Below are 72089 nucleotides of genomic sequence, written 5' to 3' on the forward strand. Positions count from 1 at the left end.
CATTAAAACCAACTTCAGGATATCACCAACAAGGGCTTTTCTACTTGCTCATCTCATCTCATTGTAGTAACAATGTTCTATGAAAGTGGTATAATTTTATATCTAAGGCCCATTTCTATTTATTTATTTATTTATTTATTTATTTATTTTACAATATTTATATACCGCTCCCCATTCAAAATTTTGGAGCAGTGTACAAGATAAGATAAAATAAAACCAGAATAAAAACATATTAAAAAATTGATTCTCCCTGGCAACTGTCAAGCCACTGCCACTGCCTCCCCACTCGTGGCACCATGCAAGGTTCTTGGCAGCCCAGCTCGATGGAGCTGTGGTGCTGCCTGCCCTCACCCAGAGCTTCCATTGTGTGCAACAACGATGGCTGTGGAAACTGCATATTTCCAAAGTTGTATAAATCATGGCCATAAGGGCCCTATTTATGCAATATTAAAGGTGTGACTGCATGGAACATTCACGCCTTCAGTGTTGCATAAATGGGGCCTTTACAGCTGCCACTTACAAAACTTTGAAAATACACAATTTCCAGAGTTGCCACTGTTATACGCAATGGAGACTCTGGATGAGGGAGGGAGGCTAAAGGGCCATTGCCAACAACAGTGCTGTGGCTCAGTGAGCTGCATGTGAGTGGGTGGGAGTCCATCAGACTCCCAGATCCAGTTGGTCACCCATGGCAGCTTTACTTTATAGTACATATAGAAGATAGCCAAATTCTTTTTAAAAATGAAATAAAAAAGCTTAATGGCATGAACTTGAATTATAGTGAAAATATTGTTATTTGTGAATCTGCATGTCCAGGGATTTACTGACATATTTCTCAACACTCTTTGTCCCCAAAGTCTTTCCCAACTCTGCTGTCCTATCTGTATCTTCAAATCTGTCTCCCAAACCACTTTCCCCACACTATCCATCGATCCCTTCTCAAGTAATATTGTATATATTTGACTCATTAAAGCTTTTGTTACTGTATTTTCTCCCTTATCCATTTCTTTTTTATCAATCAATTTCTCAAACTTCGTCAACTCTCTACACTCTCCATTTTCTCTTATCCAATTTTTAGTCCATTGTTCCAATTGCCTATAATTTAACCAAGTTAATTTTCTATCTTTTAATAACGCTTCCATCTCTTTCCTTGTACTCATCCCTCTTAACCATTCTCTTAATTTCATTTTCTTTTTCTCTATTAAAACTTTACTTAATCTACTCTTCAAATCTTCCGGAATTTTTTTTACCATTATTACCGGCGTTAACGGGGAGCCGCTCGAAAGCAACTCCTTCTTGTATTTACTCCAAATTTCACAATGAATCTTCAAAAGCGGATTACCTAAATCTTCAACCCATTTTTTACCTCCTTCCTTAAAAAAAACATTATCCAATTTTAATTCTATATTACTTGCGGTATTATCCTCCAACCACTCTAAATCTCCTACTCCTAAAATTGCTTCCACAATGTGTCTTAACCTTTTCGATACATAGTATAGGTTACTGTTTGGGAGTCCCAATTCTCCCTTTTTTTGGCTTAAATACCATTTGCTCTTATTTATCCTAGCTTTCTTTTCTGCATTACAATAATTATTTATAATATTCTGCCAACTTTTTAACTCCAAATCTGAAATTTTTATTGGTAACATCCTAAAAATAAAATTAATCTTTGGTAAAATCTTCATCTTTATTAATGCTATTCTTCCAAACCATGATAGGTTCAGTCTTTTATATTGATTCAATTTTACTACAATCTCTTTTTTCAATCCACTTAAATTCTCTTTTTCTAAATTTTCTAAATTTTTTGTAATTCTAATTCCTAAATATCTTATCTGCTCTTTAATTCTCATTTCTATTTCTCTTCCTTCCCATTCCTTTTCCTCTTTTTTAGTATAATTAAATAACATCAGATCCGATTTTGCCCAGTTTATTCTTAACCCAGTCATTTCTTCAAATTCTTTCAACTGTTGTTTAATTCTTCCCATCTTTTCTACTGGATTTTTAATAGTTAACAATGTATCGTCCGCAAACATATTTCATTTTATTTGTCTAATACTACCAATCTCTTCTAACTCCCCATCATCTCTTATTACATTTGCCAATAATTCCATTACCAATACAAACAAGACAGGCGAGAGCGGACATCCTTGTCTTGTCCCTCTGGCCAGTTGTATCTTATCTGTAACACCATCATTTACTACCACTACGGCTGTATTTTGGGAGTATAGCTGTTCTATTATTGCTTTAAATTTATTCCCAAATCCCATTTTATTTAGAACCATTTTTAATGCATGCCAACTCACACAATCAAAAGCCTTAAAAATATCCAACGCTAAAATTCCCGCTTTAATCTTTAGTTTTTTTATCTCATGTACTGCCTTTAAAACTCTTCCCACTAAATTGTGCATTTGTCTACCTGCTATAAAGCCACATTGGTCTTCCCCTATATATTTAGCTATAAATTTATTCAATCGTCTTGCCAAAATAGTTGAAAAAATCTTTGCATCTTGATTTATTAACGAGATCGGCCTATATGAATCCGGGAGAGTCAAATCTTTATCTGGCTTTGGAATTAAAATTATTAATGAATGCTCCCATGATTCCGGAGTCCTCTCTCCTTCCAATATAGCATTATACAATTTCAATAATTTTGGCACTAATAACGATTTAAAAACTTTATAATATTCTGATCCTAAACCATCTGCACCAGGTGACTTACCCACTTTTAACTTCTCTATAACCTCCTCTATTTCCCTTTGAGTTATAGTTTTTTCCATTAATTCTTTATGCTCTTTTTCCAATCTCTTCTTTATATATTTTTCCACATACTCCTCCATCCTCTTCTTCTGAGTATCTTTTTCCTTATATAATTTTCCATAAAATTCCTGAAATTTTTTAATTTTATCCTTCATTGTATGATAAAAATTCCCTTGGTCATCTTTCACTGTTCCTATCCCATTCTTCGCTTTTTCCTTTTGTGTGAGTCCTGCAAGCATTCTAGAATTTTTGTTACTATTTTGGAAATATTCTCTTCTCACATAAATTAAATTTTTCTGAACTTGTTCTAAATTTATATTTTCTAGCTCTTTTTTCTTTGCTTGTAACTCTATTAAATTATGTTTATTTTTAGTTTGCCAATATTTTTCTCCAAATTCTTTATCTCTTGTTCTAACCTTTTCTGCTGTACAACCTCTTGCCTCTTTAAATTACACATTTCCCTAATACAAATCCCCCTTGTTACAGCCTTCATGGTGTCCCAAACAACTGCCATCATCGTTCCTCCCTTTTCATTTATTTCCCAGGTTTCTGACAATTCCTCTTGTATTTTCTCAACCACTTTAGTATATTTATCTTTGTATTTAATTTCCACCTTAACGCTTCTCTATAGTCCTTTCTAACTGTAAAATCTAAACTCACCAATGCATGATCTGTTACTCTAATTACTCCTAATTCCATTTTACATATCTTAGTTACAAACTCTTTAGAAATAAAAATATGGTCTATCCTCAAATACGTATGATGGACTGGCGAATAGAAAGTAAAACCAGGATCATCACCCCTAAGAACTCTCCATCCATCAACAAAATCCTTTTCTTTGATTAATTTATTTAAAATAGTAATATTATTTCTCTTTTCTGCATTCGTGGGGTTTGACCTGTCTACTCTATTATCCATAACCATGTTAAAATCTCCAGCCAATATAACATATCCCTCTTTAAATTCTTCTATTTCAGTAAAAAGTTCTTCATAAAATTCTCTTTGTCTTTCGTTTGGTGCGTAGACATTAATCAAAGTATATGTTTGCCCTTCAATTTGACCTTTTATCAAAATATATCTACCTTTCCCATCTTTTTTAATATTCCCTAAAGTGAATCCACTTCTTTTTGAAATCAAAATGGCCACTCCGTTTTCCCCTCCCCCCACCCCCTCCCATTTCTTCTCCCCCCACTAAATCCCCAGGAGTCTAACACTCCGGCCATTAATTATTAACCCTTGGGGGGGGGGGACTAAGTCAGCAACCCAGAACCAGCAAGGCATCTAATCACATCAATACTGCATATCAACTATGTTATCCAATTTACTTTCCACCACCTGCCGCTCCTCCTTCTCCTCCATCATCTTCCTTTGGATCATCACCCTCACCATCTCGGGGACCCAGCTCTAAACTTTCAAGTAGCTCCATACCTTGCTGCAGAGAAAAAACTTTATAATGCTTCCCCTTATACATAAACCTCAAAAAAACTGGGTAACCCCAAGAATAATTAATCGATCTTTTCCTCAATTCCAATGTTATTGATTTGACACTGCGCCTCCAGTCTATAGTTTGTTGACATAAGTCATTATAGACTTGCACTTGAGCTCCTTTAAACTTCAGCTCTCCCAATGATCTCAGCTCTCCCATCAGCTGCTCTTTTTGAAATAGTTTGAAAATTTGAGCAAGACATCCCTTGGAGTTGAACCCCGCCTGTAGCCTCCGATCCTGTGGACCCGCTCCACATCCTCTTCTCCAATCTCAAGGGCAGGGACCAATTCTTTAAACCAGCTTGGCAGTATCTGTCTGAGGTTCTCCCCTTGCTTCTCCACAAAATTACGAAGACGAATCGATGCTCTTCTGCTTTGATCCTCCAAAGAAATCAGTCTCTTCTCATGGTCATTAAATTTTAACTCCTGCTCTTCCTGCAGCTGTTGCACTTGCTTTCCCACTTGGTCCACTTCTGTTTTAACAGACTTCAGTTGTTTATCTATCTTGGCAACCTCTGCAGTTAGTTGGTCTACACATTTATTTGTCTTTCCAGCTTCCTCCTCAATTTTCCCAAAAATCACTTCTTTCATCCCTTTCATTAGAGCTGTAATTTCAGCCATAGTCACTAGTTGTACATCTGGATCAGTGCCAACTTTGGCAGCCATTTCTGCCTCTGCCTCAGCTGTATTTCGCTCACTATCTTTTTCCAAATCACTTATTTTTTGAAGACGGGAAGCCGTATTATTTGACGGATGTTTCCTCTCCCACTTAAACTTCTCAAATTGAATTTTTTTTGGTGGCATCAGGTAAACTATAACCTCTTATTTTTCTTTCTGGACTTTCTGTTAGTTTCACTTTCAACACAAACAGTTGCTGATTCACAACTGAGCTCACTGGCGGGGGATTTATTGCCGTAGTTAAACAGTAATTAGCAGAATGGGGCTATCAATCAATCTCTCTTCCAACGCTGGCCTTCTTCAGGAATATTTCACTCTGAAAATGCGCTCCGTTAGAGAGAGTGTTCAAAGAAAACAACTGCTCCCAGCCCCCACATTCCTTCGGTATGATTATTCAATCCTCCGTACTGACACAGTTTATTCTTCTCCCCCTGCCTTTAGCTCAGAGTTTCACAGACAATTCTTCATCACTGATAGTCCGATTGCTTTATTTGATATGCTTATTTAGACTCACCATCACTGGAGTAAAGAAATGCCCTACTGCTCCATCTTGTTGCTGGCTCTGCCCCCCCTCCTCAATGCAATCCTATGGGCGAAAACCGCCGTTTGACCCGTGCTGTCCGTTTGTTTAACCGATTTTTAAAAAATTCTAGCATGCGACCCGCACAACGCAGAGAGGTGAGAGTAGTCTCAAAATGACCCCCATCCATGACTCTTTGAGCACAAGAATTTTCAGAATGATAGCTTCAAAAACAACCCAGTTATCTGCGATTATTTGCTGCAATGCAATCCTATGGCGAAATGTTTTCAAGGTGGCGATCGGAGCGCTCCACCTGAACTAGGAGCTCCGAAAAATGGTCGCTTCTCTTCGCCTTGCTTCTAGGGGTCCGCGGTCCGCTTCTACTCCGCCTCTGGGTAAGGCGGAGCAGGCCAATCCGCTACTGCTTCTCCGCTCCTAATCGGAGCGGACCACATGCCTAGTAAAGAAATAGAGAACGGGGGTGATCTCTCTCAGTGTCATGCAACAGCCAATATTTAAAGGTATGAATCAGGCTAGACTTCAATTCATTCTGATAATACCAGAATGCAGTAACTTTCAAACGTTTTAGCTTTCAGGAAATGATCTCTGGATTTTCATAGATGCCATTTTGGGGTACTGGCTTGCTCTATCAAGTTTTGATCTGATAGTATGGCAAAACACCTGTCATATACAAATGAAAGGAATTTCTTTAACACACACACACCCAGCAAACCACTACTAACCCGTTACATTCTAGTTGTGGAAGTGCCCCGCCCCACTCTGCTGGGGCCACTGAACTTGGTGCATAACTAATGCAGTACTCTGATTCCTTCAGACATTTGGTGAGCTAAGATTGTTCCCATTGATGCTACTTTTGGTAGTCTCTACTTTTCTTTTTCTGCTTTTGGATTGCTGGAGGTAGTGATAAAGAAACAGAACAGATTTTAACACTGAAGACCTTGGTGTCACAAGGCCTGAATGAAGAGATTCCACCCATCCACCCTGCCTCTCATGTAATCAATATCTTGCATCTGAAGAAACTCCTCTTCTGTGTAGGGACTAGGAGGCACCAGAAATTCTCTGATATTTAATATTGATTTATGATTAATACAAGTGTAGTAGATTAGTAACATCTACCGTAAGATATATAATATATTCCATTCAGGTATGAGTTTACCTTCCTATCTTCAAATGTAGAAGACAATCAAGACTATCAACAGCAGCTTCAGCAGCCATGGAAGATATTGTGTGAACTTTAAACTACTTGGAATGTGCATCTGTTATTATTAACAACACTTTCCCCATAAACGGATCAGCATAATCTATGTGATGTCTTGACCAGGACCATCTTTGCTATTCCCATGGGTGTAAGGGTGCATTTGGAGGATCATGGCAGATAGATTGGCATCCCGCACTGTTTGCACTACTCTCTGTTGGCCTGTTCTGGGCCACCACACATACCTACACATAAGCCCCTTCATCTACACAATATCAGGATGTGCTTCATGCAACAACTGTAGCACAAGAGATTGACTTTCTAGTAGTACAACTATTCAAGACCCAAATACTAAACATTCATACTGGATACTACACTAGTAGTAGGGCTGTAAATCTACACTCCCCCCTCTATCAATATGTAGCCATTTTTAACACTTTAATTTGGCTGGGATTCTTAATTTGGGTGTTTTTGGTACTGGACATCTGCTAAGGGGATTGACATTGCTCATGGCTAAGCATAACCTATATTCAAGTTGTAGTGATAAGCAGATAATATCAGGGCCCATCTTTGAATTTTCAGAGAAGCCATTCTGGGTACTGGCTTACTCTATCAATTTCATGATCCAATATTATGGCAAAACACCTGTCATATAGAAATGAGTGGGATCTGTTTTCCCCCTGAACTACTGTTAACCCTTCATATTCTAGTTGTGAATAGTGCCACCACCATCACCACCACTCTGCTGGGTCGACTGAACTTGTTCATAGCTGATTGGACATTCTCGTTCCATCAGATATTTAGTGGGCTAACACTAAATGCCTGATGGAATAAGAGTTCGCCTTCCATACAACATGGAATCAAGACATATCAGAATTCTGTAGATATCACTATCATAATGAGGGAGGAAGCAGCAGCCAGGCACCTCTCCATCGTGCCTGGGTCCAGCTCCAGCTGAGAGCCCACTCCCTCCTACTACCAACTGTCACTGCAGAGGCCACCAGTGAGGGAGGAAGCAGCAGCCAGGCACCTCTCCATCATGCCTGGATCCAGCTCCAGCTGAGAGCTCCCTCCCTCCTGCTGCCAACTGTCAACTGTAACTGCTGAACTTTGCAACTAAGATTGTAGTGCCTGAATTTGCTTTCCTTTCCCCCCTCCTCCTCCCTCCCAATCCCCTTTCCTTCTGTGTCATGTCTTTTAGATTGTAAGCCTGTGGGCAGGGACTGTCAAGAAATACTTTTGTAAGCTGCCGTGAGAGCCTTTTTGGCTGAATGGCAGCATAAAAATGCTTGCTTAAATAAATAATTAAATAAATAATGAATAAGGGATATGAATGATTTCAACTTGTTCATTTTCTAGGTGTCTATGGAATCTCTCCCCTTTTTGTGAAAGTATATGTAATAGGGCCAATACCATTGCCCAGCTATGTAAGAATTTGCCATAATAGTTCAGCAACCACAAAGAAGACTTCACTTCTGACAATGAATTTGGTGAAGGTGCCTCAGTAATAGCACCTGCATTCTCTTCCATGGGATGCATGCTGACTGCATCAGTTTTGTGCCCCAGAGACACAACTTCCAGGGCTGAGAAATTGTACTTTTCCTTCTTGATATGCATGCCTGCTAATGGCAGCTTTGGTTTAAGTTTGCAGATGTATGAGTTTTTCACAAACACTCTTTGGGATAGCCACTGTGATCATTGTTGGCCATTGCTTAGGGGTGAACAATTCTAATTTCAGATTCCTAGCCTTCATCAAGGAAAGTAAATCACAATCATGGGCCAGTTCTACAACAAGCAGCATATAACACTTTGAAAGCAGTTTGAAAACTGTGTGTGGAATGTGTCAGTTGTCAATACCATTATAAACCGTTATAAAACAGATCCTGCCATAGTATCCATACATTATACAGCCCCAACAGTGGTCCTAAGAAAATATTTGTTTTCAAACTGTAGTTACTATAATACAAAGTAGGGATTGGGATACCGTATTTCTTCGATTCTAAGACACACTTTTTTCCCTAAATAAACAGCTCTAAAAATGGAGTGCGTCTTAGAATCGATGGCGTCTTAGAATCGAAGCAATACGGTAAGAGGAAAAGAGGAAGCTCCTGCAGTAGCCTCGAGCCATGCGAGCAAGGAGGAGCTGGGAGGGTAAGCGCCTGGTTTTTTGTTAATCAAATTTATTCGTAAGTCCCATCGATTTCCATGGGACTTACTCGCATGTCGTCGTCCCCTGGTGCACAGACAAGTAAAGAGCGGGACTGGAGAGTTAAGCATTTTAGCTCCTTAATCACGTCTTCTCCTCTCTCTCCCTGCCCGAAAATATTGTTTACTCTTTGTTTCAACGCCCCCCCTTCTTCCCGCGCAAACGGCGGTTTCTTCTCTCACAGAGGGAAAAAAGAAAAGGACACAACCATTAGAAGAAAGTGTGGAGGGGGGGGAGGAGGTTGGCTGGGCTGTGAGGGAAGTATTTCTTTGATTCTAAGATGCCCTTTTTTCCCAAATAAACATCTCTAAAAATGGGATGCGTCTTAGAATCGATGGCGTCTTAGAATCAAAGAAATACGGTATATCCCCTGTGTCCTATTCCCTTATGGGAAAGAAGATGAATAACCCATATGCTGCCTTCAAATTTTTAGGATCCCTTCCTGCTACTGGAAAATAGTAAACAATAATCTTCTCTCATGGGAGTCAATTAGCTTATGCTCACATTAGTTAAAACACTGGCTGATGCTTCAGCACCTTTCTAATCAGAGACAGGAGTTAGAGTAGAGATTTATGGGTAGGAAGGCCTTGGTAATTTTTATCAAGTAGTACTGTGGAGCCACTGTCCATCACTGAGGCAGGTAAGAACTCTGTAGGGCTTGACATTTTTGTAACAGCCATGTTTAAGAATAGGAGCTTCCAAAACAAATGGTCAGTCAAGGAAGCAAATACAGCCAGTGTGGTGTAGTGGCTAAAGTGTTGGACTGGGAGTCGGGAGATACGGGTTCTAGTCCTCACTCAGCCATGGAAACCCACTGGGTGACTTTAGGCCAGTCATAGGGCTCATCTACACCAAGCAGGATATTCCACCATGAAAGTGGTATGAAAGTGGTATATAAAAGTCAGGAGCCATACGACTGCTTTATAGTGGTATTGAAGTGCACTGACAACTGTTGGGGCCCATTGACACATACCATATACCACTTTCATACCACTTTCATAGTGTTTTATCCTGCTTGGTGTAGATGTGTCATGGGCCCCAACAGTTGTCAGTGCTCTTCAGTACCACTATAAAGCAGTAGTGTAGATCCTGCAGTGCACTTCAATACTGCTACAAAGCAGTAGTATGGCTCCTGCTTTTTATATACTGCTTTCATGGTGGAATATCCTGCTTGGTGTAGATGAGTGCACAGACTCTCAGCCCAACCTACCTCACAGGGTTGTTGTTATGAGGATAAAATGGAGAGGACGAGGAGGATTATGTATGTCACCTTGGGTTTCTTGGAGGGGAAAAGGCAGGATATAAATGTAATAAATAAATAAATAAATAAATAAATATCATTCCTCAACATGAACTGTGAAAAAAATGCCATAGTCCTGTAGCAGTGAGAAAGAAAAATGTAATTTATTTCTATTAATAATTTGCTTACCTAAATTGAAGTTATCATTTTACATATTTCCAGTACTTGATACATGAAATAATGAAATACATGTAATATCTGTAGAGACTCTCTCCTAGAACATAAAAAAGGGAAGTGGAATTTATGGCAAAAACGGCCATGTCATATGTGTTCTTATATCAGGAATGGCAATGGATGTATCACGTTGCATGACCAAGGTGATGAAGAGGGGAATGGCGAATCATTGAAGAAAGGGAGGAAGTGTTCAAAATGAAGAGAGATCAGTTAGATGCAGGAGTAATTGTGGTTTCTTTCAGATAATGGAAGTGGTGCCATTACAGAGTTTGTTAAGGAGGGTTGACACTAGGGATTTATGTGAAATTCATTTCAGTTAGTTTTAGACCAGAATTTATGTGGTTTGTACCTCCTGGTCTTGAACATGGACTGAGACACCATCTGCAATCAAAGTCTGTACCTTTCTAATCTTGCAGTCTGATTTGAAGATCAAAATAAAATGTCTTTCAAAATATGTATATTTGAAAAATACACGTAAAATGTGTACTTTTGAAAAATGCAAACAGATATTCTCAATGAGAGAAAATGCATACTTTTTGGTGCACAATGTAATGTTCACCATTCTTAATAAACAATTTTTTGCAAGGATATTTGAGTTCAGAGAACTTTCACCACCACCATCCCCAGTTGTTTCATCTCTAGCCAAGTGATAACTGACATTGGTTCCAGGCTTAAAACTGAGTGATGTCAAGAGAGAAAGCTCAAAATTAAGGTGGTTTCATCCAATAACAGACTGCTACTTTTAGCATGCACTGGGCAGCATTTGATGCCCCAGATGGTCCTCATCCAGTGCATCATACTCAAAATATTATACCATCAGACACATTAGAAACTCTATGCACAGTTTCTTTTTTCTTTTTCTTTTTTAAACTTTTACTTATATTTTGTATTGAAGTATAGAAAGACAAATAAACTCCTTGTTATTTCAGATTATTTTCACTCTGGCCATAGCTAGATGGGGCTTTTTCCCAGGGCAAATCCCAGGATCGTCCCTGTGCATCCACATGATGCACAGGGGATCCCAGGATTGGGGGGGGGGGACAATCCCAACCTCACCCTCTTCTTTGGCCCCAGTTTTTCTGCAGACCCAGGCTGAGACCAAGACCACAGAACATGTGGCTGGGTGCTGCAAGTTGACCTGGCTCTGCACGCTTCCTTGCGAGGAGCCTGGAGCTGCACATGGGGCACAATGCTCCTCGGGAACACTGCGACCATCGTGGGTAGGGTGGGGTGGGGGAGCAGGGAAAGTAATTTAAAATTAAAAAACCACTTACCTTTTGCGCATGAGTGTTCGTGCACTGCTGACCCTTTAAAAATAAAAAATGGCATGCGCGACACCTCTCTTTCTGAGGTCATTGCACGTCGCATGTAAACAAAAGAGGGATCTTGCATTAAACACAATACGAGATCTTCCCTCCTCCACCGCAGGATAACAGGTAGGTCTAGCTAAGGCTTCTGGCCCCATTCAGACAACATGCTAAACCATGCTGCTTAACTACAACATGGTTAACGGAATGGATTAACCTTAATGCATTCCATTAACCATTTTGTGGTTAAGGAGCATGGTTCAGTGTGTTGTCTGAACAGGGCCAGAGTATAAATGCAGCCAAACTAGGGAAGCACTTAGGCCTTCAGTTTTAAAAAATGAAAAATCTGTTGTGTTAGTGTAATTTTAGATCTTTGCACTACTGCTGTCTTTTATTTCAGTTCTTTCTTTGGGTTTCTTTTGTTTTAAAATTATGGTGTGTGTGTGTGTGTGTGTGTAAAATTGCAATTTATGTTTTTAAGTTTGTTTTGTGAACTACCCAGAGAGCTTTTGCTAATGAACAACCATGAGTAAAGAATGATGAGCGCAAGTCAAGTGCCTTATGTAGAAAAGCCCCACATAGAACAACTGGACCTTCAGCAAATTACTTCAGTGTGGAGTGCTTTTATTTAGATTTTCAGGCAGCCAACCATACCTTTCCCCAAAATACATTTATACAAGCCCAGCCCCAGTCCTGTTTTCCTGTTTTCCTCCCATAAGAGTCAGTCAGCTTTCCATTTTATTTATTTTTTATTTATTATTGCATTTATATTCCACCTTTTTTCCTCCAAGGTACCCAAGGTGGCATACATAATCCTCCTCCTCTTCTCTATTTTATCCTCACAACAACAACCCTGGCCCAGAGTCACCGAGTGGGTTTCCATGGCCGAGTGGGGACTAGAACCTGGATCTCCTGACTCCCAGTCCAACACTTTAGCCACCACACCACACTGGCTTTCCATGGCCACTGAGCATGCTCAGTCTTCAGTGGGCTGTGTCTAGTTCCACCTTTTAGGTTTTCACACTATAAAGATGTCTTGTACTACTGCAAACTTTGGGATTTTCCAAGATGGAACACACCTTCTTCTTGTGCATGGGTGGTGCCATTTTGGCTACATATGGATCCATATTCAGTGAATTACATCACTCTTAGTTTACGGGATGGGGGAAATCTACTCATCCACAGTATGTTTTTTTTAAGTACTACAACTCCCAGCATGCCCCAGCCAGACTTCCTTTGGACTGCATCCTAATTCGATTTGTAGAACACAGATTCTTGGCACTTGAAGCCTAAATATTTATACTGTTATCCTTCAACTGTTTACATTGGTGGGGTAGGTGCTGCAATACAGGGCTAGTTTTGACAATGTAACTTTTACAATAATCTGTTAAAAGATTGCTGCTTTATTGACTTAGATTTCACAGACTTGACATTCTTCCAATATGAAATTTAATAGAATATTTTTGTGGTTGATCAATTTTGTTTTCCAGATGTTTTAGTGCTCCTGATTGATAACGTGATAAACACATGAAAAAGAATGTTTCGAAAAGGAATTTCTCACTTATGTTTGTTTAAAGAATCATGGAGAATGTCAAGGATTATCTTCGGACCCAATAGAGGCAGACACATTTTTTTGTTTCTATTGAGTATCTAGAATAATTGGTGTTGATTTGTGTATGGTTTTGAAGATTGCTGTTTTATTTTATTATTTTTTAATAATAGACTCAAAGAATGAGCCCTCACAATCAGACTATGGTCAATGAATTCATTCTTTTGGCATTTTCCAACCTAGGCCAGCTGCAAATCCTCCTATTCAGTGTATTTCTTATCTTCTATCTGACAACTGTGATGGGAAACATCCTCATCATTTTGCTAACAACTCTGGACACCACTTTGCACAGCCCAATGTACTTCTTCCTCCAAATCCTGTCCTTTTCAGAAATTGGATTTGTATCAACAATTGTTCCTAAGCTGCTTGTGAACCTTCTCTCCATTAAAAAGACCATCTCCTTATTAGGATGCAGGGCACAAATATACTTTGTCTTCTTTTTTGGTGCCATGGAGTGCTTCATTTTAATAGTCATGGCATATGACCGCTTTGTTGCTATATGCAACCCTCTGCGTTATACAATCATAATGAACAGGAAGTTCTGTATAGTGCTGGTGACAGCTGTATGGGCCTCAGGATTCCCTGTTGCCACTATACAGAGTACCTGGCTGCTCAGTTTCCCTTTCTGTAGATCTAACACAATTTCTCATTTCTTTTGTGATGCGCCACCAATTCTAGAGTTGGCCTGTGCAGATACTTACAGGTTTGAGCTATTTTCCATCATAGGAACTATTATCATTCTTTTCTGCCCCTTCACTCTGATCCTGGTCTCCTACATTCATATTATTAGCACCATCATGAGAATGCCTTCAGCTGAGGGGAGACGGAAAGCTTTCTCCACTTGCTCTTCACACATTATTGTTGTGACTCTGTTTTATGGGTCAGCTAGTCTGACTCACTTTCAGCCTAAGTCAAGCTATGCCCAAGGGAACAAGCATTTGCTGTCTCTCTCCTATGTGATCTTCACACCCATGTTAAACCCTTTCATTTATAGCCTACGGAACAAGGATGTAAAGGGAGCCTTAATTAAGCTGCTCAGAAAGAAAATATGATTATGATGATAGGGATGGGTGACCTTCCCCACAGCCTGATTGTGCTCTGCTTGTCAGACTCCTGCTGGTTGCCTGGTGAGAGTGCATGACTTTTTTGTTTTTATGCGCAAGCTAGATCTTATACAAAATCATGTGTGGGGATATTTATGGAAACTGCAAACTGTGTTATACTAGAGTGACCAGATACAAAAGAGGGCAGGGCTCCTACAGCTTTGTGATGAAGAGGGAATTTATTATTATTATTATTATTATTATTATTATTATTATTATTATTATTATTATTATTATTATTATTATTTGTATCCCTCCTTTTGCCCAATGCTGGGCCTTGGATTTATTAATTTATTTATTTATTTATTTAAGGATTTTTATGCCGCCATTCAGCCAAGAAAGGCTCTCACGGCGGCTTACAAAAGTATTTGACAGTCCCTGCCCACAGGCTTACAAACTAAAAGACATGACACAAAAGGAAAGGGGATTGGGAGGGAGGAGGAGGAGGGGGAAAAGGAAAGCAAACTCAGGCACTACAATCTTAGTTGGAAAGTTCAGCAGTTACAGGTGACAGCAGGAGGGAGGGGCCTCTCAGCTGGAGCTGGACCCAGGCACGGTGGAGAGATGCCTGGCTGCTGCTTCCTCCCTCACTGGTGGCCTCTCCAGAGACAGTTGGTAGCAGGAGGGAGGGGGCTCTCATCTGGAGCTGGACCCAGACATGGTGGAGAGATGCCTGGCTGCTGCTTCCCCCCTCACTGGTGGCCTCTGCAGAGCAGAGGATAAAGGTGGATTTCACCAGGTGCTGCATGCATACAAATGACACCTGCTGAAATGCCCTTTTCTGTACAACTGTTAAAGATACAGAAACCCTGTCCTCCTTTCCATATGGTCACCCTAGTTTTAATAATATCTGTATGTTTGCTATGGAACAAAGGTTTGGAAATCATGCTTTAAGAAATCACAGCAGCCAAAGTTGACCACAGATTTTTTTTTTTCCTGGAGTGAGATATATATATATATCTGGACTTGCTACATGTGCCTGGTCTTCAGAACATGGATAGGTTAATAAATTTATTTTAAAAACAAATAATGGATTAGTTTCTAAATTAAGAATTAAATACATGTTTGAATCACAAACGTACATCCAGTGTAAGCTTGTACTGCTATACACCATGATTTAGGCTATGATTTTAAACACACTTACCTTGGAGTAAGTCCCATTGAACTTAATGGGGCTTATTTCAGAGTGGCATGTATAGTATTGTGCTCTTAACCTGAATTCCCATACAACTTTATGTGGGAGTAAGTCCCAGGGAAATTATTATTATTATTATTATTATTATTATTATTATTATTATTATTATTATATTTATATCCTGCCTTTCTGCCAAAAATCAATCAGACGCAGTTCAGAATAGACATATATAATATTACACAAAGGCTCCAATCCTATGTGCATTTTTCCTGGGAGCCACTCTCCTTGAATCTAATAAGATATCTGAGTATAAGATCCCATTGTAAATAGAACAATCTCATTGCAATATAATTCATGTGATGTTAAAGAATGAATTGCTGAATTGTTTTAAATATCAGCACTCTGAAACAGTAATTAGAATGAGTTGATGCCAACAGTGTAAAAGCAACATAGGATACATGTAATTGTGGAGTAATGTTTGAAGTGCATATAATGAACATATACAGTATAAATTATTTAATTAAAATGAAGAAAAGATGAAATGAGTGAGTTTGAGAGGTGGAACATTTAAAAAAGATGATCTAGAGGTCAACCTTTATATTTACTTTATTAAAGTGGAATCCAGGATCTGCCTCCTGCAAGAGGAAGGGACATTTTGCAACCAGAAAGCTCTATTCATGGAAAGTAACTCTGCCTGATTTTGGGGGACCCCCTACTCCCCCCCCCAAAACACCACACCCCATTCATTAATGTATCCTGACTCTCTGTATTGCAATTTCAAGTGGCGGAAGGGGCTGACATAGAAAGGAAGGGGTGGCTAAGGGCATATCTAGACAAGAGGGGTGGAGGGGTATGATCTCGTGATTTTATGATCATGTGATCGTCCCCATCATCTACACGCATGTGCGACATCCCAGGAGGAAGGGGACATCATGCCTGCCATTTTGTTTCTGTTTTTTGCATCGGAAAAGAGCGCAGGTTCACTCCTGCACAAAATGTAAGTTGTTGTTGTTTTAAAAAACCGTTCTGCTTCCCCCACCCCACCGCCAATGGGCACAGTGTCTGGGTCCCAGCTCCTCACAATTACTCATGAGGAGTCAGGATGAAAACGGGATGAGTGCCCACATGTCCCACAGTCTCGGGATGAGCCCAAGACCATGGAAAAAACTGGAATTAAACTGTAGGGCCATATCCCGGGGCACGGGAGGGATCATCTCTCCCTGGCTCTGGGATCCCCTGTGCATCATGTGGTATACAGGGATGCTCCCGGGGTGATCCCTGGGATAGCGCCCCATCTAGACATGCCCTAAGTCCACGGTAAATCTGGATCTAGTTCCAACTCTTATTAATTTGGTTGACTTGAGTGGGATTAAAATGTACCAGAGAGACATTAAAATACTTGGCTCTTTCCCCTCAGTGTATACTCTCAAAAACAACCCCCCCCCAAAAAAAACGCTGGAAGAAATGAAGTACATCTCAGATGGGTTTTTGAGCATACTGGATTTAGAGTTGCTTCTTTTCCTTGGTGATGTACATTGTGACAGTGACTGGGAACAACTGTGTTATTCTGGAGGCCCAATCTATTCAGGACTCAATCAAAGTAGATTCTTTGGATTACCAAGACAAAATTAAACCACTCATGAAAGGAATAACAGTTTATTGATAGAAAATGGATGTGGAATAAAAATACAAAGCTCACACCTCTCTTCAACCAATGGAGCTAGTGACTCCCAAAGAACTGGCATTTTGCTGGGTTTGCAAATCAACAGGAAATAGAAATCATTCCTCAAACCCAAATTCTCCAGGTTGGCATGCACATTCCCCCTGGAGTGAAGGCAAATTGTTCCATCATTAATACTCTTTCTGGTATTCTAGTTCATGCCCCAAAACATTGCCACCAGGTAATGAGTTACCTGTCCCATGACTAAAAGATTCCAACATTACAACATGGGGTGTGGGGATCCAGAGGAAATTAGGCAGCTGCATTGTTGACATAAAGATTATACCCTTATCACTGTCAGACAGCTAGCAATTGTTATTGATGCCTGCCTGCTTGATACTCATCTTTCTCTATGAGAAGTGTGCAGTAGTTGGCCTGCTTGAAGAAACAGGAAAACTGCCCTTTACACAGGCCTTTATAAATTTAATAAAGAGCATATGGGATAGTTGTGTAAGTTCAACACCAAACCTGGCTCCTTACCATTTCTTCTGGTGCCAAACTCACTATAACACCCAAAATGCCCATTGTCATGATAGAGTTCGCTCTATCAGCCATGTACTTCTTCCTGAGGAACTTATCCACTGAAATCTGCTTAACTGGATTCATAATTCCCAAAATGCTGATCGATCTATTGCTAAAGGAGAAAAGTATTTCTTATGTAGGCTGGGTCATTCAAAAGTTTTGCTGCTGCTTCTTTGGATGTGGTGAGTGTTTTCTTTTAGCTATCATGTCCTATGACTGTTATGTTGCCATCCATAACCACCTGCACTATGCCACCACCATGAACAGAAGCTTCCATAACAGGTTAGTAGGTGAAGTTTGGTTGAATTGGTCTTCCTGTCTCATTGGATTCATTTACACCAAGCAGGATATTCCACTATGAAAGCGGTATGAAAGCAGGCTATGGTATGTGTATTGGGCCCCAACAGTTGTCAGTGTACTTCAACACCGCTATAAAGCAGCAGTGTGGCTCCTGCATTTATGTACCACTTTCATACCACTTTCATAGTTGAATATCCTGCTTTGTATAGATGAGCCCATTGTTGGAGCCAGCCTGGATCTTCAGCCTTCCCTTCTGTGGTCCAAAAGAGGTCAAGCACTCCTTCTGTAGTTCACCTCCGGTACTAAAGTTAGTCTGTGTTTAGAGTTACCTCATTGTAGTGCAAGCCACTGCCTCTACATTCCTGTTCCTTATGTTAAGCTTTGTGCTCATCCTGATCTCCTGTGTTCATATCATTAAAACCATCTTCAGGATATCACCAACAAGGGCTTTTCTACTTGCTCATCTCATCTCATTGTGGTAACAATGTTCTATGAAAGTGGTATAATTTTATATCTAAGGCCCATTTCTATTTATTTATTTATTTATTTATTTATTTATTTATTTATTTATTTTACAATATTTATATACCGCTCCCCATTCAAAATTTTGGAGCAGTGTACAAGATAAGATAAAATAAAACCAGAATAAAAACATATTAAAAAATTGATTCTCCCTGGCAACTGTCAAGCCACTGCCACTGCCTCCCCACTCGTGGCACCATGCAAGGTTCTTTGCAGCCCAGCTCGATGGAGCTGTGGTGCTGCCTGCCCTCACCCAGAGCTTCCATTGTGTGCAACAACGATGGCTGTGGAAACTGCATATTTCCAAAGTTGTATAAATCATGGCCATAAGGGCCCTATTTATGCAATATTAAAGGTGTGACTGCATGGAACATTCACGCCTTCAGTGTTGCAAAAATGGGGCCTTTACAGCTGCCACTTACAAAACTTTGAAAATACACAATTTCCAGAGCTGCCACAGTTATACGCAATGGAGACTCTGGATGAGGGAGGGCAGCTAAAGGGCCATTGCCAAGTTGTGGGACACTCAAAGAGCAGGCCAGCAACAGTGTTGTGGCTCAGTGAGCTGCATGTGAGTGGATGGGAGTCCATCAGACTCTCAGATCCAGTTGGTCACCCATGGCAGCTTTACTTTATAGTACATATAGAAGATAGCCAAATTCTTTTTTAAAATGAAATAAAAAAGCTTAATGGCATGAACTTGAATTATAGTGAAAATATTGTTATTTGTGAATCTGCATGTCCAGGGATTTACAGTGAAGTATGTTTCATGAGAATCGGTCAATGGGAAGGCAGTCAACAAGGGATGGCCAACTAAGGCCATGGCTAGACCAGGCGATATCCTGGTGATCGCTCCACGATCATCCCTCTGCATCCACATGATGCACAGGGGATCCAGGGGGCAGGGATGACCCAAGACCATGGAACGTGTAGCCGGGCGTTGCAGGGTGTTCTGGCTCCTTATGAGTAACTGCAAGGAGCTGGGAACCGGGCACAGGGCATGGATCTCCTCAGGAGCTCTGTGCCCAATGGTGGTGGGGTGGGGAGAGGGAAAGAGGTTTTTTAAAATAATAATAATAATAATAATAATAATAATAATAATAATAACTGTTGTGTTTGAGCGTTCGTGCGCTGCTTTTCCTTTAAAAAAAACCAAAATGTCGGCCGCGATGTCGCACACCATGTGTAAACAAGGGCAATGATGTCACGATCATAAAATCATGAGATCGTCGACCTCCAACCCCTTTGTCTAGCCGTGGCCTAGCTCCCAACTTTGAATTCTGTATATAAGATATGATATGCCAAGCTGCAGCTGGGACTAAAAAGAATACATGTGTCAATTTTCAGCACCTTTTTACCTGCTGCACTTGTTACACTTTGTATGGGATAGATTTGAAATTTTGCACAATTGTAGACCTCATCAGGTAGATCATGGATACCAAGTTTCACAGTATTAGCTCAATAGGTGTTGTTTGGGGTGACCATATGAAAAGGAGGACAGGGCTCCTGTATCTTTAACAGTTGTATTGAAGAGGGAATGTCAGCAGGTGTCATTTGTATATATGGAGAACCTGGTGAAATTTCCTCTTCATCACAACAGTTAAAGCTGTAGGTGCCCTGCCCTCTTTTAAAACTGGTCACTCTAGTATAGCTCCTGCACCTTTAACTATTGTGATGAAGATGGGATTTCATCAGGTTCTCCATATATACAGATGACACCTGCTGAAATTCTCTTTTCTATGCAACTGTTAAAGATAAAGGGGCCCTGTCCTCCTTTTCATATGGTCACCCTAGTATTGTTATTTTATAAACAGTAGACGTTTGGGGCTTATAATTGTGTAACTTTTTCATGTGATTCACCTTAATTATGATGCCGTTGTTGTTTACCATATTGCGCTGTTCTCTCTTAATCAAGGATGCATATTTATCTGCCATTTTGATAGAAAAATTAAGATTGCAATCTTAAAGCTAGCTTTCCTTTGAGTAAACCCCAGTAGAACCCAATGGGACCTGCTTTTGAGAAGATACTATAAATGTTGTAAGTTATTAACAGGAGAATTCATATGTATTAAAGGGCATAAAATTGCATTTTCAGTAATTTAATCCCATATGTAAAATCCTCATGGTAGTTTTTATTCAGTAAGCAAATATATGTAATCAGTCATGAAGGACATATATCCCATTGGAGAATGAAAAGTACCTAATGTTTATATAGCATTGAAGAACAATAAACGACCCCAGCAGGTATGCACATAGCTTCAATGTAACAGTCTCAAGAACTACAAGATTGATCTAAGTGAATCATATGTAGCAGAACATGGATGCTACCTCTCACTTTCTGAAGTATAAAGAGGTATGCTTGAAGATATTTTGAACAAGTAATAGATTTTCACCAGATTTATTTAATTATCATTTTTTGGGCTATTATATCCCTCCCTTTAACAAGTTTCTCAAGGCAGCTAACAATCAAAGAACAAAATGATGACTACAAAGAATCCAATACATTCAAAGAACATCAAAGCAGCGAAGTCCAAGAAAAGATTACTACTCCCTGAAGTGGAAACCTGTGGCTGAAAGTTTTCAATGTCAGAGAGAAATTGAGGTGTAAAGTGGAATATTAGATAGATCTCCCCAGATGCATGTCCATTTTCTCTCTTGGAACAAAATGAACTTTACATTCTAGGCTGAGTATTTTACAATTAAGACATTCATTTATAAGTGTGGAGACAGTTTGAGAACCAACAGTTTAAAACCAGAAAATTAAATAACTGGTGTTGGGTGTGGGTGGAGAGAATGTAGTCTTTACCTAACTAAAATCTAAGACAAAATTTCCCTAGAATGTTAAAGGGTCAGGCTAGTTTCCACTGTGTATCAGGGAGAAATCCAAATGATTGTTGATGATGACATCTTACCTTTTAGCTATCTATGCCATATTGCAAATTTTGCAAAACCAGCTAGTGATGAGGATTAACTTTTTTATACTTTAACAATTCTCTGTTATTATATTTTATGCCATTTTTGCCAGATGGTTAACATGTTTTAAAGACCTGGCTGTTTACATCTGCTTTTACTGATTAAGTAGAGTGACCATATGAAAAGGAGGACAGGGCTCCTGTATCTTTAACAGTTGCATTGAAAAGGGAATTTCAGCAGGTGTTATTTGTATATATGGAGAACCTGGTGAAATTTCCTCTTCACCACAACAGTTAAAGCTGCAGGAGCTATACTAGAGTGACCATTTTAAAAGAGGGCAGGGCACCTGCAGCTTTAACTGGTGTGATGAAGAGGAAATTTCACCAGGTTCTCCATATACACAAATGACACCTGCAGAAATTCCCTTTTCAATACAACTGTTAAAGATACAGGAGCCCTGCCCTCCTTTTTTTATGGTCACCCTAGATTAAGTTGGTACCAACTCATAATGAAAATTTTTTAATTCTTGCTGCTTTCATTATTTTATTGTTGGATTAAGATGGTATGATTCTGTGATTATTTATATTGCTTTTTTATATTTATGATTATTTGATGGGATTTTACTGTGGATTACATAAAATTTATTGTGGATTATGTTACTGCAAGTGGAGAAGGACACCACAGCCTGGGATAAAGTAGGGCCTCTTTATATAATAAGGGAACTGTACACGAAAGCCAAACAGTGGCAGGTAAAAAATCCTACTCAACCTCCTCCCCCAATGGGAGCGACTGGCTAAATCCCATACTAATTAAAGGGAGTGGGGTGGAAGCCAGAAAGTGAAAGAGGCCAAGCTTTGGTGGAGCCTAATTTTATAAGCTTGACCCCACCCATGCTTCATGCTACATATGTGCACATTGCTCCTTCCCACCTGCAAAAGCTGTCCCTGCTGTTCTGGCTGGATGGGAAGTGGGCTTGTGTTCTGCGGCTTTAAGAGAGTTATATAGTTGGCTGTTAAAGATGGAATACCAATACTAAAAATAAAATATATTAGTTTTTAATAGGTTGTATCCAGATTATGGCTGCAATCCTATATGAACATGTAGCTCAGCTATAAATTTATTTATTTATTTATTTATTTATTTATTTATTACATTTCTATACCGCGCAATAGCCGGAGCTCTCTGGGCGGTTCACAAAAATTAAAACCATTCAGAATATAAAACAACAGTATAAAACCATAATATAAAATACAATATAAAAGCTCAACCAGATAAAAACAAAACAATGCAAAATTACAAATTTAAAACCATGTTATTTAAAATTTATAGATTGTTAAAATATTGGGAGAATAAAAAGGTCTTCACCTGGCGTCTAAAAGCATATAATGTAGGTGCCAAGCGCACCTCCTTAGGGAGCTCATTCCACAGCCGGGGTGCCACAGCAGAGAAGGCCCTCCTCCTGGTAGCCACCTGCCTCACTTCCTTTGGCAGGGGCTCACGGAGAAGGACCCCTGAAGATGACCTTAGGGTACGGGCAGGTACATATGGGAGGAGGCGTTCCTTCAGATAACCTGGCCCCAAGCTGTTTAGGGCTTTAAATGTTAATACCAGCACTTTGAATCGGGCCCGGACCTGGACTGGCAGCCAATGAAGCTGGAAAAGGACTGGTGTAATGTGGTCTTGTCGGCCAGTCCCTGTTAGTAAGTGTGCTGCCCTGTTTTGCACCAGTTGAAGTTTCCGGACCGTTTTCAAAGGCAGCCCCACGTATAACGCATTGCAGTAATCCAAACGAGAGGTTATCAGAGCATGGATAACTGTAGCTAAGCTATCTCTGTCCAGATAAGGGCGCAGCTGGTATATCAGCCTGAGCTGATAAAAGGTGCTCTTTGCCACTGAGTTCACCTGTGCCTCAAGTGACAGTTCTGGATCCAAGAGCACCCCCAAACTACGGACCCGATCCTTTAGGGGGAGTGCAACCCCGTCCAGGAAAAAAAAAAAGCAGTTCTCAAGTGCTGCCAGCCAGCTACACAGCTTCCCATGTGTCGCGATACTGATGACTGCTCCTATTGTATGAAGAGAATGTTAGTTCTAGGACACATTCTGTTACATAAAGATTATTTAAGAATTAGATAGCCAAAAGTAGGAGAAACGTATGCTATATAAAATTTGCACTATAAGTTTGCCTCACTCTCCTTCCTGAATGGGAGCTTTTGTTGTTGTTTGAATGGGGAAAGTGTGCAGTTGGGTGTACATGTTTTTAAAAAAGCATGCACCCAAATGCATACTTTCCCCCCACCTGACTAATGAACAGAAATGCACTTCTTAGTTTTAAATGCACATTTGAAATGTGTGCATTTTTCTAACAAATCAGTTTTTTAAACACAGTTGCAAGCTCAGAAATATGCAAAGTCCCCCCCCCCCCAAAAAATGTGCCCATGTGCATGGTTGGTGTTGTGAATGGGGTAAGTTTTGTCATTTAATGAACTGAAACAAAATTCTCATGTATCCTTAAAAAAAGCATATGTTCACTCATCAATGAATAGTTTCTAATTCTTAAAATGTCAGGACTTCAAATGATATTTCACACCATGCCAACTTCCCTCTAGACAGAAGAGAAGAGTCAATGGAGAAATCAAACATTCGTCGCAGAATTTATCCTCTCGGGGTTTGGGGCTTTTCAAGAACTACAGATAGTGCTCTTCTTGGTGTTTTTAGTGATCTATGTTGTTACCATGGCTGGCAACATTCTCATCATTGCTCTGGTTGTAGCTGATCGTCAGCTTCACACTCCTATGTATTTCTTCCTAGGGAATTTATCTTGCTTGGAAATCTGCTACACCTCCAGCATCCTGCCCAAGTTCCTTATCAACTTCATGACTGGAAATAGAACTATTTCAGTTTGGGGATGCACTATGCAATTTTATGTCTTTGCTTCTCTGCTTGGCGTGGAATGTTGTCTCTTAACCGCAATGTCATATGATCGGTATTTAGCAATATGCAAACCATTGCATTATGCAACAATTATGAAAGAAAGGCTCTGCTTTAGCCTGGCAGGTGTATCTTGGATTACTGGGTTCCTGGCCATGTCTGTAATGTTCTTCCTAATCTCAGGATTAACATTTTGTGGCCCCAATGTCATTGAACACTTCTTCTGTGATCTTACACCTATTATGAGGATTGCCTGTGATGAAACACGGAAAGTAGAACTGGCAGCTACAATCTTCTCTTCACTGTTCACTTTGCCACCATTTGTATTAACACTGACATCATATGTCTTAATTATATCTACCATTTTGAAAATCCCATCCACTACTGGAAAGAAGAAGGCATTCTCAACTTGCTCTTCCCATCTCATAGTTGTTACCATATTCTATGCAACGTTAATCATAGTGTATGTAATGCCTAAAAAGAAGGCCCTGGGTATCATAAACAAAGTTTGTTCTGTGTTTTACACTGTACTGACTCCCTTAGTCAATCCCCTGGTATACAGTCTGAGAAATCAGGAGGTCAGAAATGTCCTGATGAAATCTGTTCAGAAAGGTATTACTTTCATAACTACTCAGAGAGTCCAAGGGAATGCTTTTTGAGTAGAATAAACTGATATGCATTACAACTTCTGCTTTCATGACAGAACTAGTTTCTCTTTCTGCTGAACACAAACTCAAATGTTCCTGACATTAGTGTAGTAATATCACCAACGTTACTTGAACGTCTTTTCTTATCACCTGCCCTTCCATCTTGTCTGAATTACCCACTTTTGGGTTAATTGCTTCTGTGTTATTTTAATTCGCACAGTAGGAATTTGGAGAAAGAAGGTGCCAAGATTTTAGACCAGTGTGTCGACTTTACTGTGCCTATTTAAACCATTAATTACTGGTTCATACATTTTGGAAACAATGTATTGCTAAATAATTGTTTGGATGGTATTGCATAAAAGTCTTTTATCCCTCTTGGCCAGCACAGCGTGAGGGGGAGAAACAGTAGTTGCGGTGGGGAGGAGGGGAATAAAGGGCTCACGCGTTGCACACATGGGCTACATGAGGCAGGGGTGGGGGCCAAGCCTATAAAAGCTGGCCCCACCCCTTTCTCAGCCTCTCTGTCTTTTTAGCTCCCACCCTCTCTCCCTCTTCTAGTATGGGACTTAGCCAGTCACTCCTTTTGGGGGGAATGCTGAGTTGGAACTTTTCCTTTATAAGATTTTGCCTACTCCATACTTGAGGTCTTAAGGAGGGTGGATAAATAGGTCAATTTGTCAGCAGGATGTGCGGGAATTTGCTATTCCAGAATAGGGATGGCGACCACTCTGACACCTTTTAAGTGATTGGCATAGCCAGAGCTCCTGCTCCTTGTGAGTTTCATGGCTCACGTGTCTGGATATGGTATGCCTTTGGAGATCCTCCTGCCTCATCTACTCAGAATTTTACGGCTCTGCATGGGGATGATGTGGAGCAGTCTCTCCACACTCTCAAAGTGTCATATAAGAAAGGGGCCAGGTTACCTGAGTCCTGGCTTAAGAGAGTGGCTCGCCCTTAAACCAGGCAAGTAGACTGAGATTAGTACATATTGATTCCCACACTTTTCACATCCAGTTCCAGGGAGGGGTTGAATCTCTTTTGTTGTTAAATAAAGAGGCCCTAGTTTATCCCAAGCTCTGGTGCCTGTGTCTTTATTCCGTACTTCCTTCTCCACTCGCAACAGGCATATTTCTAATGAAAACTATCTTGAAATCCTGCCCTTTTAAAGTATCAGAAATAATGACATACTGGGGCAGAGGAGGGAGAGAGAAGAAATCTTGCTTATCAAATAGTATGTGGCTATAGTATAAATTCCAGTACAGAAAAAATGACCATTTAATTGCTGTATTATTTGGCTGTTGTATACTTTCTTTTCTATGAATAGCATCCATTCGTTTTTCAATTTCAACAACACCAAAACAGTTCAATAACCATTCTTGAATCAATGGAATCTGAGGAAGTTTCCAGTGTTTTAACAAATATAAATTATGCCAGTGGTTACTGAAAATTAGGGAGACTATCCTGACTTCTATTAAATAGTACTAATAAAGACTATAGGCCCACAGTAAGTCCTAATACATTTGAAAATTATATCTATATTTTTCTCCAATAATTCTGAGCAAACTGAGTAACATCCAATGCTGGGGGTGGGTGGGCTACCAGTATTAAAGAGGTTGCACAACCTCAGGTCAGAGGGAGGGGTGGAGGAGAGGAAGGGGAGGAGCAAAGGGGGAAATCACAGGAAACCACACTGCAGGCTATAGAGATCCTAAGGCTACCTTTAGTTAAAATTTCCATGAACTAATTGATTGCAACACTGCCCTCTATTGACATCTATAGCACATGGGGGGGGGGGGAAATCTCCCCTTCCTACTCTATATTTTTCCATAGTTATTAAGTATTTATATTATATTTCCCAGACCAATAAACTTAGGCCATAGCTAGACCTAAGGTTTACCCCTGGATTGTCTAGGGGTCAAACCTGTTCATCTAGGTGACACACAGGGGGTCCAGTGCTCAGGCAGGGGTGAACCCTGGATGATCCCAGGATAAACCTTAGGTCTAGCTGTGGCCTTAGAAGCCCTAGCTTATAAAATCCTGAGTCTGTTCTATCATTCTTTAAATTATTCTTGAGAATCCTGAATTTAGCTCTCCAGAAGAGGATTCTTTGAAATGAAGGAAGAGCTTCTATAATGGTATAATGCTGCCTATGAGGAGAAACATGTTCAATTTCACTTCTATTGACTCTTCAACTAGTGCACCAGCTAAAGTTCATCTCCATATAAAGGCTACCACATTTTTCTTCTTTACTGCTGCTCTATGCCTTAACAAGGCCCTCATGTTCAAATTTGGGCTAGAGACTGATCCAAATAACTGGGACATTTTCCAGCCATTGCTCCCTCATCCATATGCCTTGTTGCAAAGAGGACATGTTTTGTTTGTTACCAGCCATGGACTTACTGAATTAAGTCTGCAAAGCACTTTCTCGGTTCCATTTTAAGACTGTTACAGACTACAGATTTGGCTTTTCCATCATGCATACCTACGTCCTAGGGAGGTTATGGGCTCTCCCACACTAGAGGCATTCAAGAGGCAGCTGGACAACCATCTGTTAGGTATGCTTTAAGGTGGATTCCTGCATTGAGCAGTGGGTTGGACTTGATGGCCTTGTAGGTAATCCAGTTGTTTTAAGACTATTTTGCAATAGAAATTGCAGGCATAAAGCCCCTGAACAGGATGGAACCCATAGTTGTTTAAAGTCTTCCTACCACACCCATATTAGGGTCCTAATTATTTCATACCCTCTTAGTGGGACTAAACAGACCAGCCCCAGCTTCAAAATGGCCAATGAGAAAATAGCCATGAATACAACTGAACAGAACATTTTGCTTAGGTGACTGATTGCTCCCTCTGTGATTAAATCTCTTTGGATGTTTGAGTTCAGAAATATAGACAAGATTAAGTATCCAAATCTAATTAGTTCTTTACATGTCTGTTGATGGAGATGTTCCTCAGCCAGAAGCTGACCTAATACTGAGCTCTTGTCTTATCTACAGAACGGTACTATGCCATTAGTTTCTCTCCCTCACACATACTTGTAGGAAGGAAAGCTATATGTGAAAATTAGATAGATAAACTAACTAACTAACTAACTAACTAACGTGTGTGTGTGTGTGTGTGTGTGTGTGTGTGTGTGTGTGTGTCTTTTGGCTTCTGGTCTCATCAGTAGTTGCAATGTTAAATGGATACAAAAAATAGCAGTTTGGATTGCTGGGAGATGAAAATTCTTAAGTAGAAAAGTTATATAAAGTAAGTTATAATAGTTATTATAATGCTTATTAATTGTCCTCCAAGTTGCCATACAGACTGAGAATCCTGAGTCTGTAGATCCAGAAGGTTTCCTTTCCATCAAGCATGTGGTGTCCTTTGTTCAATTGAAAGCAACTGTAAGTCTGGAAGACTATGTGTTTAGCACTAATTATATTTTGAAATTACTCTGTATTAGTCTATTCTCCCTTTTAGATTAATTAAGCCTGAGAGCATCCATAGTGGATCCAGAGCTTTCTTGTTGCTTTGCTGTTGTGCTGCATTCCAACTACTTGTGAGACGGGGGAAGGGGTGTTAAATGCTAAAACAAGGAGAGAGAAAATCAGAACTACAGTTTTAATAGACGTTCTGAATTTTCTCACTACAGGTCAAATTTTCTAGGTTGGATCCAGATTTACTCAGATTAGACACAGGCCTTAGCTAGACCTAAGGATTATCCCACGCAAATGGAGGGGTCGTCCCTGCCTGCTCCTGGGATCTCTTGTGTGTCATTTGGATATAGGCCTGGTCTAGCCATGGTCTAATTTAAAACAATAGAACTTCAATTAATCAGGACTAATTTAAGTCTCAATTATTTCAATGTTTAAACTCTAAGTATGAGTAAATTGCAGTTACATCAAAGAGTTATTATTAATTATGTTACCCTTCCCTAAGAGTATAAAGATATTTCCATACTTGTTCATTTCATTTTTCTATACTGCCCAATAGCCAAACTCTCTGGGAGGTTCACAAATATTAAAAATACATTCATACATTTTGGTTGTTGGGGTTCAGAGGGAAAAAAATCCATGGGAATATATAGAAATATATATAAAAAATTAGATATGTTTGTTTAATTTATGAAGGAGATTATTATTATGACACAAGATGAAATCAGTGGACCAGCTGGTAAATCCAGAGGAGACCCTGATCTAGGATCTGCTCTCGTCAGAGTAGACTGAACACTATTTGTCTTGGAACTCCTTTCTCATCTCCCATCTGTCTTGATGAGTGGAGCGATTAGGCATACTACTTTCTTGTGCGAAGTGAGATTTATGTATCAGGTTATGAATATTGATAATCCTCTTTTGGAAACTGCACTGAAAATTTTTCAGTGTCTCTTTTCAGGGGATTTTTTTTTTGAAAAAAGAAAAAGTTGATTGGACTCAAGTCTTTGTGCACAGTGTGGACTAAAATTGCATATAAAGATGTGGCAATGATAGTAATTAATTCATTGCCAAATGTTTATTATTATTATTATTATTATTATTATTATTATTATTAGCACCCCTTTTGCATTTGATGTCATGTGATGGCAGAAATTGTTATGGGATTTCAGATTGTTAAATAGGTCACCAAGGGTTTTAGCTATCGTACACTGCGAAAAGTATATTAGAGGGGGACTAGGAGTTCTCAATATCATTGAATATTATAATACAGATAGTTAAACTATCTTTATTATATGATTCTTATGAACAGGGTTGCAGAACAGAAGTATATTGGTGCAGATTTAAAGGATATGTTCAAATCAAAGATGTTGTTAATTAAATCTTCTTTAATAATCTGTTACATTATACAAATATACTGGACTGTCTCATTAACAGCAATTATATATATGAACAAACAAAGGATTTAGTAAACTATATGGGAGATCCTATACATGTCTACCACATGGAGTTCATAGGGCTAACTCTCAGATATGTGTGTATAAAAGGAAGGGGAACTTTAAATCCATGGCCTATTGCTCTCCCATCCCCAGGTTCCCATTCTGGCCCATGAGGACTTCCCAGACAGGCACCTTGGGCCTGCTCAGAAGACACCTTAAACCCTGCTGGTTAAGGCTTTTGGTTAAGCAGCAGGGTTTAAAGTGCCTTGTGTGATGCATTTTGCTAAATCCTGCTCACTCACTAACCACAATCCAACAATCTGCAGCATGGTTAGTGGCTCTAACTATGGCTTAAATTGTTGTGTGCAACAGTATGACTTGTGGTTAGTGCTAACCACAGGGAACCCCAGTTTCACTAACCACAGAGCCTGAAGTGTCGTCAGAACAGGCCCACTCTCTTCTATAGGTGACAGAGGCCACAGCTAGACCTAAGGTTTATCCTGGGACCATCCAGGGTTCGCCCCTGCCTGAGCACTGGATCCCCTGTGTGTCACCTAGGTGAACAGGTTTGACCCCTGGATGATCCAGGGATAAACCTTAGGTCTAGCTATGGCCTAAGCATGTCTCTGTCCACCACTGATCATCTGATAGTTTCCTGCCGTTTCCTTGTTGCTGTTGCTGCTGCTGTATTTTTTAAAATAATGAAAAATAATGCACTGAAAGCATATTTCTAAGTTGGCCAACCTTTTTTTTTTTTGGTACTTTTCTGCACATTTGACATTATCCCTAATTCTGAAATGTATGGGAAAAAACTGAATGGGTTCCCATGACCATAGCTGACCTGTGTTCTCTTACATGCTTCTGCCCTCTCAGGATCACTCATCTGATCCTGGCCTAATCTACACCAAGCAGGATATTGCATTATGAAAGTGGTATGTAAAAGGCAGGAGACACACTACTAATAGCAGTATTGAAGTGCATGGACAACTGTTGGGTCCCATTGACACATACCATATTCCGCTTTCATAGTGCAATGTCCTGCTTGGTGTGGGTTAGCCCCCTGTGAAGTCACTGTGATTTCCCTGCTGCAATTCGAAAGAGAAGCCAGACTGAAAAGTGGGAAAGGGGTATGGGAAATTACGATTTTCACTGTGCATGTCTTTGTGAGCATGGGTAGCATGTTAGATTAACAACAACAACAACAACAACAACAACAACAACAACAACAACAAAGCACTTCATTTCTGTGTTTCATTTCCTGCCTGTAACTGAAAGGGGAAAAAACTGGGCTGACTGGAAATGCATTGTTTTCACATTTCATGTTCACATTCCTTATTTCCAGTTTGCACCATAAATGCATCCAGAAAACCACAGCACACTGGAGGAGTTTGTTCTCTTGGGCATCCCAGTTCCTGACCAGCTAGTGACCGTTTTTTTCTATCTGCTTTTACTTATCTTTGCATTATCGTTATTGGGGAACCTGACCATTGTGGCTGTGGTACTACTTGATTCTCATCTTCATACTCCTATGTACTTCTTCCTCTTTAACTTGTCCATCCTGGAGATTGCATTCACATTATGCATCATCCCAGTCATGCTATCCAACCTCCTCTCAACAGCAAAAACCATATCATTTTATGGCTGCATAATTCAGTGCTTCTTCTATTTTTTCCTTGGAATAGCAGAATTCCTTCTCTTGGCTCTCATGTCCTTTGACCGCTATGTAGCCATATGCAATCCACTAAACTATTCTACTGTCATGAATTTCAGACTCTGTAGTAGGCTTGTCTTTTCTTGCTGGTTTTTAGGTTTTATTTTTGTGATCTACCCCATGACTGCTATATCAAAACTGCCATTCTGTGGATCTAATATCATTAATCATTTCTTTTGTGATATTGAACCACTCCTTGCTCTCTCTTGTTCCACCAACACAACCCTCATTGAGCTTTTCAATTTTATGATAGCTATCATCGTACTTCTAGGATCATTGGTACTAACAACTGTATCCTACATTTCTATCATTGCCACGGTCCTGAAGATACCATCAGACACTGGAAGGAAGAAGGCCTTTTCCACCTGTAGTGCCCATATTACAGTAGCTTCCATTTACTATGGGAGTGCCATATTCATGTATCTGAGGCCATCAAAGACACCATCTCTGGATCTCAAGAAAACTGTGAGCATTTTGACAGCTGTAATAACCCCTGCACTCAACCCTTTTATCTACACACTGAGAAATGAAAAGGTGAAAGAGGCCCTGCGAGACTTACTTAAGGGAAGAGTGTATTTAAATCCAACAAAAACCAGTAAATAAAATTTCCTCTATATGTCTTGCAAGTTCTATCTTATTTGGGTTTGTTAAGGAAGCATTCCTTTCATTGGTTTGGTGAAATTTTGAGCAGTGGCTCAAAATTTATTAAGGTTCTCCTGCCTCATGAACGCCTATGGCAGAACTGCTGGCAAGGTTATATGTCAGGAATGCTCAGTTTCACTCTGAAGCTAGAATGCTGGCAATACTCCAGCGTTCTTGTCAGCATTCTGACAGGAGTGGAGGGTAGCAGGAAACTGCCAACTGAGATTAGAGTGAGGTAATTTTGAAGGCTGAGAGAGTCACTCTCACTGATTAATAGATCACTGATGAAGAGGGGATAGGGAGGGAAAGGGAAAGTGTATCCTGGAAACCTGTGCTGGCTTTTTTAGAAGTAACCATTTCTGGTTACACAGTGGCCAACCAGCTGTCGACCAGGGACCAACAAAGCAGGACGTGGTGCAACAGCACCCTCCCACCCATGTTCCCCAGCAACTGGTGCACACAGGCTTACTGCCTCAGACAGTAGAGGTAGCACATAACCATCAGGACTAGTAGCCATTGATAGCCTTCTCCTCCATGAATTTATCCACCCACCCACCCCTTTTAAAGCCATCCAAATTGGTGGTCATCACTACACCTTGTGGTAGTGAATTCCATAATTTAACTATGTGCTGTGTGAAGAAGTACTTCCTTTTATTTGACCTGAATCTCCCACTAATCAGCATCATGGGATGACCCTGGGTTCTAGTATTTTGAGAGAAGGAAAAAAAAATGTCTCCCTATCCATATTCTCCACACCATGCATACTTTTGTACACCTCTATCATGTCTCCTTATAGCCTCATTTTCCCCCAAGCTAAACAATCCCAGCTGTTGTAACCTTCCCTCACAGGGGAGATGCACTTGTATTTGACAGAAGCCATGAAGTATCGACTGGACATTACTGATAGATTTGCATTTCACTGCTCCAAAACTGCACTCTTCACAGTGATAAACACACAAATACCCTGCTATGGTTACAGTGCTCCCCACAAGTGCTTGGCAACCGCCTGCCTTGGCTTCACTTCCCACCCTGCATTAATGGCAGTCACCATTAATCTGGGGTGGACAGGAAGCCATGGCTCTTGCCGGAGGCTTGCAAAGCCCAGTTCACAGGGTCAGACAGCAGCAGTGTCACGTCGAGTGCCCATGAGGTGAGCACTTGCTAATTTTGCCCAGTCCTAGATAATGCTTTTTATTATAGTTGAAATGTTAATTCTCTGGATTTATTGCTAGGTTGGCTACTGACATTTTTAATGTTGACCTTTGGATGACAAAGCCATTTATTTATTTATTTATTTATTTATTTATTTATTATTAAAACATTTGTATCCCACCCTATAGCACTGGGATCTCAGAGTGGCTTACAGATAAAATCATACAAATAGTATAAAACAATAAAAATGGGAGCAGCATGCACTTTGTGAAAGCGCTTGGCTGGAGTTAGGAGGGACGGCCGCTCCTTCCACTGCTGACTGAGAGTTTCTCTACATGAGCAATTCATTGCACACTCATGATTGGTCAGCCACAAAAGTTTGCAGCTCTTTTACATGACATTGCCATCCTCCATTGCCTCTTCTTGATGAAATGTGCTGAATTCCTCCTGAAAATTAAATAATGTGATTTTGATCTTTTGTTGAGCTCCACTCATGCATTGGGATTTGACAGAAGCCATGAAGTATCAACTGAACATTACTGATAGATTTGCATTTCTCTGCACCGAAACCCCACTCTCCACTCCGATAAACACACAAACACGCTCCCCACAGTCCTGCAGCAGTAAGGTACAAAAGAGCCGGGCCGATCCAGAATCAGCATGAAACTTTCCCTGTTGAGCAAATGAGGTGCCTTAATGTGACTGAATGGTCATATTGTTGAGTGACATGATATCAATCTTTGGATAACAACAAGTTATTGTTATTCTTCTACCTCTGCGATGGTTACAGTGTTCAAAGCAAAATGTGGAGGGGAAACCACACCATCCTGTTTCTGTGGGATTAAGTGCATCATCGGGGCGGAGGTTGAAACCTACTGGTCCCCTGATGTGCTCTTCTTCCCCTTGGCAATTGAGGGATGGGGCTGGAATGTTTTTTACTCAGAATCCTCTTTCTGAGCCATCTTACATCATTACACAACATTGTTCCCAGGGGTGGTTGTGAGGAGCACCAAATCAGAGGCCATGGAGCTTTGGAACCAGTTACCTAGGGAGGTTGTGGGCTCTCCCACACTAGAGGCCTTCAAGAGGCAGCTGGACAAGCATCTGTCGGGGATGCTTTAGGGTGGATTGAGCAGGGGGTTGGACTCGATGGCCTTATAGGCCCCTTCCAACTCTGCTATTCTATGATTCTATGATTCTACCCTCTACCAGCCCCCACATATCCCCAAATGTGAAATATAAATCATATATCATATATAGAAGAGAAATGTCCTGAACATACAATGCCAGTCAATATCTATGATGGAAAAACCTTCCATCAATTTCAGAATAAACTGAAAGGTTATATAAAACATAGGCCTCATCTACACCAAGCAGGATATTGCAGTATGAAAGTGGTATATAAAAGGCAGGAGCCACACTACGGCTTAATAGTGGTATTGAAGTACACTGACAACTGTTGGGGCCCATTGAAACATACCATATACTACTTTCAAAGCACTATATCCTGCTTGGTGTGGCTCCTGCCTTTTATATACTGCTTTCAAAGTGCAATATCCTGCCTGGTGTAGATGAGGCCTTAGTTAAGGAGTGCCCAACAAGCAATGAACATAAATACTCATTTGGAATGTTTTTGCCCTTCATGCTTACAATAACACTGTGGGACTGGTCACAATTTCAATGGGGCTATGAATTCATTCTGGGTTTCAATCAGAGCCAGCCAGAACACTAAAGGTGCTCAACCTATTTCGAGGGATAGAGTTCAACACCCTGGTCAGGTCCTTTAGAGTTCTGGCTGGTTCTGACTGAAACCCAGAATGGATACACAGCCCCACCAAAATTGGAGCCACCACCCTCCAGTGGTTTCCACTGAATGCCATTCCAGAATCTGGAGTAAATGAAGATTTGCATCTGACCATATGCAAGGCCGGTGCAAGACTATTTTGCACCCTAGGCAAGGCGAGCTACTTGCAAACCGCCCCCCCCCCCCCAAATTGCCAACTTCGATTCAGCTGTTCAAAAAGAGTTTCTGAACTATTATATTTCCCTTTTATTATGTTTTTCTTTTCTTTTCTTAGAACAGCTAATTTGCATAAAACTATGATCCTTAAAGGGCAGTATTGCGCCCCTTTGAGGTCTGCGCCCTAGGCGGCTGCCTAGTTGGCCTAATGGTAGCGCCGGCCCTGACCATATGTAATTTCATCATGCTATCCTCTGAACGAAAGTGTCTCTTGAGATCATTCTTGAACTGTGGAAAGCATGCTCCACTGGTTATCAAAATAAGAGTTTGTTTTTCCTCAAAAAGGTTATAACACTATGGACTGAAGGGCTCATTCCTTGAAGGTGCATGAGATTTTGAGGGGGGGCATCCCCCTTCCAAGTAGCTTTTTCAGGGGGCAGGTAGAGCTGCTGTGGGGAGGAGGGGGCAAAGAAATATCCTGCCACCACCCCAGTTGCGTGCACCTAACTTTGAATCCAATCCAGGATCAATTATCTTTGGTGGAAAAATGGCTGCTATTATTTATGGTGGAAAAATATTCTGTTCTTTGTCTTGCTTACTATCTTCTGAATTGCCCCATGGATCTCTGCATTTCTTAGGCTGTAGATAATGGGGTTCAACATGGGTGTGATGGCAGTGTACATCAGAGCTAACACTTTGTTACTATCCTGTGCATTAATGGACTTTGGCCTTAGATAAGTTAAACTACCACTCCCATAGTACAAGGTCACCACAATGAGGTGAGAAGAACAGGTGGAGAAGGCTTTTTGACGGCCCTCAGTTGATGTCACTGTCAGGATGTTGGAAATAATCAGAATGTATGACAGAAGGATGAGGAAAAAGGGGATGAAAATAACTAGGACGGTAGCTGTAAAGAGCTGCATCTCATACCAAGAAGTGTCAGTACATGAAATCTTAATTAGCGGTGGGATATCGCAGAAAAAATAATTGATTTGATTTGATCCACAGAATGGCAAGGTGAACACCCATGCTGTCTGAAGCAGAGACACCACGTTGCCAATGAACCCTGACAGAGCTGTTAGTAAAAGGCACACTGTCTTGTTCATGATGGTCATGTACCTTAGTGGTTTGCATATGGCCACATAACGGTCAAAGGCCATAGCTGCTAAGAGGAAGCATTCTGAAGCCCCTAAGAAAAGCAAGAAGAACATTTGTGAAGCACAGCCAATGTAGGAAATCCGCTTGTCCTCTGATAGGAAATTCACCAGCATTTTGGGAAGGGTAACTGAAGAGTAGCAAATATCCAGAAATGACAAAACCTTCAGGAAGAAATACATTGGTGCATGAAGTGATGGATCTACCATGATCATGATGCAAATGAGCATGTTCCCCACAATTATCATTATGTAAATAAATAGAAAAACAATAAAAAACAGCAACTGCAGGTCAGGATGATTGGCTAAGCCCAAGAGGATGAAATCAGTTCTTCCTGTAATATTCATTGGCAGTGTTGTATGAGTTTCTTTCCCCTGGAAGACGAAAAGAAAAGAACGAACGAACAAGGCAACGTATTAAGAAGTTTTTCTTGCTGTTGTAATCCTTTTTTATTTACTGTAATTACCAAAGACTTGGATCCAGACTAAGGGCATGTCTACACCAGGGGAGGGGAGGGGGAGGATATCATGATATGCTAATTGTGAGATCCTCCCTCTCAGTCGACACATGGCGCATGATGTCCCAAGAGGAAGGAGGAGGATGCAGCCACTTATTATTATTATTATTATTATAGATGAGTGCATGAGCACTCCAACAATAAGGTTAGTTTTTTTTTAAAAAAAAGTATCCCCAGTCCCCCACCCCAACCCCGATGGGCACAGAGCTCCTGAATGGCTCCATGCCCCATGCCCAGTTCCCAGCTCCTTGCGTTAACTCACAAGGAGCCAGGCTGAAACAGGGATGGACGCCCACACCTCCTGCAGTCTCGGGATGATCCCGGGGAAATGGAGAGCTCATCCCTCCCTGCCCCAGGGATCCCCTGTGCATCATGTGAATTCAAAGGGATGATCCCGGGGCAATCCCTGGGATAAGCCATCATCTAGACATGCCCTTTGTTAGTCACACTTGGACTCTGTTCACTTGACACATTAAGCTCCAGTAGTTAAGCATTTTAAGCTAAACATTATGGCTTAACATGTTGCGTGAACCGTGGTTTAGTGTTCTGTGTGAACCAATCCTAACCATGGTGGCTACATTGCAATTAAAAGACTGCAGAAAGTTAGTCATGTCATGATTTCAATGGCAAGTATGTGCAATTAACTTACTCTGGACACAACCCCAAAACTTTAACTTGTATTTGTGACTCATCTTAGGTACAAAAAGCAAAACTATGAGGGTGTGAAAGGTACAGTAGATTGGGGAAGGTGAAATGCCCAGATGGGGGGATTTGGAAGCAGGGAAGTTTGGAATATGAATGCTCACAGTTTAGAAAGTCTCATTGTGGGAGAAGGAGGGGGAAAATAATGAGACAAGACAACTGCATATGGTATAAAATTCAGGCCACGTTTATTAAAGGTCTGCAAAGGGAAACTGGGCAGGCCCTAATCTATGCCAGCCACTAGCTAGGTGTTTATATCAGGTGAAACATTCTATGTCTGGCAAGTTTAATTAGATTATTACCACACCCAGGCAATACCCCTTTTGGGGAGGGTAGTCTGACCCATGCCACTCACACCCCTGTGTCGCATGATACCGGATGGAGTGATGAGAGTTGGCCTAACAGGTGGCCTTATCCCTCCACTGGGGCCACACAGACCTCAGCGGAAGGCCTCAGGTATGACCTGTCACCAAATAACAGTGCCACAGAATGATCACCATCCCTTTCCTCTAAGCATGCCCACCCCTACCAGCCAAAGCCAAATGTGACCAAATTAACCAAAATCAGAATATTGTAATTCCTGAGACAGTCTCTCCCCACTTACAGGGTGAATTAGATGAAAAGACACATAGCCCAGGCCAATCAGACTATGTACCAAAAATCCCTACTTGGCCCCCAAAAGGGCGAGCAGGTAAAACCCACACTGCATACAGCGAGGGAGGGAGGGAGGGAGCCACACTTCAAAGAGACTGAAGGGCTGGGCACCGCTGCCTTATATAAGTGCAGTCACCCAGTCCCTAGCCCAGTGGCATCAAATATGCCTCTATGGGGAGTGAGCATGTCTCTCCTCCCCCCACCCACAATGACCTCCTCACAGCCAGTGCCAGGAAGCGGTGGAAGGGCATTTCCATTATGAACCGAAGTCTGGCTACCAGCCAGTCCCTTCCCTATTGTGTGCCCCCACAAGCTGCTTAGAACCGCCTTTGAGCTTTCTGTGAGGCCAGAAAAGGGTCACACGTGTACGTGTGACAACCCCCTTTGAGCTGCCTTTATTCCTTTCTATAAATAAAAAGATCCCGACTCAGGGACGAGTCATCAGAATGCTTCTCACTGATTCTGTGACTCAGGCCTCATCTACACCAAGCAGGATATTGCACTATGAAAGTGGTATGAAAGTGTTATATAAAAGGTAGGAACCACATCAAGCAGGATATAGCGGTATGAAAGTGGTATATGTTATGAGTTAATGGGCCCCAACAGTTGTCAGTGCACTTCAATACTGCTATAAAGCCGTAGTGTGGCTCCTGCCTTTTATATACCACTTTCATAGTGTAATTTCCTGCTTTGTGTAGATTAGGCCTAACTGACCCTTTTTAGAGCCACCAGCCCAGCACTCTCTATTCACCTTTGTCCTTCACCACTTCCACCACAGAACACTGTACCTTACCTCAAGTACTTCAATAATCCAATCCAGTTTATGAAACAGACTTTTTAAAAATTTAACTATAGGTAAGTTTATGCAGTTTTCAAAGCTTGTGGTTTCATTTGTCATATCCCTTGTTTGTTTCAGAACAGTTTCAGATGTAACGCTGCCTACCCTAACCACTAATCTACACTATCTCCTCCCATCCACTAAAGTGTAGTTATTCCATTGGACAGGGCTTGTTGTTCCCACAAGCTCTGCCCAGAGCTACCTAAATCATGGACACAATCTACTTGATTTAAAGAGTTGATTACATATCAACTTCCTCTGACACTTTAAGAACTACATGGGTCTAAGTTATAGGTGGCAATCTTCAAACTGGAAGAGTAAACAGACAGTTTGAAAATGCTATTTGAAATATAATGAACCATGACATTTAGATTATTTTACATTAAAACCAATCTCCTACAAGTCACAAAATGCAAGTCCCCCTTCTTCTTTTCATCTATATAGGCCTTTAGTGTATCTTTAGGGACAAATTCTGAAACAGATTTCAGATTGATATTCAACAAATTATAGTTACAAATTGAAGGGTAACCATATGAAAAGGAGGACAGGGCTCCTGTATCTTTAACAGTTGCATAGAAAAAGGAATTTCAGCAGGTGTCATTTGTATATATGGAGAACCTGGTGAAATTCCCTCTTCATCACAACATTTAAAGTGCAGGAGCTATACTAGAGTGACCAGATTTAAAAGAGGGCAAGGCACCTGCAGCTTTAACTGTTGTGATGAAGAGGGAATTTCACCAGGATCTCTATATATACAAATGACACCTGCTGAAATTTCCTTTTCAATACAACTGTTAAAGATACAGGAGCCCTGTCCTCCTTTTCATATGGTCACCCTTCAAATTGGTTGCATTACCCTTCTCCAACCTGGTATCCACCAGCTGTGTTGGACTACAATTCCTATAATTCCCAGCCAGCATTGTTCGAATGACCATGCTGCCCGGGAACTATGGGAGTTGCAGTCCAACATACCTGGAGGGCACCAGGTTGGGGAAAGCTGTGTTATATGAATGGTATTGCTAAGAAACCACAGTAAGTGAATCTTAGATGATGCAATAAAAATGAAAAGGAGGCATTCTCTCAAGAACTCAGGGCAAAGCTCAATTTTTTGAAGAGACTGCAGAAAACAACTGGAAATATGGCCAGATAAATATTAACATAGTACTCTCAGAAGAGTATAGATCTCATATTATATGCTCAAAGCAGCCTCCAAAGCCCCATTAATCAGTTATTAAGAAAGTAAGGCATAGTTTGCTCATTGTGATTGCATCATCAAAGCTGCATTAAATAGCTCCCTGTAACTATTATAACAATGTAAGTTATGCATGTGGAATAGCTTATTCTATCATTGGGACCCTTAGCTCTATAGGAGCTCAAACAGCTGGAAATAAATGCTGTAGTAAAAATAAAATAAATAAATAAATAAAATGTTTCAAGTACAATGGGTTGGATCCAGACTAAGTTAGTTGTACTTATTTTCCACTGAAAGTAATGGGTCTTAAGTCACGAAGAATTTGAACCATTGGTCCCAATGCAAATTATTTACTCTGTAGCCAGCCCATTGTGAGCTGTCCCACATAAGTGCCTCATCACCAAATTAAATGGTCTCATGTGCCATGTGGGATGATTTCACATGACACTTAGAATTGCCCCCTTTATCCTGTCATCATATAGGAGTGAATCAAAGCTATAAGATCCATATCCATTTCCATTTCATGATTTCAAACTCAAATTAATAAATTCACTCATTTCCTTTGAAAACTCAGAAATGGTGGGATCTGAAAATGACTGGAATTTTTTTTTATTTTTAGAACTTGAAAAATGTATTTGTGTATATGAAATTGGATGAATATTGGATTAAAAGAATAGATAAGAGAGTGATGGATTCGGGTGAAAAATCTGAAGTGAACAATGTAATCATAGTTATTTTGGCATAACCGAGCCAAACTTTTCAAACAGTCACTGAGTTTCAATGGAAGAGTTAAATAGTTCCTTTAAAATCAAAGGGGCTTATACATTTTTTTAAAAAAATCATTTTGCTTTGAAATGCTAGAATGCGAAATACAAATAGGATACAATATACAAAATACCTGAACAGAAGTTGAACTGAAAGCAACTGGAATTATTACTAGATAAATAAATTAAAGAGTGTGGCCCTTGATTTATTATTATCTTTCTTTTCTAGATAATGGTGGTTTTTCTAGATGGACACAATGGGCGTTACCAAGTGATGCTATCTTTTACTGATTCAGGAATTTTCTGACTCTTGAACATGTTTTAAGTATTGTTAAGTATATGAAAAGAAATACTTGCTTAGTCATTAAAATTGTGTGTGTATAGCTATCTCAGGGTTAAACAGAGAAAGTATATCTGTGGGCAATTACCTTGAGATAGAGGCTGTTCTGGGAACCTTGCCAAGATTCTAAGTTAGCCTCATCACAGCTGTATGTAATGTAGATAAGAATTGTGTAGATCTGTATATAGTTTCTCACTTGTGTAAAATAGAACTGATCACTGCTTACTGATCACTGCTCTATGATCACTGCTCTCTGTGTATGCCTCAGTGTGCTGATCTGAACTGATCTGAATTGAACTGCACAGAAGCCTGAAAGAAGTAAACCAGCTCTGCTGTATAAGACCTGCGTGATGTGTGTTTGTTTCTGAGCACAAACAGAGTTCCAGAGAGAGATAAGTTCTGGCACAATAACCCAACAAAGGTTATGGGCCCAGTCCAGTCCAGTCCAGGAAGCCTACGCCAGCCTAACCCAGGCAGAAGAACCAGAACTTGGTGGGAACAGTGCAGTATCGGAACCAGAACCAGGAGTCTGCTAAAAAAGAAAACTGTTGATGAAGGAAGACATCAAGCTAAAGCCAGTGCTGCAAAGTGGGAAAAAAATCTCAGTCAGCTGACTCTGAAGAGGACTCTGAGCAGGAGGACGGTGAGATACCAATTCCTAAAGCAGAGGAAATGGCAGGAGCTAATATGTCTGGTTTGCATCAATTGTTAGAAAAGCTGAATGACTCTAACTATGCATTATAGTCTTACAAAATGCAAATGTATCTGATTCAGGCTGAACTGTGGTATGTAGTCACAGAGGATCCACCAGATAGAGCAGATCCACAGAATGCTAAATAGTTTAAAGACGATACAAAAGCAATGGCAGTTATTGCATTAGCTGTAGAAGACTCTCAAATTTCCTTCATTCAGTTTTTGAATACATCAAAAGAGTGCTAGAATGTGCTACAAGCTGTATATCAAAGAGAAACAGCGGGCAGTAAAGTAATTCTAACCCGGAAGCTGTATGGAATGAAGCTGAAACCAGGGGAGTCTATGTCAAACCATTTGAAAAGCATGAGAGAAATCTTCAATCAACTCAGGGCACGAGAGATGGAGTTTACAACTATACACCAATTCTATGTGATTTTGTCAAGTCTTGATTCATCGTACGATGCGGTTGTCACCATGATAGAAAGTCAAGAAAAGAAAAATTTAACCCTCGAGTATGTAGCTAGAAAACTACTGGAAACCTATGAAAGAAGACAAGCTTCAAAACAACAGAGCCTTAAACTTCCTGTGGCTGAATTTCAACAAAGCCATAAATCTTCTGACGTGGTGGCTGCATTAAAGGCAAGGAAATGCTTTAACTGTGGTTCCACAGGACACTTAAGGAGAGATTACAACAACAAGAAGAAAAAGCAGTCAACAGCAAAGTAGAGAGAAGAAAACAAAATGAATGAAGCTGAATCAACAAAGAAGTGTCTTCTAGCAAGAGTCAAAGAAACAATGAATCCTTGGTTTTTAGACTCTGGGGCTTCAATAAGTATGGCAAAAGACAAACTTTCATTTGTAACCTTGGAAACTTCTACTTCAGAGCAAAAGTGTGTTACCCTTGCAAATAGAACAAAAATCCAGATTTGTGGTGTAAGTAATGTATATTTTGATTGTCTGAGAGTTGAACTACAAAGTGTTTTATATGTACCAGAATTAGAAACAAACCTTCTAAGTGTGTTTCAGTTAACAGAAATGGAGTATGAGGTTTGTTTTACTGAAGAAAATTGTACTATAAAACAGAGAAACAAGGTGTGTGTGCAAAGAATAATGAAAGAATCTTTGTATGTGATTAATACTTGTACAGAAAATGAAGTTGTAGCCAGCAAAGTCACAACAAAAACAATAGCCAATTGCAAACCACACCAAGAGTGTATCCATTTAACACATAAAAAGTTTGGTCATGCTAACTATAAAACAATTTCTAAGATTCCAGAATTGTGTGAAGGGGTGAAAATCAAACCATGTTCTAACTATGTAGAATGTAATGTATGCAGTGAAACCAAGTGTCATAAGTCAAACATTCCAAAACATAGTGAGAGAACAACAAAAAGAATTTTTGAATTAATTCATGCAGATCTTACAGGTCCTTTTGAGACAAGTCAAAGAAGAAACAGATTTTTCTTGTCTATTGTTGATGATTACAGTAGATTTAGATTTGTGTATGTGTTAAAACAGAAGAGTGAAACTTTTAGAAAGTTTAAAGCCTTTGTTAAGTAGAATAAAAATAGATTTAAAGAACCTATAGCTAATCTAAGAACAGACCAGGGAGGTGAATTTCTTAACAACCAATTAAAAAAATTCCTCAGTGATGAAGGTATACAACATGACCTTACTGCTCCATATTCACCATTTCAAAATGGAGTTGCAGAAAAGAAAAACAGAACCTTGCAGAACATGTTAAGAGCTCTATTGAAAGAATCAGGATTGTCTAATCTGTTCTGGGCAGAAGCTTTGTCCACCTCAAATTATTTGTTAAACAGGCTTTACCACTCTGTACATGAAAAAACCCCATATGAAATGTTTTACAAAAGAAAACCTAGAGTGTCACATATAAGGGTTTTTAGAAGTAAATGTTTTGCTCATGTTCAGAAAGAAAACAGACCAGGAAAGCTAGCTCAAAGAGGTTTGGAATGTAAACTATTGGGATATGATACACAAACAAAAAGCTACCGTTTGTGGTCTCCATATCACAAAAGTGTAATTGTAAGCAGAGATGTAGTTTTTCATGAACAAATGCAGGAAACAAAACAGTATGTAAGTTTGCCTGTAGAACAGAAAGCTATAGAAACAGAAGAAATTCCTGAACAATCTCAGCAAGAGAGAGAGGGAGAAGAAACTATAGAAGAGGAAACTATGCCTGTAACTATGCCAAGACGATCAGAAAGAGAACGCAAAGCTCCAATTCGTTACTCAGATGAATACCAAAGCAAACAAGTTTCTCATAGAGCTTTACTAATAGCCTATGAACCTACTTCATTTGAAGAAATTCAAGAAATGGAACCTACAGAAACTCAGGGCTGGCATGAAGCAATGTCAGAAGAAATCAGAGCAATGAAAAAAAATGAAACGTGAGAGCTAGTACCTTTACCTGAAGGTCGCAAAGCCATTACCTGTAAATAGGTATTCAAAATAAAACAAAATAAAAAAAAACAAGTGGAACGTTACAGAGCAAGATTGGTAGCAAGAAGATTTGCTCAAAAATATCTAATAGATTTTGAAGAAGTTTATGCACCTACAACAAAATACTCAAGTGTAAAACTTTTATTAAAAATTGCAGCAGAAAAACAATTGAATGTATTTCATTTTGACATCAAAACAGCTTTCTTATATGGAGATTTAACAGAAGAAATTTACATGACTCAACCAAAAGGTTTTGTTAAAAATCCAGGGTTAGTTTGTAAATTGAAAAAATCCATATATGGTTTGAAGCAAGCAACAAGGTGTTAGAATAAGAAACTAGACAATGTATTGATCAAAATGGGTTTTAAACAAAGCAAAGCTGATCATTATTTGTACACAAAACAAGATGGTTCAAATGTAGTGTATTTGCTGATTTATGTAGATGATTTGTTACTGGTTTTTAATGAAGAAGAACAGAAAAACACATTTGTAAACCAGCTGCAAAGACATTTTGAGTTAAAAGACCTTGGTTCAATGAAAAGTTATTTGAGAATGCAAATTTCAAAAGATTCTAACACAAGGTCATTTCTGATTGAACAAAGTGGCAAAATTAAAAAATTGCTAAAAGAACACAGCATAGAGAATTATAAAATTGTTGCCACTCCTATGGTCACTGATTTTCAAAATCAGACAGACAGTACTGAAATAGAAGACATACAGAAATATCAGAGTGTGATTAGAAGTTTACTTTATCTAGCAAACCTAAGTAGACCAGATATTACATTTGCTGTAAATCTTTTAAGCAGAAAAATGACAAAACCTTCTGTAACTGATTGGACAGCTGTAAAACGTGTATTGAGATATTTAAAAAGTACAATCAATTACAAATTGGAAATATCTACACACAAAGATAGAAATTTCTGTGTTTATGCAGATGCTGACTGAGCTAACGCAATTGATAGAAAGTCTACCAGTAGAGCAGCATTCTTTTACAATCAATCCTTGATTGATTGGTATACAAAAAAACAAAATTGTGTAGCAACCTCTAGTGCAGAAGCAGAATATATCAGCTTATCTCTAGCTTGTAATGAGATTGAGTGGTATAAACAATTATTTGCTGATCTAAAATTAGAAATTGAGACACCAGTAACCATATTTGAAGATAATCAAGCATGTATTAATATGGCTACATCTGAAAAGTGTAAACCAAGAACTAAACATGTGGATGTTCGTTATTCTCATGTGAAAGATATAATTCAGAAAAGCTAGATTAAGCTTGAATATTGTCCATCTGAAATGATGTTAGCTGATTTATTCACAAAACCAGTATCAATAGTAAAACACAAAGAGATGCTTTTAAAGCTGGGTCTCAGATTGTAACACAATTTAAACAACATGCGCAAGAAGAGGACTGTTAAGTATATGAAAAGAAATACTTGCTTAGTCATTAAAATTGTGTGTGTATAGCTATCTCAGGGTTAAACAGAGAAAGTCTATCTGTGGGCAATTACCTTGAGATAGAGGCTGTTCTGGGAACCTTGCCAAGATTCTAAGTTAGCCTCATCACAGCTGTATGTAATGTAGATAAGAATTGTGTAGATCTGTATATAGTTTCTCACTTGTGTAAAATAGAACTGATCACTGCTTACTGATCACTGCTCTATGATCACTGCTCTCTGTGTATGCCTCAGTGTGCTGATCTGAACTGATCTGAATTGAACTACACAGAAGCCTGAAAGAAGTAAACCAGCTCTGCTATATAAGACCTGCGTGATGTGTGTTTGTTTCTGAGCACAAACAGAGTTCCAGAGAGAGATAAGTTCTAGCACAATAACCCAACAAGTATGACTGCTTTCTGGATGTTGGTGTGGATGTGGTTGGTAGGCCCAGTTTCTGAAGGTTTTCTGTGTAGTCTTTTGATGTGATGTGACTAACATGACTGATGTGACTAACAGAATAATTGTGACCTTTTCCTGTTACCATAGCTTTGATAGCCAGTGGTGTGTATTTTCTATTATTATTATTATTACGTACCCAACATAACATTCTTTTAAGACCCATTCATTTAAGAGGAGAAATTTAAGCACATGGTCCCCTTGAGGTCATTGGGACTTAATTTAATGTCCCTATCTTTGTTGGGATTTGCTGTCCTATGTATATTGTCATTGGAAAACACACACACACACACACACACACACACACACACACACACACACTGTTAAATACAAAACCTACTGTCTACACACACAAAATGCTGTAGTTTAACTACAATATTAAATAAAGTTGAACTTCGAAGCCAATAGATCATCCTGTAGGATATGCCAGCCTTGGTTCTTTCTGTTGATAAATTAATGTGAAGAGTTTCACTTACCACTCACTACCAGCATAATAAAAGCAAATACTCACCAGTGCAGTGATCTCTTTAGATGAAATTTCTCTAGTAAATGAAATCACCTTTTATCAGAAAAGCAAAGTAGCATGGTCAGATGGCTATTAAGTTATCCTACCATTCAAAAGGAGAAATGGAAGGTTTTAAGAATAGGATGGATTATTGGATTTGTTTCCATCTATTTTTCTGATTAAGTGCAAGACAAAAACTGATTATATTCCTTCCTTCTTACTCTCGGCACTTTCAGCTCATACAGTACATGCCTTCCATCTATAGGATGGACAAGCTGATTTCAGAGGCATATTTCAGACTCTTGCTTTGTCCCTAAAGATCAGGACCCAGCAGGGGCCTATGGTTTTTTTCCTGATCTTTATTCTACCTTAACTTCTCTTTCAGCATTGGAGCTTAATTACTCAAGTTATACAACTAAGTTGTGTTCCATCATGGCCATTTCCCATTTTCACATACCATTTCCAATTCCACTTCTGGACATTCATGGATGTGTATTGTTTATACACACGCCAGCCCAAATAATTTTATTTACCATTTACAGTTTAAAATATTTCCCTCTTGTTTGTCCATAGGCATGACCCACCCTGAGAAAGAAAGAGTTCTATTGTCCTATCCAGATGTTCAGTGAATATATGTGCTTACTCTGCAGAGAACTTATTCCCAGGCATTTGACTGCATATGGTGGGGCTTTTAATGCCAGTAATTTTCTCAGGTCTTATATGTTACATTGTAACTGTTCTAGCTGTCTTCATTTAAATTGTTTTCACATTTAGCATGTTAAAGACCTTTATGTGTGCCTGTTTGTACACAATTTGGGCTACTATACAAGATCTTTCTTTGCAAACTATTCCTGTAATATAATGCATTCTAAACATTATTTCACTGATATAATACATTTTTGTATGTATTGTTTTCGGAGAACTCAGTTGCAAAAATTCTGTGGCATGCACATTTTTAACTGAGTTTTGATCCATATGTTGGTTCCAAAGTGTAAAATTGAGTAAATTCACAATGACCCTGTTCAGATGACATGCTAAGCCATGGTGGTTAAGCATTTCGATCTCAACATTATGGATTACCGTATCATGTGAACCATGACTTCGCATGTTTTTTGAACCATTCCTAACCATGGTAGCTACATAACCACAGTTTAAACACACTCACTAACTAGTTGCTGCAAAAGGGTTAGTAGCCTAACCATCGCTTAGTTTGTCATCTGACTGGGTTCATTAAAAAGTGGACCAAACATTATTTCTCTGCCATCCCTTCATCCCTGCAGACCTTCCAGTTAATGTACCTAACCTAAGGCAGGACCTGATGCTGTGATTCTGTGGTTCAGTGTGCATAGATAGGCACTCTGAAATGGAGTAGTTTTCTACATTCCCCATCAAATAAGTGTCCCCATAGCCATCTGGCTACCTTAAGCACAAACATAGCCAAATGGTAGAATACATACTTCAAATGTGGGAGACCCAGTGAAAGCTGGTGGCTACGATTTCAGTGGCACAGAAAATCCACTCTGAGTTTCAGTCAGAATGAGCCAGAATGCTAAAGGAGCTATCCAAAGTGCTGAACTCCATCCCCAGAATAGGTTCTGAACCTTGGCTAGTTCCTTTAGAGTTCTACCTGTTTCTGACTGAAACCCAGAATCAATTCACAGCTGTACTAGAATCCGAGCCAGTAGCCTCTACCAGGAGATCTCACATTCAACCCCTGGCCACCTCAGTTAAAGTCTCTGCCTAAGACCCCAGAGCACATGCTGTCACTCAGTATAGATGGTCCTGGACTAGATAGACAAATAACCTGACCTGGTATAAAGCAGCTCCCTGTGAATCAGGGATGTTTCTGTACATATAAACTAGAACTACATAAAAAGAATTAAAGGAGAATTTTCCTTCTGCAAATTCCACCCCTTACACACACTTTTCAGTGTGAGCAAAAATGGTTGCAGTGCTCAAGCACAAGCAGGGATGTACAAGAAATGCATTTCAGTTTCTTTTTGATAAGGCTTCACCCAATTCTCACTGTCTGGAGCAAACATGGACTCAGACACAATCTGTGGTCGAAGTCCTTACATTTCTCAGCTTCCAGTGTTAGTTGTGGGCCAAAACCTATTTATTTATTTATTTATTTATTTATTTATTTATTTATTTCATTTATACCCTGCCTTTTTTCATCCAAGGAACCCAAGGTGGCATTCATAATCCTCTTCCTCTCCATTTTTATCCTCGCAACAACTACCCTGTGAGGTAGATTGGGCTGAGAGTCTGTGACTGGCCCAAAGTCACCCAGTGAGCTTCCATGGCCGAGTGGGGACTAGAACCCAAATCTTCTGACTCCCAGTCCAAAACTCTAGCCAGTACACCACAATGGGTGACTTTAGCCACTACACTACACAAACCATCCACATGAGAAATGTGCATGAGAAAATGTGTACTTTTGAAAAATGTGCATGCATATACTTCGGTCAATGGGATACAGATGTGCACAATTATACATACGTTTGGAAAAATATGGACCCATTTCCATGCAAGAAGAAAAACCAATCTTTGCCATCTGATATGGACTTGAGTCAGAATGAGCTTTGAAATTTGGAGAAATTTTGTGAGCTTGGTTTTGCTGATTTGCACATCCTTAGCACAACTATCTACAAGACAGCAGACATACATGACAACTTTTATGGGTGCAGGGTGGGTGAGCATCCAAGATGTACACAAAAAAGGGAGAGAAGTCTCAGGAAGCTAGAGAAAGGTGTATTTTTTATATACAAAAGCTTGAAGTGTTTCTCCATTGGAAGACAATTTGTTATTAATAACTTCTGCAGACATTCTAACAACCCCTGAAGGAAGCATATAAAACAAGAGGCTGAAACACATTATGACAATTTTTTTGTATCTCCATCTCTTAAAACAGTGTTATCATGAGATTTGGGCAACAGCCTCAAAACACAGAGACCTCATAAGTTTTAGAGAGCTTCTTTACTACAGACAAAAAACACCACTAGACTCAATTTTTGTATCTTAGAAATTTCAGCAATTTGGAGATGGCAGAAAGCATCATCTGGAGAGAGAGAGGGGGGAGGGGGTCCCTACTGGATATGGCTGTTTGTTTGTTTGTTTGTTTGTTTTAATTTATTGCTTTTTGGTTTTGTAGGTCACACTGAACACTGTTTCTACATTTCTACATTTTATGAAATGTAGGTGTCTGTTGTGGCCACTAGTGAGGGGGCTTGTAGTAATGTTAACTTTGATAAAGTCCTGACAGAGAAGCCTGCCTGGAAACTCCTCCCTTATCCAATAGCTACCATGCAAACACACACGCACACATGGAACAGAACAATCCTATGCATGTCTACTACAAACTCCCATTGAGTTCAACAGAGCTTATTGCCAAGTAACTGTGTAGAGATTTGCAGACAAAGCCTTTATTCAGCTTTATTAAGTGCTATAGTATCTATGGACATTTTTATGTTGATTTGCAGAGGCATAAAATCATCCTGGGATCAATTTGACTGAAATGATCTTTCATTCAGATCTTTTGGGATGGAAGAACCAGGGTTGCTCGAACTCACCAAGGCTCTATGGACTCCACTCCAAAGCTCAATTTGCCTCATTCTCATTTACAATGATGACAAGGGAAGCTGGAGAAATCAGCCACAGACCCAATGAGATAGGATTCCCAGCATGTCTGCAGCAGACTGGCTCTCCCTGCTGGCATGGCCTCCAGGTTTTGCATGGCCTTTTTCTCTATTTAAACAGGGCAAGATATACCAAATTGGTAAATTATAGCTGTCAGTGTATTTTAAACCACTTGTGGCCTTAAAGGCTTAGTTATACATAAGTTGCTGCTATAACTGAGCACTTCACAGCTGCAAGTTGCTTAAATATGCTAATTACAATTGCAATTTATGTAAACAATGCACTTAACAGCTGTAATTTGCATAACATATGATGATTCCAGCCATAATTTGACCACAATACACTAACTGCAACAACAATTGGCATAACTTGCAATGTTTAAAGAGAAAAATTCTGTGCAAAATCCAAAGGATGAACCAGAGGCCACCTTGGGGAGTGTTGGGGGTCATACATCCCTATTTCTGACCTGTTTCTCTTTTTGTTTGAATGGGAAAATGTGCATTTTGAATGGGGTAAGTGTGCACCTTCCACCATTCACTAAAGAATGAAAATGCATATGGGCGGGGGGAATGCACATCTTCAAATATGATCACAAGTTGGGAAATATATGTGATCTTTTGAGAACATGTGTTTGAGGTCACCATGTGACAAGTTCTCATTATTTGTAAACAGAAACTAAATTATTGCATATGCCTAATTATCCATTTAATGCTCTAAATCAGTGGTGAAGAATTTGTTAATATTTTTTTGCCGGAAATGGTTTTACAGCACTGTCTTCCCAACAGTAATTTGAGAATCACAACAATCTATTTTTCACCCACTGTGCTCAAAGAAATAGTGTCTGTGAAGTCTCTGGCTGGACTACGGACTCCCCACATCTTGGTATGCCTCATGTGGAGGAATCATCAGATATCTAAAATGGTCCAGGTATGTGTAATGCAACCGAAGAGCCTTCAATTTTTTAACCTCTAGGTCATAGCTGAGAAATCTAGCTGAGAAATCTAGCTTGAATTATCTTCTCTTGAATCTTCTTCAGGGCCTGTTTCACTTCTTTATTTCGCAGGCTGTATATGAGGGGATTGACCATAGGTGTCAAGACAGTGTAAAGGGCAGAGAAGAGTTTGTTCAAGTCCCTCAGCATCTGAGTGTCAGGCAACATATAGACAATCATCAGGGACCCATAGAAAATAGTGACCACAATGAGATGTGATGAACAGGTAGAGAAAGCCTTTTTCCTGCCTATGGAGGAGGGGATTTTCAAGATGGTACCAATGATCCAAACATAGGATGACATCGTCAGGAGGAAAGGAGGCAATGTCACAATGCAAGCAACCATGAATGCTAATATGATTATATGATGAGTGTCACTGCAAGCTAATTTCAACAAAGGGTTAAAGTCACAAAAGAAATGGTCAATTTCATTTGGCCCACAAAATGCTAACTGCAACAGTGGAAATAATATGGTATTTCCTAGAAAGCCACTTATCCAGGATCCAGTCACTAAATAGAGGCAATCCCTGCTTTTCATAAGGGTTGTGTAGTGCAAAGGTTTGCATATGGCCAGATATCGATCATATGACATGGCAGACAGGAGGAAACATTCTGTTGCAGCTAGGGAACCAAAAAAGTACATCTGTAGAAAACAGCCAGTGAGAGAAATTGATCGGTTTCCAGTCACAAAACTGGCCAGCATCCTGGGCAGGATGGTTGAGCTGTAGCAGGACTCCAAACAGGACAGATTCCCCAAGAAGTAGTACATGGGTGTGTGAAAGCGTTGATCAGTCACAACAAGTGCAACAATGAGGATGTTCCCGACCATGGTCAACATGTATATCATCAAGACTACCAGAAAGAGCAGGATGTGAAGAGCTGAGATATCTCCAAATCCCAGAAGGATGAATTCTATCACCATAGTTTGGTTTTCCAATACCTGTTTTTCCATAGGACAAGTCTAGAAATAAATAAATAAATAAATATATTATTTATCAAACTTTTTTTTTTCACATTCAAAGTCTATTTCTCAATATTGGTAATATGGCAATAGGAATAGGTTTCTATGGGTTTCATGCTTTTCAGTTCATTTTTTGCCAAACTGTATCCAGTTCACAGCTCCCAAACCTGAGCATGGACTCATACACAATCTGCAATCTGAAGTTCAGATATTTTGGAAATTGCAATGCAATGCGCAACAAAAATGTCTTTGTGCTGGGAGGAAAACATACATTTCAGAAATGCTCACATTTGATGGATACTAGGGGTGTGCATGGACCCCCCACTCCGCTTCACTTTAAGATCAGCCCGCTCCGCCCCGCCCCCACTCCGCCTGTGCCCACTCCGCTCCGCTCGGAGCTCCGGATCGGAGCTCCGGTCCCCCCCCATAGGGGGGGTTACCGGGCCCTGCTGCCATCGCCGCCGATGCGGCGACGGCGGCAGAGCCCGGTAAGGAGGAGGGGGGCCTTACCTGCCTCCGTCCATGGTCCGTCGCCGTCTTCAATTGAGCCCGTGGTTCCACCAGGAAGTCTGGGCCGTGCGGCCCAGACTTCCTGCTGGAACCACGGGCTCAATTGGAGATGCTGACGGACCGCGGACGGAGGCAGGTAAGGGAGAGGAGGGCGGGGGGCATTACCGGGCCCTGCTGCCGTCGCCGCATGGGCGACAGAGACAGCGGCAGGGCCCGGTAAACCCCACTTACCTTTCCGGCGGAGCTCCGGATCGAGGCAAAGGATCCGCCTTCACCTCGATCCTCTTCGCCATGCTCCGCCGGCCCCCCAATCCTCTTCGCCTCCGCCTTAAGGGCAGGCGAAGCCCCCCGCTCCGCTACTGCTTCTCCGGTCCGATTAGAAGCGGAGCACATCCCTAATGGATACATTCAATTTGTAAAAAAAAATAAATGTCCAAATAAAGATGTACAAATTTATATGCATGCCCACATTCCACATCACTACCAAACTCACAATATGGTGTAAATATAAATCAAAATGAGCTTCAAGTGGAAATAGGAAGATCTTGATGAATGTCAGTTTTATGAATTTTCACATCCCTCCATGGCATATTTTCATCTTCTAACCAAACAAAATCCCCCTGAAAGTAAGTCACAGGACTAATTTTTCCCATCAAATATTTTCAGGGTAAAATGTTCAATTTCTAGAAAATCAATGAACGTTGCCAGATAATATTTGCATCATTATGGAAAAGTGCTAATCAAGTGTGTAATTAACAATGTAAAATATGCTTATGCATAAAGAACAGGGTTCCCCGAATGCCTGCAGCTTGATATTTATTGTGCAATCTCTGTATAGCCTTTTTTTGCATGAGCCAAATATTTTGAGGATATATTTTTTTTAATGTTAGGTACCAAAAAGACAGACTTCTAAACAGACTTCTATGGGCAGAGAACTCAGTTTCCACATGTAAACCCAAAGATTTTAGTGCCTGAGTCAAAATAATAATAAAAAAATTGTAACCCCAGTGGTAAAATGTTTTGGTGCTCTTTAACACCACCCTGGCCAAAGAAGTTATATGAATTCAGCCATTATGAATTTGCTGGGCCTAACCCCTGTTCTCCAAGCACTGAGTTGCCAGTGTTATGTGGGGTGTGTGTGTGTGTGTGTGTGTGTGTGAGAGAGAGAGAGAGAGAGAGAGAGAGAGAGAGATTCAGGGTTTTATGTCAAACAATAATAATCCCATCCCAATGAGTTCATAGCCATCTAATTCAAATCACAGCAGTTCAATTCAATTCCAGAACACTGTTCCACACATTTTGTGACTAGCTTTTCAGTTCACTTCTATTCCGGATAAATATTGAGAAATTAGATATATAGTGCAATTAAAATAAGAGGTGACTTTGCTGTCCTTAAATGTAAGTACATTTTCTTTGCCTTTTGTATGTTCCCCATTCTTCTACTCAATAGGACACAAATATCAATGCATTGCCAAATTTGCCAAATTTTGAGATAAACCTCATTTATTGAAGATTTTGCCAAATTTTCAAATTATGTTCAACTTTCAAAGATTTAACAATTCTATCTGTGAATGTGTAGAGGAGGTGGGATCTGCTTTTAAGTTATTTTTTAATTGAAGAAAAGGGGGAGAAATATAATGACTTTATCTTTCATTATCTTACTGCATTGTGGGGGGCGGGGAAAATATCTCTTTCCTTTTCCCAGTATTGGTTACTGATTGGAAAAGAAATGAGCAAATCAAAGCTAAAGATGTTGATTTCCACATTTTGGTGTGACAGATACTCCAGTGGTAGAAAAATAATGACTTGGAAACCTTAGCTGTACACTGCTACAGCTTGATGTGACCCCAAGCTGTAAGCATTGGGTTTGCTACATTCATTCGCCCACTCCCTTACAGGTATATTTAATGGTTTATGAAATAGTTGGGTTCCTTTTTCTCATTATTTGTTCCACACTTAAAAGCATAATTTTACTCACCTGAAGGTGATATGAATTTTCATTACAGCAATGCTACTCCAATGTTTTTATGCCATATATATTCTTTTCTGACCACAGGGAGCATCTCTCCAGAGATTCACTGCTTTTGTTTACCTGGCAGGTTCACAATTGTTCCCAGCTAAGAACAATGTGTAACTAATGAAAAATGAGTTAAACTTCAAAGATTGCAGTTCCTTCACCAGAATCATAGGCCACATAGGATATTGCACTATATTGCACTTCTTTCCTCCCTCCCTCCCTCCCTTTTAAGGATGAAAGCTGTGTGTGTGCTTCCCTCAGTTTCTGAGAAAACCGATATCAGGATGAGGTGCCTTTGACCATGTCTAGAGTTCAGCCTCTGAAGGACATGCCATTGCATCTAGTTATGATTTAAAAACCATACATGGCAGATGGTAAGACGCACCACAAATGGATGCACCCCATTTATGTGGGTTGCCTCCTTTTATGTGGAATTGGGTTGACTGACTTTAGGAATCACAATGGTCGCCAAAGGCCAGTAAGTATGACCTCCTACCCAAGTCATGCTGGGAGTTCCACCCAAAGCATGCTGGGAGTTGTAGGTGTAAACCAAAGTTTTTATTAAATTCTTTTTTAAAAAAATTGTAAACCACCCAGAGAGCTTCGGCTATGGGGTGGTATATTAATGTAACAAATAAATAAATAAATACTTTAAACCCCAAAATTCATGTTTTTAGATTTTTTTCTGATCCATGTACACCAAGTCGTGACTAGTTGAACAGCATTAAGTCAGTACCATATGTGGAAGTGGGTAGACATTTAGGGACATATGTGATACACACATACTTTCTGCTTTATAAGTAGAGATGATGGGTAGCATTCTGGCAAGTGTCACAGATGCCAGATAAATCAGCAGGCTATTTTTTCTTCTCATTTGGCAACCCTAACATCTCTGTTAAATTAACAGCAGTTATTAATGACAATATCTGAGAACGCTAAAGTTAGGATGACACCAACTCTCAGTCCACTCTCCAATATTCAATACACATTTTGTTTCTTCTTCTGGCAGTGTGATCAAACATTGCAGTGAGGCCTTTGAAATAGCTGTTCTGCTTGGCTGGATGATGGGTAGCTGAATACACAACTACATGCAGCTGAAGGCATCTTTGATGAGATGTATAAGTAGGAACACATAAACCTCTCTCCAGCCATGGCTAGACCTGGCCTATGTCCTGGGATCCTCCCTGTGCATCCAAATGACACACGGGGGATCCCGGGAGCAGGCAGGGATGACCCCTCCATTTGCCTGGGATAATCCATAGGTCTAGCTAAGGCCTCCCTCTCCCTCATGTGTGGATGTTTACATCAGTAGTAGGCAACTTCAGCAGGTCCAAGGGCCATTTTTTCTCCCCCATAACCTCCACGGGCCACACCCCTGTCATCAGTGCTGCCCTACAGAATTCAAAGTTATGCCAGCAGTGGAGGAGGGGTGACAGATTTGCATAGATTTGGGTGGCAAACAACTATGGAACACTACAATGGCTACATTTTGTTAAAGCCAAAGCAAATTTAGTCATGCAGTATTTTCACCAGCACAAAAGCCAAGGACTGGCAGACGCCACAGTCTCTGCTCCCCGAATTAGGATAAGAGGAGAAGATACCTACATAGAAAATGAATGTACCAAGGGACATTGCTATTCACTACTGGGTATACATTTCTGCTGACAGTAGAGGGCAGTCCTGTCTTATTAAGAGTGGAGGGAATGCCCAAACACAGAAAGAAAAGCTAAGAAAAACTGAACTTGTGATGAGGTGAATCAATCATCCTTAATCTACCTCATTTAACATCAGCTTGTATGAACTCCCCCTAAGGGGGAAATGTAATGCATAACTACCAATTTGGATGGCTTTAAAGGGGGATTGGACAAATTCAGGGAGGACAATGATAGCAACGACTACTAGTCCTGATGGCTGTATGTTACCTGCAGTATCAGAGGCAGTATGATTATGTACACCATTGGTTTATTTGGTATTTTGGCCACACCTACTACTGGAATGTGCTTCTAGAGAGCTTCTCCAATATGGAATTTGGACTTAGGGTGAAAGAGGTTCTGCGTTAATAACAACTTTAGTTGAAGTTTACTGTATGTCACTGTTCCTGCATATATAATATGGTGACCATATGAAAAGGAGGACAGGGCTCCTGTATCTTTAACGGCTGCATAGAAAAGGGAATTTCAGCAGGAGTCATTTGTATATATGAAGAACCTGGTGAAATTTCCTCTTCATCACCACAGTTAAAGCTGTAGGTGCCCTTCCCTCTTTTAAATCTGGTCCCTCTAGTATAGCTCCTGCATCTTTAACTGTTGTGATGAAGAGTGAATTTCACCAGGTTTTCCATATTTACAAATGAGACTTGCTGAAATTCCCTTTTGTATGCAACTGTTAAAGATACAGGAGCCCTGTCCTCCTTTTCATATGGTCACCCTAATATATAACTCTCTCTCTCTCTCTCTCTGGCCTCATCTACACCAAGCAGGATATTGCATTATGAAAGTGGTATGAAAGTGGTATATAAAAGGCAGGAGCCACACTACTGCTTTATAGTGTGCACTGACAACTGTTGGGGCCCATGACAAATCTACACCAAGCAGGATATAGCACTATGAAAGTGGTATGAAAGCAGTATATGGTATGTGTCAATGGGCCTCAATTGTTGTCAGTGCACTTCAATACCGCTCTAACGCAGCAGTGTGGCTCCTGCCTTTTATATATCCCTTTCGTACCACTTTCATAGTGGAATATCCAGATTGGTATAGATGACCCCCCCTCTGTGTGTGTGTGTGTGTGCATGTGTATGTGTGTGTGTAGGAGAGGGGCTATCCTGCTGTGTGCATATATGAGAGTGAGAGAATACACTTAAATCAAGCCATCTCTGCCTCTGTTCTTGATGATAAAATACATAATTATTTTAAGCACTATGCAGTTTTCCTAATCAAGTGCCTTCTAATTGAGTCACCACATAAATAAAGCTGTAATTCCTCACATTGAGTGAGGAAATGTTGAGGAATCAATGATGTACTACTAGAATTATGTATGTATGGGCCCAAACTGTACTCAGAAATTATGAGGTGAGGAAGTGTAACAAGACAGGGAGTCATTGCAGACAAGACAAAATATTAAACAAACTAGCCTGTTATGAAATTTATTTAATTCTGGGCTTTTCTACACAAGGCTATCAATCCATTATATATACTTCCAGCTGTGTCCCATGAGGGAGATCCAAGAACTACATGAAGAGTGTTTCCTCTCCTGCTTTCCCACTCATAAACTCTAGGTAGCAGATCCACAAGTGGGGGAAAAAAGATTTCCATTCATTTTCATGAATCATTTGCCCAGCTCTTAAAATAATAATAATAATACTGAAAGTGCTGTCTAAAAACAGAAGCAAAACTTGAGGGTCACAATGCTATCTAAAGAACCCATAAACAACTATGGTTAGGGAATGACAAGCACACAATAAATGCCTCATATAGAAAATATCTCTCTCCTACTTTTTAGTGAGTGAATTAGTAAACAATTCTCTGCATACTTTTCCTTATAACTCTATAACTTATAAGGAACTTATAACTTACCTTTTTCCTTCTTCTTAATGAAATCTCAACATTCAGGGACTGGGAATATTATTGAGGATGGTGTCCCCACAGTGCCCTAGCTCTGTGATTATGGCCCTCATTCTCATGTGAGTTCAGTCTTGTCCTTAAGTTTATATTCCCTTTCCGACAACTAGTCAGAATGTCTTGTGATGTTTTTCTTTTTTTCTTAATAATAACTAATATTATTTCTTAATAATAACTAAACCAAACAGGGACTTTTTGGATAAAGCATGTTATATGAAAGAAGCCCTGGGATATAATGAGAAAATAATGGAAATATGGAAAAAACAAGCTTGCTAAGTCACTTTAAGCAGTGGATCCAAATCATGAATGTCTGTTGCTCTGAAGACCAACTGATATTCATGAATTTGATCCACTTCAAACTATGGATCTTAGTTTACTCGTTTTAAATTTAAAAATGTTTTAAATACATAATTAAATGCATTTTCTCAAAATACACATTTCTAAATGAACTTTCTCAACCCCCCAAACACACACACACACACACATTTTAATTGTATTTTACATTTATTTGGAGCCAGGTATCTAATTTTGAAAGCTACTTTCCTGCTTATTATTATTATTATTATTATTATTATTATTATTATTATTATATTATTATTTTCAAATAAAAGACAGGAAATTTAGTAATACGCACCAACACAACTAGACAAAAGTTACGTTTAATATATATTTTTTCAAGCATCTCTATTTGAGATAGACTGACATTTGTGGTGGCAATATTTGAAAATACAATGAAAGGTTTGGGAGTCAATCCAATTATAACTTTCTTTGTATGGAAGTATACACCTTACTAAACTTATTAATTAACGTCATGGGGCAGGGAAGGAGCTTTGAATAATCAGACAACCAAATATTTAACATGTTTATTTTCTTCATCCTTTTTGGTTTATTTGTAAAATGGAACTGATACAAAGTTGTACATTTCTGCATCAAAAATTAACGTTTCTAATTCTATCCAGCTGCTTTTTCAAGGCTACCTTGACATCCTTATTTCTCAGGCTATATATCAGAGGATTGAATAAGGGTGGCAAAACTGTATACAACAGTGAAAAGAGTTTGCTAGGGTTTTTATTTCCTACATTTTGTGGCATTAAGTATGAAATGGTTACTGAACCATAGAAAATACAGACAACAATCAGGTGTGAAGAGCAAGTTGAAAAAGCCTTTTGCCTCCCAGCGGTGGATGACATTCTCAAGATGGTAGAAATTATATATATGTAAGATATCAGGGTCAAACTAAAAGGGGGGAAAGTGAATATGTAAGCCAAGATTACACTGGCCTGTTTCACAACACTGGCATCACTGCAAGAGAGTTTCATTAATGGGAGGGACTCACAGAAGAAATGGTCAATTTCATTATGATCACAGTACCAAAGTTGTAACATCAGGACCAAATATATAGATGTAAAGACAATCCCATTGATCCAAGAGCAAACAGCTAACTGAATGCAGAACCCACTTTTCATATGATGTGCATAATGTAGAGGTTTGCATATGGCAAAGAAACGGTCATAAGACATTACAGAGAGGAGATAGCATTCTGTGCTAGCTAGGAATCCAAAGAAATACATCTGTGTCATACATCCTTTGTGAGAGATGGTTTTGTCCCCTGTTATGAGACTGTTCAGCATTTTGGGCAGGATGGTTGAACTATACATCATCTCCAAGCAGGACAAATTCCCCAGAAAGAAGTACATAGGTGTACGGAGGTGTTTTTCAGTCAGTATCAGAAGAATGGTCAGGACATTGGCAGCCATTGTCAAAATATAGATTATTAAAAACACCAGGAAGAGGAAGATTGGTAGATCATGGAGCTCCCCAAATCCCAGAAGAATGAATTCAGTGATTACAGTCTGGTTATCCTGCATTGTCTTTCACATAACATGTGCATTCTGACATTATCGCAGGTCCTGAAAGTCAATTTGAACATAAGATGCATAAATGATGTTTCAGAAGAGTTTACCAGTATTTCATGGCACTGACATGCAAGGACACGGTTTTGTGGAGACCTCAGAATTGTGAGTCTCCTTTGAGAATGACACATGAAAAAAACCTGTCTTCACAGTTTCTTTCCTATTATCAAATTGCCAATGGGCTCATCTACACCAAGCAGGATATTCCACTATGAAAGCAGTATGAAAGTGGTATATAAAAGGCAGGAGCCACACTAAGCAGGATATAGCAGTATGAAAGTGGTATATAGTATGTGTCAATGGGCCCCAATAGTTGTCAGGGCACTTCAGTACTGCTATAAAGCAGTAGTGTGGGTCCTGCCTTTTATATACCGCTTTCATACTGCAATATCCTGCTTGGTGTAGATGAGCCCTATGTCTCCTTCCTAACTTATACTTGAGATGAATTCATGCAAATTTCGCGGTTATTATAAGCAGTGAAATGGAACCCAAACACCCACTCCCTGCTAGAGCACTTAAAAAGAAGAAAAACTCTTGCAACATTTTTCAGATATTAATTTCTAGCTTTATCTCTCTCCCCCCACACCACACCACACCACACCATAATGGTGCTGCCTTAGCAGGCCACTTCACACACTGCTACATTTCTGGCTGGAAAAGATTGATAATGTATTGGAATCATTTTGGGGAGAAAAAATGTGTTATGATCAATGTGCATAGTTGATAGTCATGCATCATGCATCATTTACAGAAAATAAATGAACAAGACAGTGTGGGAGATACCTTACTCACAAGTAGATGAAGAGTAGATGAGGAGTTTGGAGTGAGTCCAAATGTTGAGCATTTGTAAGCCAATGAAACAAGTTATACAGATTTCCTTCTTTAGGGGTCTTACTACTTTTGTGTTCAAAAGAATGTAAGGTTGCTGGTGTGGGAGAACAAGTGAGGTATAGTGGTTAGAATGAGACTTCAGAGATCCATGTTCTAGTCCTCACTTGGCTAAAAAGCTCAGTGGGTGACTTTGGGCCAGTCACTGACTTTCAACCTAGATGCTGTGAGGATAAAATGGAGAGGAGGAGGACCATGTAATCCACCTTTGGTTCTTTGCAAGAGGAAAAATGATGGGATATAAATGTAATAATTAATTATTTAATTATAAACCAACAAACCTACAGGCAGGTCATGAGTACAATAGCCCCCTCCTACTAATGGTCTCCAGCTATATCACATTACGCCAGTCCTTTTACAACTTCATTGGCTGCCAGTCCATGTCCGGGACTGATTCAAAGTGCTGGTATTGACATTCAAAGCCCTAAACGGTTTGGGGCCAGGTTATTTGAAGGAACACCTCCTCCCATATGTACCTGCCTGGACCTTAAGATCATCTACAGGGGTTCTTCTCCGTGAGCCCCTGCCAAAGGAAGTGAGGCAGGTGGCTACTAGGAGGAGGGCTTTCTCTGCTGTGAATTTGTCAAATCCCCTGTTAAACCATCCAAATTGGTTACCATCACTACATCTTCTGGTAGTGAATTATGTGTTTTATCTAGGTATTGTGTTAAGAAGTACTTCTTTTTATCTGTCCTGAAACTCCCACCAATCAACTTCATAGGATGACTCTGGGTTCTAGTATTATGAGAGAGGGAGAAAAAATGTCTCCCTATCCACTTTCTCCATACCATGCATAATTTTGTACACTTCTATCAAGTCTCTCCTTACTCGCTTTTTTTAAAAAAGCTATTGTGTTGTAACCTTTCCTCATAGGAGAGTTGTTCCCTTTATCATTTTAGTTGCTTCTTTCCGCACCTTTTCAGAGTTTACAATCTCCCCTTTAATGTATGGTGACCAGAACTGTACACAGTATTTCAAATGTTTGTCAATTTGTATAAGGGCACTACTATACTGGCAGTATTATTTTGATTCCTTTCTTTGTATGCCGAACATGGTATTTGCTTTTGACCAGTACCCGCACACTGCTTGGCATTTTCATCAAGTTGCCCACTACAACCCCAAGATCTTTTTCTTGGTCAGACAACACTAGCTCAGATTCCATCAGCATATACATGAAGTTGGGATTTTTTGACCCAACATGCATCACTTTACACTTGGTTACACTGAACCACATTTTCAAATTCTCCTGTTTGGAAGAGATCCTTTTGGAACTCTTTGAAATCATTTTTGGTTCAACTACCATAAATAATTTCATAGCATTAGAATGAACAGCCACCTCACTGCTCATTCCTAATTCCAGATCATTTATGAATTGCTTGAAAGGTATTGATCCCAATACAGATCCCTGTGGGACCCCACAGTTTACATCCCTCCTTTGCAAGAATTTACCAGTTATTCTTACTCTCAGCTTTCTGTTCTTTAATCAGTTACTGATCCATAAGAAGACTTATTGTGGGTGAGGGAGGACGCATGAAAGAAGACACAGACACCAGAGCATTGGGTATAACTAGGGCCTCTTTATTGAATAATTCTGTTAATCCAACCCTCCCCGGATCTGAGTGTGACAGTGCGGGAATCTCACATCTACTCAGGCCTACTGCCTGCCAAAGGGCGAGCCACTCTCCAGGCAAGAAGCCGTTTCATCGGCTCCCTGCCTGTACGACACTCTGAGAGTGTGGAGAGACCATCCCACTGCACCCCCCGCCCACTGCCATAAGGGACAGTGGGTAGATGCAGTCAGTATGGTCTCCAACTGCACGCCATAGCCTGACTCGCAAGCCGCACAACCCCGAGGAGCAGGTCCTCTGGCTATGCAGCTCACCGCCAAGGGTGCCAGTGGGCTCACCGTCCCTGTCCTGGGTTTAGATTCCCGCACCTTCCTGCTCACAAATTAACCTACTTATAACCCAGATCGCCCTAACGCTCCTAGTATGAAGTAGGCGAAAACCACATTGTGGGAAAAATTCCTACTTAACCCTCCTTCCAAAAGGAGCAGCTGGCTAATCCCAAACTAGGAACGGGCGGGAGGGAGGGAGCCGAAAAACCAAAAGAGGCCGAGCCTCGGGTGGTGCAGCTTTTATAGCCGCGGCGCCGCCCTAAGCACACAAGGCTTGCACCCGGAGCCACGTGAGTTCTTGCTCCTTTCCAGCCCCTCCCAACCCACAACCGTTGCTTTCCCGCCCAAACTTTCAGGTTGGGTGGGAAGCATATTTCTCTTATTCTATGACTGTGATGTTTTTTGAAGCCCATGTAAATAATGGCTACCAAACCACCCCTCTCCACTCTTAAAGAAGCCAACCTACCACAAGACCTACCTTTGCAGAAGTCAAGTTGATTTCCCACACACACCCCAGCATGAAGCTTTCAAACAATTAACTCAGAATAGATGTTAAACTATACTTTTCCAGTTCTCCCCTGGATCCATTTTAAAAATTGGCATTACATTGGCCATTTCACTTAGCAAATCAATGCCTGTCTTTCTTTCTTTGTTTCACATCTTATGCCTTACTATAGACTCCCTACAGCCTCCAGGAAAACAGATAAAATCTCAAGAGGAACCATCTAATTATGGAAGAAGCAAATGTTGGGAATTACTTCTGAACTACAATGAGAAATGTTGTAAAAACCTAAACTTAGCCTGAAATAACATGGGAATGTATTATTTTCAAAGGGATCTCTGAAGATAGGCAGAAACTTGAGCCAGTTCACACATGCATGTCATTTAAATATTTGATCACCTATATTTGAACCTCAAGTATCTTAGGCCTTAGCTAGACCTAAGGTTTATCCCAGAATTGTCCCGGGGTCATCCCTGTACATGTAAAGTAGGCATCTTCTCCCAGGCATTTTAACAGCATTTAACAACGTTAAGTTTGTTTTTAATGGACCCCAGAATTGCTGTTTTTAAATGGATACTGTTGTTTTATACTGTTTTTATGTTTTTTAAATTTTTGAATACTTTTAATGTTTACTATTTTTAATTGTTGTAAACCGCCCAGAGAGCTTTGGCTGTGGGGTGGTATATAAATGTAATAAAATAAATAAATAAATAAATAAATAAATAAATAAATAAATGACACACAGGATATCCTGAGAGCAGGCAGGGATGACCCCAGGACAATCCTGGGATAAACCTTAGGTCTAGCTAAGGCCTTAGAAGCCAAATAAGGTAGTGCCATTTTTATTTCTGGTCATTTTGCAATTCTAGTTGTCTGTGTTAAATTGGTAGTATCTACTAGTGACAGGAACTGGGAATACCCAAGTTAGGATAACACCAACTCTGTAGTATGGAGGGCATGCTTTGGCCACAGCTAACCCTAAGGTTTATCCTGGGATCATCCAGGGTTCGCCCCTGCTTGAGCACTGCATCCTCTGTGTTGTCACCTAGATGAACAGGTTTGACCCCTGGACGATCCAGGGATAAACCTTAGGTCTAGCTATGGCCTTTGTTTCTTCTAGCAGTGCAATAGAATATTGTGACTAGGCCTTTGAAATAGCCATTCTTCACTACTAGCACCCTTGATGATGGGTAGTTGAAGCAGCAGCCACTGTGAAGGCACCTTTAATGAAATATGTGTTACTAAATGTACTGTTGATCATGGAGATACATGTATACACTTGTTCATGTTCCCACAGGCACATTTGTTAAACAGAGATGTTTAGACTTTGGTCATAGATTATCTATGGCCAAGAGATGACCACCAGTCAAGGATCTGTACTCAAACAAGAGTTTGAGGATCATGCCACTTGGTACATTTTTTGATTATGGATAAGCATTTAAAATGTCAAAGCTGATTTTTTGGGGGAATTAACATGGCAGGGCACTATCACTTCAAAAACATGCATAATACTGACAATGCACCTGTAGGACTTCCTTGGGTAAATTAGCTACATTCTCAGCAAGGCCAGTTCTTGAAACCCAAAACAAGGCTATGGACATGTATGAACAGCCCATTCTGCAGGAGGAAGTGTGATTTGGGATAATGGCAACAATATTAGGTAATGTGGACTCCCAAACACCCAGGCAAGGGAGGGAAATGAATATGAGGGTGGGGTGAACAGTAGGAACAGCACAGCAAGAGAGATGGAGGGAAAAGTCCAGGAATAGGGAGGAGGTTGTGTTCCAGCTATACCCAGCATTTGCTCACTGAAATTTACATAGCTATAGTTAGAGGTCTACCTGGAGCTTGTAACACACACACACGCACGCACGCGCACACACACACACACACACACACACACACACACACACACACACACATATATATATATATATATATATATATATATATATATGTTTGACATCTTCTTTCCTAGGAGGACCTCTGATCTTGGAACATCTCCAGATGCAATGTCACCCTGTGCTTCAAGCCAACCCTCTGAAGGGCTTGCCTTGAGCACACAGAGTTTAGAAAAGGAGCCCCAGAGAGAGAGAAAAAACTATCCCAAAGGGGGGTCTCATCCTCACTGGAAGACCAGGGAAAGCTTGCAGAGAAGTGTCTGAAGCTCCATACAAATACCAGTTTAATAATGTACCAGGGAGCAAGGGGGCATTTTCACTGTGTGGGGGGGATGTTAGCTGGTGTGTTCATTTGGCCATGGTGTGTATTTTGCCTGTGTTTGTTTTTACTGGTGAGGAGCCAGTTACTGCAGGTTTCATGGTTGCACTGAAGCATGATCAGATCAGTAAACACAATTGGTCTAGAAGTAATGCAATGCAGCTGGTGCATTCATGACCTCACATAATCTCACAAGATAATGAAAGACATAGGACTCTACATTTATTGCACACTCATGATTGGCCACTCATGGAAGTTTCTGGGTTCTTTATATGACACCATCAACCTCCAGGATGTCTTCTGCTCTTGACTTCAGTAATCTCACTTTTTTGAAAAACAAACAAACATGGAGATAATGCAGAATTTAAATAATTGTGGGATGTCCCCAATGTGTAAAGCCAGCATAGCAATATAATACCACCACTAGATGATACTGCTTCATGGAATATATTAGCATTGCCAATAGACGTTTTTAATTCAGAAAAATATGATCACTGTCTAAAGAAGCACATCATAAGTGTAGAAAGACCCCAGGAGAAGAAACCCTGGTAAGGATGTGGGGTTTCTTCTTTAATGTAGAGACACCAATAGAGGAAGCTAGAGTGGTGGGGCAGGAGAGGTGAATAGAGTGAAGTTCACCATAGAGGGAAGTAGCTGGCAAGGAGTGGTAGAGGCCATAGTTGGTGCTCTCCTTATTGGCTCACTGGCTGGAGAGAAGAAGCCCACAAAGAGGGGATCTGTTAAGTAGGCATAGCTAACATAAGTTGCATTGATTTCAATAGGTCTGCTCTAAATAGGACTACTTTTGGGACTAATCCATAATCAGCTAGAACCAGAGCTGAGCTCAAATGACCTCTCAAAGTTCTCCACCTTATTTGTGGGCAGGTACATTGTGGGATTTCTATTATTCTCAACAGTTTCTCACAGGCAGGGCTCACCATTGGCAGGGCAGGTAGCAGAGTTTCTTTCTTTCTTTTGGGGAGGTTAATGTGCTGGCCCTGCAAGTGGCAACAGCGGCAACTATGTTGACAGGCTGGCCTCCATTTTGCATCCACCACAAAGCAGGTGTGAGGAGGGCAATATTATTTCCAGCATCAGGGAGGAGGAGGAGCTAGTGCTGTGTCAAAATCTGTCCTCCAATTTCCTGAACATTTTCTTACCTTGTGAAAGAGGTTTCCATCGTTCAGCTTAATTCTCAGGGCATTTATACTTATACTTCATGCTTTATTTTTGTGGTGTTTTTCAGCTTACCTAATCACTGCAAGATGTCTGAGGGTACTGCATCTGTGTTTTCTTTGTAGTCCCCATTGCTCTGCAGGCTCCCAGGCTGCCTATGCTTCCTGAAGAAGCCCTATGGGAGGAATTACTTCATGAAGTCTTCCCCTAAGCTTGAATTGAAGTGTGGGAAGCCAAGAAGGCTACTGGCTGCTGGTGAGATCATTGTACAATAAAAGGCCAGACACTTGCATAGTCCTTGAGCCCCTCCTACATAAGGTAAAGAAAAGAAACCCAAACCGAACCCATCAGAATTTCTTCCCATTGAATTTTTTTTCAAAAGTAATTTATTTTCTATTAAACTGAATGAAAAAGGTTGAAATATTGTGGGAGACATTTTTGGCACAGCATTATTAATATAGGACAAAACCTATCATTAGAAGGTAGAAGTTTCTGTTGCTACTGGAAGGCACTCCTGTCTTTTTACAGTAAAGTTGGAGGGAGCTAAGAAAAACTGAATTTGGGATGAAGGAAGCTGATCATCCCTAAGCCAAGGGGTGGGCCTTGTATGATCTCCTGTGGAGACAAATTCTAGGCCCAGAAGAACCAGCATCTGGAGACAGTCAAACAAAAAGTTGTAATGTTATACCAATATTAGATGAATTCTACAGTATGTCACTGTTCTCACAGACATCAATGTGTGGCTGCATATGTGAAGTATGTTGTAGTATGTGGAGGGGAGGAGGGGGAGTAAAAGACAGAGAAACAGAGGCAAAAAGCCTTAGTCACCATGGTTAAAGCCACGTTTTAAGGTGTCTTCTGAACACAGCCCAGCTTTCTGGATTAACCACCATGGTTTAAGGTGACTTCTGAACAGGGCCAGACAGAGAGATGGGCTGTTGGTTTTTGCATCTATAGAGAAAGTCTGACACATTTCATATTGATCAAATTTTCTCTATCTCTATTCTGTACTGTAAAACACATAAACATTTTAAAAATCTAAGCTTTCTTCTTAATTGTGTGCTTCTTAATTGAGTCACCACAGACATTCAGCTGTGATTCATCATACTGAGTGATCAAATGTTGAGAAATCAAGTAGTTGACACAAAGTGCTGTCTTATCCATGGATTTCCAGACCTGTAGAAAAAATGGCAATGAGGGGGGGGGGGAATAATTGTGGAACAACCAGAACATAGAACAAGCCCATTATGTGTTAAGTTTAATTCTCATACTCAGTGATGCCTCCAAGATTTGGAGGGCTCTTGGGTAAGACACCCTCAGTGGGACCACTGCTGTCACCAGCTCCTCATCTTCTTAATTTCTGTACCTTCTTGTATGCCAAGCAGAGAGCCTATAAGCTCAGAGGCTGTGGTAACTACTGCTCTTCCTTCTTTCACTTCACCTTTGTCTGGTCCAGAGTGAGAGGAAGGTAAACAAGTAGGTTGCAATGGTGAAGAGGATTAGCAAATCCAGGGGGTTCTTGTCAGTATGTCCCCTGCTGGGCTGTGAGCTTCACAGTTGCCCAACCATCCCAACCCTTAATGTCCGCCCTGTTCTTGCTTCCTAGTGAGCAAATAAATTGAATATTCCTGGTATGCTTTTCCTTAAAACTCTGCAAATAAAAAGGGCTTACTTATTTTAATGAAGTCTGAACATTCAGTAGGTAGCTGGGAATATTCCTGAGGGTGTCATTCCCCATCATTCCCCAGCTCTGTGCTTATGGACCTGAAACACTCCCATACAGGTTCAGTCTAGAATTTAAGTTTCCAATAATTAGTCAGAATCTCTTGAGATGTTTACCTTCTGTTTCCAATGATAAATAATAACCCAACAGAGACTTCTTCTTTTGGATAAAGCTTGAGATGTGAAATGAATTTTAGCATATGAAAATATAAAAATAAAATATGGTGGTGGGGGGGAACCCAAGCTCACTAAACAATCATAAGAATATGAAGATGGATATAGAAGGTATACTGTACAACTTGTTCCCAAGACCAACAGTTATTCAGAAACTGGACCCTTTACAACAGTCTGTTTACTCTTAATGGAGGTATTTATCACATTGTCTTGCTGAGAATACCAGTGAAATATGTATGGTTATAGGTTATAATTGCACTGGCAGCTAAAAAGTGATGAAACTATTAGGATAAATATATGTCTTTAAATTGATATGTTTAAATAAATTTAAATTTAAAATGGTTTATTTCAGAAACTAATGCTATGAGAATGATGGATGATTTCGAATTCCCCACTTTACTAAGTGATAAAGAAGTCTGTGGCAGCACTGAATGTGATGAAACTATTAGGATAAATATGTGTCTTTAAACTTATAAATTTAAGTACATTTAATTTTAATGTGAGTTTTTGAAAAACTCTCCATTTTACTGAGCGGTGAAAAAAAGTCTGCAGCATCACTGAATGCATTTGTGTGTGTGTGTTTTCTGTTTTGTTTTTGATTGTTTGTTTGTTTTATGAGGGAGCGTTGGGAACTCATGGGGTTAGGTCCAGGCAAAATTCAATTAGTCCTGACTTAAGTCCCATATATTTCATTGGGAACTAAATGCAAGTAACTGGCTGAATCATACATCCAGTGTCATCTTTTTAATATCTGCATATTTATACATCTACAAGCAGAACACGTTGGAAACAGACTTCTAAGGCAGAAAGAACAACATTGATTCCTGCATCAGGTTCCAAGGAGGCAACTGCACCTGCCTGTTTACCCTACCCTGTGCCTGTTTGCATTCTCTTCCCCTCCTTATTGTTTCATTATGATTTTATTAGAATGTAAGCCTCTGCGGCAGGGTCTTGCTATTTACTGTTTTACTCTGTACAGCACCATGTACATTGATGGTGCTATATAAATAAATAAATAAATAAATAAATAATAATAATAATAATAATAATATTTCAACATGAACTGACTCACAACTATTTTCCATCCTCAGTATCTCTGCCAACATTCAAGATGACATGATAATTCCTTCTGTTTGTTTTTCAGTCTCTGTTCTAAACCTTGATGACAGTTACATTACAAAGATTAGAACCATCCATGAAATTCAACCTGTATATTAAGTATCTGTTCCCCCATCAAATTAGCCAGGCAAAATTGCAGCCACATAGACACATTCTTGCTGGTCAAGAGATCCAAATGTGTAACACCAGATTAGTTTTTAGTAAGTGATGCTGCTGAAATGATTCTCATTTAAGTTTCTCTCTAGATTTTGGAATTCCTAATAACCACATCTTGTTTCTAAAGTTGAATTGATTCATTGGGAATTCTCCATTGTTACATAAAGCAAAATAATAAAAAAATCAGTTGCATTGTAAAGACTGGACATTATGCTCCTTTCCTTCATGTAACCTTCCTTCTTCGTAATAAAACATTGATAAAACATTGCCCACATATACAAACAATCTCAATGTGCCAGCACCATGACTTGTGCATCGAGATTCCTTTGGGGCATTGGGTTAGATTCAGACAAAGGGCCCATCTATATCAACTAGGATATTCCACTGTGAAAGTTGTATGAAAGCAGTATATAAAAGGCAGGAACCACACTACTGCTTTATAGCAGTATTGAAGTGCACTGCAGGAGCTACATTACTGCTTTATAGTGGTACTGAATTGCACTGACAACTGTTGGGGCCCACTGACACATCTACTCAAAGCAGGATAGAACACTATGAAAGTGGTATGAAAGTGGTATATGGTATGTGTCCATGGGCCCCAACTGTTGTCAGTGAACTTCAATACAAGTATAAAGCAGTAGTCTGCATTTATATAAACAAAGCCTGCAATATGTCAATTTTCACACACAGACACAGAAACAGACACACATAGAATGTTTTTGGAATATCTAGGATGCAAAAGGCAAATACTGATTCACACTTTTTTCAGGGAGGTGTGGATTAAGTCCAAGTGTACTGTAACGGTTACAATATTGGACTGGGACTCAGCAGATCTCAGTTCTAGTCTCCACTTGGCCATGAAGATCACTGATTGATTTTGGGCCAATCACTGACTCTCAGCCTAACCTATTTCACAGCATTGTTTTGAGGATAAAATGGAAAGAAGGAGGGACACCTAAATTGCCTTAGGTTTCTTGCGAGAGTCAAAAAGATGGTATACAAATGGAATAATAAATAAATGGGGGGGGGGATAGAAGTAGAAGTGTTCAAGTGTTTCTTGAACACTTCTACTACCTTTCATATGCTCCCACCCAAGATGGAGAGCTGAATGTGAAACTTCCACAAAAAAATGCAAAATTTGCACAAACCCCTCCCCATGGACTAATGTATGGGGGATTTGAAGATTGCAATTTTTTGAAGTCCGTGTATTTTGATAAAATTGTGCATTTTCCAATACACTATTTGCTAGTGTGAAACAGATACAGGAATTTCTGAATATTTTAGGAGAAAATGCACTCCCAATCATGTTTGCATTTGGAATAGTGAAGGGGCATTGTTGGTTGATTTGTGAACTGAAACAAAATTCTGATACATCCCTACGAAAGATGCATGTTCTACAAGCTACATTTATCGCTTTTACATTTTAACTCTTTCAGGATGAGATATAAGTTTATTTGGTGACAAACATAATGCAGAGGAACCAGAGTGCAATCACAGGATTCATCCTG

At 40.0% G+C, this 72089-nt stretch overlaps 6 protein-coding genes across 6 annotated transcripts in view; 4 read left to right on the forward strand and 2 right to left on the reverse strand.

Annotated features, from left to right (window-relative positions):
• Nucleotides 1-13374: 13374 nt before the first annotated feature.
• On the forward strand, nt 13375-14304 carry LOC134406082 (olfactory receptor 10A5-like). The gene has a single exon (XM_063137335.1). The coding sequence runs from the start codon at nt 13375-13377 to the stop codon at nt 14302-14304; it is 930 nt and encodes a 309-aa protein (XP_062993405.1).
• A 4719-nt stretch (nt 14305-19023) lies between these two features.
• On the forward strand, nt 19024-25054 carry LOC134405282 (olfactory receptor 6B1-like). The gene is made up of 2 exons (XM_063136521.1): nt 19024-19125; nt 24074-25054. Exons 1-2 carry the CDS (start codon nt 19024-19026, stop codon nt 25052-25054), a joined length of 1083 nt encoding a protein of 360 aa, XP_062992591.1.
• A 6194-nt stretch (nt 25055-31248) lies between these two features.
• Nucleotides 31249-32208, forward strand: LOC134405283 (olfactory receptor 6M1-like). Its single transcript, XM_063136522.1, has one exon. The coding sequence runs from the start codon at nt 31249-31251 to the stop codon at nt 32206-32208; it is 960 nt and encodes a 319-aa protein (XP_062992592.1).
• Nucleotides 32209-33789: 1581 nt separating this feature from the next.
• Nucleotides 33790-44243, reverse strand: LOC134405284 (olfactory receptor 10A5-like). The gene is made up of 4 exons (XM_063136524.1): nt 44218-44243; nt 36341-36844; nt 35959-36148; nt 33790-33846 (listed from the first exon to the last, which is right to left on the reverse strand). Exons 1-4 carry the CDS (start codon nt 44241-44243, stop codon nt 33790-33792), a joined length of 777 nt encoding a protein of 258 aa, XP_062992594.1.
• Nucleotides 44244-51704: 7461 nt separating this feature from the next.
• Nucleotides 51705-52658, reverse strand: LOC134405285 (olfactory receptor 6N1-like). Its single transcript, XM_063136525.1, has one exon. The coding sequence runs from the start codon at nt 52656-52658 to the stop codon at nt 51705-51707; it is 954 nt and encodes a 317-aa protein (XP_062992595.1).
• Nucleotides 52659-72050: 19392 nt separating this feature from the next.
• Nucleotides 72051-72089, forward strand: part of LOC134405286 (putative olfactory receptor 2W6) — a 933-nt gene continuing 894 nt past the window's right edge. The window contains exon 1 of the mRNA XM_063136526.1: nt 72051-72089. This exon is cut by the window's right edge and continues 894 nt beyond it. Coding sequence (XP_062992596.1) covers nt 72051-72089 — 39 coding nt within the window.

The sequence above is a fragment of the Elgaria multicarinata genome, chromosome 11 (assembly GCF_023053635.1).
Source record: "Elgaria multicarinata webbii isolate HBS135686 ecotype San Diego chromosome 11, rElgMul1.1.pri, whole genome shotgun sequence".
NCBI lineage: Eukaryota > Metazoa > Chordata > Lepidosauria > Squamata > Anguidae > Elgaria > Elgaria multicarinata.

Bases quoted from the DNA above. Each gene is read 5' to 3' on its own strand.
- LOC134405285 (XM_063136525.1), bottom strand. From the start codon at position 52,658: ATGGAAAAACAGGTATTGGAAAACCAAACTATGGTGATAGAATTCATC.
- LOC134405284 (XM_063136524.1), bottom strand. From the start codon at position 44,243: ATGGAGACCACAAACGGTAGCTTTTT. The intron at 36,845-44,217 runs GTTTGTGTATCA...TATTACAGGAAG, and splicing joins ACCACAAACGGTAGCTTTTT to AACTGATTTCATCCTCTTGG. The intron at 36,149-36,340 runs TTTCTGCGATAT...CTTCTCCACCTG, and splicing joins TCAAATCAAATCAATTATTT to TTCTTCTCACCTCATTGTGG.
- LOC134405282 (XM_063136521.1), top strand. From the start codon at position 19,024: ATGGAGACTCTGGATGAGGGAGGGCAGCTAAAGGGCCATTGCCAAGTT. The intron at 19,126-24,073 runs GTGAGTGGATGG...ACTTCCCTCTAG, and splicing joins TGTGGCTCAGTGAGCTGCAT to ACAGAAGAGAAGAGTCAATG.
- LOC134406082 (XM_063137335.1), top strand. From the start codon at position 13,375: ATGAGCCCTCACAATCAGACTATGGTCAATGAATTCATTCTTTTGGCA.
- LOC134405283 (XM_063136522.1), top strand. From the start codon at position 31,249: ATGCATCCAGAAAACCACAGCACACTGGAGGAGTTTGTTCTCTTGGGC.